Here is a 72,089-nt window from a genome sequence, read left to right on the forward strand (position 1 = left end):
CTCCAGAGCATGCAATCATTTGGTCATGTCCCTTGTGTTCATGTCCACAGTGCCACGCATTTTGCCTGATGCTAAGGACAGAGAGGTAAAGGATGCCGTCTTTGACCTTTGAGCCTTGGCTTATGTCATCAGTATAGTTCACATCAATCAGGTTGTGTTAAGGAAGGGTCTAGGTCTTATTCACGTTTGTTCACTCTGTCAAGAACAGCAGTCAATTTTAATTGTAGTAGAAAGTTTAAATGTAATTTTTTTCCTTCAAAATATGGTCAGAAGGATAAAGAGAAAATGAGGTTAGGTGAAAAAGAATCCGAATTATTGCCTAAACAGGGCACTAGTATTTCTTGATTGACCTCTATGCACAGAATGTTATTCCAGGAATTTGTTCCCCTGTGTAATCCTTACCTCAGCCCTATAAGGCAGGAAGGAAATTAACCTCACTGAGCTTTGTAGAAATAAAGGTGTTATACCCTTCTGACCCATCCCCCTACTGCAGCCCGGTGACCTGGGCTGGTCACTCATTGGCTTAGCAGTCTTCCATGACTCTCCACTTCCTTGGGAATAGTGTCTAAAGCCCTCAATTGACCAACAAGCTATGAAGCTGGTATGTCCTCAAGTCTCAGCCTCATTTCTTGCCTCTCTTTCTCCTACTCCCTTCTCTTTTGAAATAATGCTTTTCCTTCAGTTCCTTCAGCATTCACCATGCCCTCTCTCTCTCTCTCTCTTTCTCTCTCTCTCTCACTTTATTTTAATAATTCAAATTGCAACCCACTCCATTATTCTTGTCTGGGAAATCCCATGGATAGAGGAGCCTGGTGAGCTACAGTCCACAGGGTCACAAAGAGTTGGAGATGACTGAGCAACTAACACAAACACACACACAGATTTTTTGGCCTGTGCTGGGTCTTCGTTGTTGTGCGCAGGCTTTCTCTAGTTGCTGGGAGTGGGGGGTATTCTCTAGTTGTGGTGTGTGGGCTTCTCATTGCGGTGGCTTCCCTTGGGAAGCATGGGCTCTAGGGCGTATGGGCTTCAGTAGTTGTGACACACAGGCTTAGTTGCCCTGTGGCATGAGGGATCTTCCTGGACCAGGGATCAAACCCGTGTCCCCTGCCTTGGCAGGCAGATTCTTTACCACTGGACCACCAGGGAAGTCCACCATACCCTTTTCTTAAATTTGGAATGTTTTTCATTAACTGTTGAATGAAGGAGTGAATGAATGATTGAATAAGGGATATTACAGAGAGGATAGGAGCCTGTTCAGGAGAGGGATTAGTAGTAGTAGGGGGATTAGGGAATTAACCACAAATTTCTGATAGTAGATAAGTTCTTGTTGATCACAAGATGTAGCACATATAAAACCAACATTTGATTTCTTCCCTTTACTAGTTGCCATTTGTCTTTAATATTGGCACCACATTCTCTAGGAATCTTTTCTACTCTCAAGTTGGTGAAAACTTCTGCTATATGGCATAGAACTAGATATATGCACTTCACTTCTGTAATGCTCATCACACTGATGACACACACTTTTATGTCTTTCTTGTTTGCTTCTCTTTCCCCAGCACATAGCTGGGGACACATCGTAAACACCACTGGCAGTTACTCTTTCTGCATTTATTGATTTAAATTACATACAGTTACTCCAGGACATACAGCTGAATTGTTTTTCTCATTCGTTTGGTGTTTTATTTGCCCGTTTCTTTCTTTCCTTCTTTCTTTTCTTTCTTTCTTTTTTTTTTGATTGCAGAGTGTCAAAATATTCTTTATTGATCCAAATGAGTAGCTGCAAATGATAACAGTTAAAAAAAACATAAAAAGAAAAAAGAATTTGACTTGCAATTTTAAGAAATTGCTTAATTAAACAGGATGCAGAAATCTGAAATGAGAGCAGTGGGAAGTATATGTTTCAAAGTAGAATCACTAATGAAACTAGTAACAACTTACACTCTTTAATTGAGAAGCACTTGTTTCTTTCACATAGTATAAGGAGTGGTTGGAGATTTTATAAATTCCCTACCTTCTCTTCTAGGGTGAATACAACTGTCAGGGATTAGAGATGCTCTCAAGTAAAAAATGATATTATCTAATTAAATAAGAAAATTAAAATAACAACTATTCTGATTCTCAAAAATATCCCTCTGGGCACATGCTCTGTGGAGCACATGTCTTTGTTTTCCTTTCTTTTACCTTACTTCTAATCTTTCTCTCTTTAATGGCTAATTCCTATCCATCTTCTACCTGTCAGCAGTGGTACCTTGGCTATCTAAATGACAATCATATTAGACAGTGTGTACCTTGGCTATCTAAATGACAATCATATTCCTAGTGTCAAGTAAAAGGGCAGTTGACAAATGGTAGGAGCTCAATAAATGCTGTTGAATAAAAGAGTGAGTGAATGAGTAAATGAAGGTGTGTTGGGGAAATTCAGGGTGGGATGTTGTTCAGGGAAAGATCAGGAGTAAAGAGATGAGGAAATCAATCACAAAGTGATGTTGTGTTCTGTGACATTTAAACTTTTCAAAAGGTGCAGCATTACCTAGCACCTAGATCTTGGTCGCTAAATTCCATTCTCTAATAAAATGGAGAGAAAACCTTAGAGAAATGGCTGATTTTTCTAAGGCTGGAGCAGGTAAAATTTAAGATGAGTTTGGAGTAACATGTAGGGCTAGAAAATAAAGACGTGTTCAAGGGGCCATTAAATGTGGGCTGAACTTACTTTTATCTAATAGAAAAAAATAAGGAAAAGGAACCAGAGTAACTTTAATACGAAGAGAAACCCGGCAGATGCTACTCTAACCAAGCAATCAAGGTTATCATCACCAGCAACACATATTGATATCATGGATGTCCTGGGTATGATGTAATGAGAAACACACCTCTCTTCTGGGATATTCTTCCAAAGAACATGAACCACAAGAAAATATCAGATAACCTCAATTGGTGGAAGGTGTAAGAAATATCTGACGAGCTAATCAAAAGTGTCAAGGTCATGAAAAACAAGGAGTGACTGAGAGGCTATTGAAGAATGAAAGGGGACTAAGGAGAATGACAATTAAATGTAACTTGGTATCCTACAACAAAAGAAGGATAATAGAAAATCTGGTGAAATCTGAATAAATTCTCTAGTTTAGAAATTTCACTGAACCAATATTAATTTTTTGTTTTGGTAAGTGGGCCATGGTTATAAGATCTTAACACCATGTGAAACTGGGTGAATAGTACATGGGAATTCTGTACTATCTTTGAATCTCATCTAAAAAAATCTAAATTCTTAAACATAAAATTTCAAAACAAGAGGTCACACAAGGTTTGACCATTTAGGGGACTGCAGGGAGTAGATGCGGGCTCCCCAGGTGGCTCAAGTGGTAAAGAATCTTCCTGCCAATGCAGGAGGTACAAGAAAAACAGTTTGATCCCTGGGTTAGGAAGATCCCCTGGAGTAGGAAATGCTAACCAGCTCTAGTATTCTTGCCTGGAAAATTCCATGGTCAGAGGAGCTTAGCGGGCTAAAGTCCATGGGGTGGCAAAGAGTCAGACACAACTGAGCATGCACACAAACACGTATACACACATACACACAGAGTGAAGGGTGCAGGGAAGCTTGTGGATTTGAGATTCATGAAATATTGGTCCTCCTTGAAGCTCAGTCGGTAAAGAATCTGCCTGCAGTGCAGGAGACCCGGGTTCAATCCCTGGGTTGGGAAGATCCCCTGGAGAAGGAAATGGCAATCCCCTTCAGTATTCTTGCCTGGAGAATCCCATGCACAGAGGAGCCTGGCAGGCTAAAGTCCATGTGGTCTCAAGAGTTGGACACAACTTAGCAACTAGAGAGAGAGAGAGAGAGAGAGAACAGTGCATGCAATACTAGTCTTGCCTGCATAGTGATTTTTATTTTTTGGGAGAATTTCACACCCTTAAACACATTTGATCCTTTCCAAAGAGAGAAAGGATGATGGAAGATGTTTAGGTTCATGGGAACTAGAGTGAGCTTCTCCCAGGTCCTTTCGCTAAAATGCGTAATCTCATATATAATGTTTGAGATTAGGCATCTGTAGGGAGCAAAATGTGGACCCTAAAAGGAACTGATCTGAAAGAAGACTGTGACATCATTAATTAACACCCTAAGGACAGAATCACACAGAGATTGCAGGCAACCAAATCCAGAAAAAGAATAGCCAAACCGAATTAGTCAGTATGTTTGCAGCAAAGACTGGGGGGGATGTAGGTGTGAGCTGTGACTCATAAACCAAGATAATAGGATCTTCTCTTTGGTAAAGATCAATGACTCAGGCTGTTATGGCTCCTTTGCCCTGATTCTGTTATCTCTAAACAAGTTATTAAAGCATGAAGAAAGAAAATTGATTACCTATGTACCCTGCTAGATAATTTAAATGCTTAATGTTTTTTAATTCTCTCAAAATACTGTTAAGTAGACATTATTGTCCCCACATTACAAGTGAGAATCAGAGACTTATAGAGAGATTAAACTACACATTTGGTTATAATGTAAGCAGCAGAGCTGGGATTCAAACCCAGGTGTATCAGATGCCCTGACCCAAGTGCCTTTCCAAGACCAGAGGGTAATTACAGAGAAAATGACCCTCAGCCCCACTGTCCTCTCTATTCATCCTGTGAGCATACTAAGTTGCTTTAGTCATGTCCAACTCTGTGTGACCCTGTGGACGGTAGCCCACCAGGCTCCTCTGTCCATGGGCTTCTCCAGGCAAGAATACTAGAGTGGGTTGCCATGCCCTCCTCCAGGGGATCTTCCTGACCCAGGGATTGAATGTCTCATGTCTCCTGCATTGGCAGGTGGGTTCTTTACCACTAGCACCCCTGGGAAGCCCCTATGCATCTTGCCTGATGGGGTCTCCTGGCGACAACCGGATCAGTGCTCTCTGGGTTGTGTTTTGGTGTACTCATTGTTTAAAGTCAGAAACCTCACTTGCCTTTTGAAGACAATCTCTATAGTGAGTGGACAAGAGGGTGATGCCCCGACATCCTTTTCCCTTTCTCTTGGGCATTTTGTTCCAACCTTGACCAGTGCTGTGATGGAAGCTGGCACCACTACTGGCCCTTGGGGAACAGGGTCACACTAGTCTAAATGGGAAGTCCTTCCCCAACTTTCAGTTGTAAATAAACAAAGCTGAGGTCAGATGTCCTAAATAGCCAAAGCATTTATGGCTCTTATAATTATAAATAAGTCTAGAGAAGATGTGAGGTTCCAGTGCAGTTTGACAGAGATTTTGATCAAGCCTCTGACTCCATTCCTCTGCAGTTTGCTGGGGAGTTGTCATGTAAGAGTTTCATCCTTGGGCTTCTCCTATTATGGTGGTAAAATGGCCACACAGTTCCAGCTTCACCTCACAACATACTCTGCAGAGAAGAGAGGAACAACTCTGACCAGTATCCCCAGCCAAAGCCTTGAGGTTAGGCTCACCTATGATCACTTGTGTTCTGTCAGGCCCTGATTGGCTTAGTCTACTCTTTCCATTGGTCTTTGTTACATAACAAAATACTCCAAAATTTAGTGTCTCCAAAACCCACAATAGTTTAGTAGTTCATGAGCCTATGGATCAGGATTTGGGCAGGCCTCAGGTGGGATGGTGCACTCTCTTCCATGTGGTGTTGGCCAGGCTCACTCATGCATTTAGGGTGACTTGCCAAGTCAGCTTGGGGCCAGACAGCCCTGGAAGGTGTCAGTCCTATGCCTACTGGTTGTCTGGGCTGCCTTGGTTCTCTTCTGTGTGTTCTCTCCACCCAGGCAGCTGGGGTATGTTCTCATGCACAGAGCACCTCCTGAGTGTGAGAACAGAGGATCAAGGACCCTTGACATCCAAACTTGAGACCTGTGCAACATAATTTCTGTCACATTATATTAGTCAAAGCAAGTCCCCACCTCTTGATGGGAAGATCTGTAAGAATTTTTAATAATTTAAAATCATCACACCTACTCTTACAGCGGGGGAGGGGGAAATCACTTTCACCCAAACCACAGAGCTCTTGTACAGAAAGGACATTAGGGAGAAAACTGGCCAGAGGCTGCAGACGAGGCTAAAAGGTAAATTGAAACTAATTGTGAGGGGCTCTGGATGCCTTGCTAAGTGGACTTTCTCTTTTAATTTGTGGTTCTCACTCTGTTTCTGTGACAACATAATTAATGTTTCTGATGCATTCTCATTAGGAAACCTGACTTAAAAGTGAGTCACCATGGCTGTTTTTCTCAACCTGAAGACTGGACAGGAATAATGTTTCCTAGAGGGACTGCATGCTCTGTCTTTTGGAAGTGGGGCTGTGTTGATTATAACTCACAGTTCCAGGCACTGGGGAGCCACTGATGTCTTGTTCCCAAGTGCAAGAGATTTTCTTTATACATTTTTTATTTTGTATTAAGATATAGCCAATTTGGGCTTCCCTGGTGGCCTGCAATGCAGGAGCCCCAAGTTCAATCCCTGGGTCAGGAAGATCCCATGGAGAAGGGAATGGCAATCCACTCCAATACGCTTGCCTGGAGAATTCCATGGAGAGAGGAGCCTGGTGGGCTACACTCCATGAGGTCACAAAGAGTTGGACACAACCAAGTGACCAACACATACACATACACACACACACGCATGCACACACAGAGCCGATTAACAATATTGTTTTATGTGAACAGCAAAAGGAATTAGCCAAACAAATACATATATCCATTCTCCCCCAAATGCCCTCCCACCCAGGCTCAAGAGAGATTTCTATTCTGATATTTAGTCTTAAGATGCTCCTGTAACAGCTCTGAGTTATACTCACCACCTTTGGGTTCATTTCCCCCACTGTGCACATATGCTGCTAACTTGGGATTTTCCTGTTTACAGCAGCACACCACTCCCAGAAGCAACATTTCTTCCTGTTGGCCAAGTCCTTGGGGTCCAGTGTACTTTCTTCTGCTTTCTGGCCTCAACTGGGACAGCCCCACTGAACACAATGTGTTTGGACATCAACCAGGGGAATGGTCACCATTCAATTGTCTTTCCTCCCAGAAATCTCCTTCTTGCAATGACGTGGTCTTCAGTGACCAAGCAAATGAACCTGAGCACGGTGACAAGGGGATCTTGTCAGTGCGGTCTCTCTGAGCTGCAGCTCCAGTGAGTGTCCTGCCACGCACACGCATTTATCTCTGCTGCTGGGCTGTACACAACTTGTGGAAGAAACATGGGATTCACCTTGTTTGTGTTGAACATAATTTTTTATTGAATGAGGAATTAATAATGGATAAATTAAAAAGATAGGGCTTTCCAGGTGGTGCTAGTAGTAAAGAACCCACCTGCCAATGCAGGAGATGTAAGAGACCTGGGTTCAGTCTCTTGGTGGGGAAGACCCCCTGGAGGAGGATATGGCAACCCACTCCAGTATTCTTGCCTGGAGAATCTCATGGACAGAGGAACCTGGTGGGCTATAGTCCATAGGGTTGCAAAGAGTTGGACATGACTGAAGTGACTGAGCACTCCAATAAAAAAGATAACCCTGAGCAGCATCCCTCTTGATGGAAAAGGTTATGGACATGGAACATGTTTCCTGATCTGTGACTCCTCAGAGCCCTGGCTTCCAGGGAGGAAGCAGTGCCAGGGGGTATCAGACATCTTAATCACAGCTCCTCCCACACACTACTGGAGGACACTGGAGCCCAGAGCAAGGAACAGAAATTTGCCTCTTAAACTGAGGAGGAATAAAGCTCTAAGCAATCTTTTCAGACACTAGGGAAGAGCAAGGGTGAGTGTGTAGGAGGAGTGGGAAAGAGGGGAGAAGAGAAGGATGTAGAAAGTGAGCAGGGAGAGGAACTCCCATCACCTCCCCTGGGGCCCATCCTAGTAAGAAATCCCACCCTGGAACCTGAAGCCTGGGTTTCTGTGGGGCTCTTTGCTGCATATCCTCACCTGGAGTGTCTAGTTAACAAGAAGGACTTGAAGTTTTCAGTGTTTCTCACTTAATACAGCAGCTGTTTGGACACCCACTCCATTTGGACAGCTCATTTCTGGTCCTTCATCCCATTAGAAATGGCAACCCACTCCAGTACTCTTGCCTAGAAAATTCCATGGATGGAGGAGCCTGGTGGGCTACAGTCCATAGGGTCACAAAGAGTCGGACACAACTGAGCGACTTCACAACATCACAACATCCCATTAGAGGCAGCCCTTGCTCACCTCCATTTGGCTAAGGAGCCTGGGCACCTGCTGGGGAGGGAGGGTATTTAGAGTATATTATTCAATTAAAACCAGGAGCAAAGGCAGCTGCTGCCTTTGTGTGACAGGCCAATCCCAGGACAGCTCAATATGGCTGGGATTGTTTAATCTGCAGAATCCATCATGGCTGTCAACAGAGAAGGGACAATAAATATTGTGGAAAGCAGTTAACAGGTGTGGTCTGACTGGAGCGGCCCTAGGCCAGGGAGGAGGAATAGGTGATGCAGGATATGGTGGCAGCGGCGGTGGTGGTGGTGAGGTGATGGCGGTGGTGGAGGGGTGATGGCGGGGTGATGGCGGCGGTGGAGGGGTGATGGCGGGGTGATGGCGGCGGTGGTGGGGTGATGGCGGGGTGATGGCGGTGGTGGAGCGGTGATGGCAGGGTGATGGCGGTGGTGGTGGGGTGATGGCGGGATGATGGCGGCGGTGGTGGGGTGATGGCGGGGTGATGGCGGTGGTGGAGGGGTGATGGCGGGGTGATGGCGGTGGTGGTGGGGTGACTGGCGGTGGGGGTTGGGAGGTGGAGGTGGGTGGGGCTAGGTGGAGGTGGTGGGGTGGGAGGGCAGAGTAATGCATATCTTGGTGGCCCTCCTTCATGTCTGCCCTCCAGGAACTTCTAATATGTTGTTTCTCAACTTTGGGTGCTCACTGGACTCTCACAAAATGCCGATTCACAAGTTCCATCCTCTTCTCCACATTTTGATTAAATTGGTCTGGTTTGTGTCCTGGACATCAGGTTTAGGAAGTGTCCCAGGTGAGGAGGCTGTGAAAGGAAATGGAAAGATATTATCATTTCATAGTGGAAACCTGGAAAGACCCTTCAGAGCAAGGTTCTCAGGTGCAGCAACAGGCCAAGAGGGAAAGGTCACCTACCTGCCTTAGTGACAAAGAAAGGGCTTTGTATTCTCTTTCATGTCTTAAGTTCCCAGGTCGGTTGATTTTTAAATTCACACTCTTCTTTCATTTCCTAGTCATATGGTCTTGTGAAAATCTTAGTTTCCTTACCTATCAAATGGGTATTATCATGTAATCCACTCATTTCCTATTATTGCCATGAAGATCAGGGTTCATGAAGATGCTGTACAAGCAGTATAGAGGGACAGCAGAGATGTTTCTCCACTCTGTGGCTTCTCATGCCATCTCATTGGCACTTAAAGGGCAAAGTCTCCTCAGATCTACAGACCCCATGTCCATGGTGGGGCTCCTGCTCTTCTCCACCTGTTCGTCACACTGGCTTGCTCTCTGGTCTGGGACCCTGAGTCCATCATTCCCTGTGCCGTTTCTGTCTCCTGCACCTGATTGCATGAGCCATATATTCTCCTGTGTAATCTATCTTTTCTTGTGGTTTTAATTGTCACAAATAACTCAAACGGCTGTAGGCAAAACAGTGAGTGGTCAGTAGGGAAGCAAGAAGTATGGAGTTGTGAGTAAAACTGAAGGAGAGTTATAGAACAGATGATAAGAGGGGGGTGTGCGGCCAAAACAATTTTTGCCATGGAGGAGAGATCAAACACATGTATGTCTCTCCGGGAGGAGACAAAAACGGAAATCTAAGATGTGGAGGAAAGTGGGATAACTAAAATAAATTCCCTAAGCCCCTCTTAAGTGTAAAATCCCTTTAAAGAGATAAAGTATTGATTCCTTAAGATTCTGGTTTGCACTTAGTTTCTTTTTTTCCTGACCACTTTGTGCCTCCTGTAGTGCAGTGCAAACATCTCCTTATCCACCCGAGTATCCACCTGAGCTCACTGGCAGAGGGGAGAGGTCTTAATTACGACTGTATCCCAATGTTGAATACAAAAATCCCTCTATAATTAATGAATACATTTATCTATTGCCTTTTTTTTCTAAGTGACATGGGTGTCCTGAAGCAGCATGGATCCTCAGTAAATGGGAAAGGAGGAGCTATGAAAAAGAGGTGGCATGAAGTTAGAGGGATGTGTAAATACCAAGAAAAAACTTTAGCAACTTCAGATTTGAAGAGAAGGAGCAGGAGCAAACACAACCTATTTTTTCCCTTCCCTTATAGTCCTTGTCTACATTCTGGTGTATTTTACATGTGTGCGTGCATGCCTGTGAAGTCACTTCAGTTGTGTCCACCTCTGTGTGCCGTTATGGACTATAGCCCGCCAGACTCCTCTGTCCATGGGATTCTCCATGCAAAATTACTGGAGTAGGTTGCCCCTCCTCTAGGGGATCTTCCCAAGCCAGGGATCAAACTTGAGTCTCTTACATCTCCTGCATTGGCAGGCAGGTTTTTACCACTAGCACCACCCGGGAAGCCCACATTTTACATGTAGTCAATTGTTGTTTAGTCTCTAAGTCAAGTCCGACTCTTTCGTGACCCCATGGACTGTATAGCCCGGCAGGTTCCTCTGAATGGGATTTCCCAGGCAAGAATACCCTAGTGGGTTGCCTTTTCCCACTTGGAAAGGATCTTCCCAACCTAGGGAGTTATAATCAAAACATCTACATAATTGGGTATTTTGTTTCATGAAACAGTGTTTTGAAAAACTTCTTGCTGTATCCAGGGTTTTCCCTGGTAACTCAGCTAGTAAAGAATCTGCCTGCAATGCAGGAGACCTGGGTTCGATCCCTTGGTTGGGGAGATCCCCTGGAGAAGGGAATGGCTACCCACTCTAGTATTCTTGCCTGGAGAATCCCCATGGACAGAGAAGCCTGGCGGGTGGGCTACAGTGGGGTTGCAAAGAGTCGGACACCCTGAACCACTTTCACTTTGCTGTATCTCACATTCTTCATAATTATTATTGTGAAAGAGGTAGAATATTCCATCCAGTTAATGTATTGTCATATACTTCACTGTTCTCCCTGTTCCTATTGTTGAACATCCTATTGTTCTCTATTTCTGCTATATTAGAGAATGCTACAATGCAGTGTCACACACAGGGGTTTACTATTCTTTAAAATTATCCCCTCAATTTAAATTACAATGAATCAAATTACTGGGTCAAATGATGTAAATATTTTTATGATTCTCAGTACATCCTTCTATGTTCCTACTTTATATCCACTGTCAAAGGTATTTATCAATTTCACTATAAACCCTGGCACTAATATTATTGCATTTTCTTTGCCAAGTTAATTGGTATAAAAACATACTTTGATGTTTAATTTGAATTTTATGCCATCTGAACATTTCCCTCATTTGTTTACATTTTGTTCTGTTTATATCATTTGCCATTAACTGGGCATCAAGGATATTTATATACATTAGAATAAACTTTTATATCTTATATGTAATGATTCATTTCTCAAACATTTGAGACAAATACTTTCCCGGCTGTTTTTATTTTCACTAACTAACTAATCAGTTAGTTTGACTAATCAGTTAGTTAATTAGTTAATCAGTTGTGATTAATTGGTTCTTGTACAGAAGTTTTCTATTTATTGATCTTTTCCCTTTTGAATACTTTTAATGATTTGAAGTTCCAATACTCACTGTAATAAGTGACAAGGAGGCAGCAACAGGAAAGTTTCTCTTATTGCCTCTGTGGCAACCAAATTTGTATTTTTCTATATTTCTTCCAATGGTGTGCTTGAGTTTCCCTTTAGGATGGCTGCTGGTGCTGCTAAGTCACTTCAGTCGTGGACTTCTCCAAATTCTCTCTCATATATGAATGCCTTCTTGGTCAGTACTATCTTGATCTTTGCCTGATAGCAACTAGAGGGATCTGGGCAGTTTCACTAGTCTCACTTGTTCTGCAGCCTGTATGGAGGTTAGTTTCTTACTAGCTGCAATGGTGCATGAGACTCCTCCTGGGTCCCTTGGAGTAAGGTTCTAGGAGCCTAAAGACTGACCAAGGTAATTTAGTGCTGTGCTTAGTCATTCAGTCATGTCCAACTCTTTGTGACCCCATTGACTGTAGCCTGCCAGGCTCCTCTGTTCATGGGGATTCTCCAGGCAAGAATACTGGAGTGGGTTGCCATGCCCTCCTCCAAGGGATCTTCCCAACCCAGGGATTGAACCCAGGTCTCCCGTATTGTGGGTGGATTCTTTACCGTCTGAGCTACCAGGGAAGCCCTTAGTTTGTGTAGGGATGACTAATTTGTTGATTAGAGAGAAGGAACATCATCTGCTGCTATGTTGCTGACATTGCTCCCCTGGTGCTTTTAATTGTCATGTCTCAAAAATACTAGTCGGATATTTCTTATACTACCCCCCAATATAGATTTTCTGCGATTTTGTTATGATTACATAAAGGTTATGGATCTTGAAGAGGAATATCCCAGAATAGAGGTGACTTTTTCTTTTTCTTTTTAAAGTTGAAGTACAGTTGACTTACAGAGTTGTGTTAGTTTCAGGTGTACAGCAAAGTGATTCAGTTATATATACACACGTATTCCTTTTCAGACTCTTTCCCCTTATACATTAGTGCATGATATTGAGTATAGTTCCCTATGCTATACAGTAGTTTCTTGTTGTTATTTATTTTATATATAGTAGTGTGTAGATGTTAATCCCAAACTCCTAATTTATCCCTCCCATTCCCCCCTTTCCCTTTGGTAACCATAAGTTTGCTTTCTATATCTGTGAGTCTATTTCTGTTTTGTAAGTAAATTCGTTTGTATCACTTTTAAGATTCCACATATTAGCAATATCACATGATTATTTGTCTCTGTCTGACTTGCTTCACCTAGTATAATAGTCTCTATGTCCACTCATGTTGCTGCAAATGGCATTATTTCATTCTTTCTTATGGGTGGTTAATATTCCCATATATATTCATATATATATACACACACACAAACACACACATACCACATCTTCTTTCTTCTTTATCCATTCATCTGTTGAGGGACATTTATGTTGCTTCCATGTTTTGGCTGTTGTAAATTGTGCTGCAATAAACACTGGGGTACATATCTTTTCGAATTACAGTTTTGTCTGGATATATGCCCAGGAGTGGGATTGCTGGATCATATGGTAACTCTATTTTTAGTTTTTTAAGGAACCTACATACTGTTCTCTATAGTGGCTGCACTAATTAACTTTCTCAGCAATAGTGTAGGAGGGTTCCTTTTTTCCACACCAAGAGGTGCCTTTTTTATTGCATCATAATAGGAGTCCTTGATCAGGGAGTCCTACTTACTACTGGTGACGCTAACTTGATCACAGTTAAAGTGGTATCTTCCAAGTTTCTTCTGTTACAAAGTTACTATTTTCTCTTTTCATAGTCTATCTGATAGATGAGAATCACTAAGAACACCCCACATTTCAGAGACTTGAACATCTCCTTACTGTCTAGCACTACAAGATGTTCCAGATTCATCTTGTATTTTCCCTGCCCCAGTCCCAGAATCACCTATTTCTCCAAGGATCGCTGCTTCATTTTATTGGAAAATGTTACATAGAAATATATGGAGAGTAATCAATAGTGGTGTTTACAAAGTTGTGTGGTAGGTATAGAAAAGTAAATAAGGAAGTCACGGTCCTTCCTTCAGACAGCTTCAGTCTGATGTGATGAGTACTATAGAAGGGAAGTGCATGGAGCTATAGGGCATAGAAAGAAAGTGAAGTTGCTCAGTCATGCCCGACTCTTTGCAACCCCATGGACAGTAGCCTGCACCAAGCTCCTCCATCCACGGGATTTTCAAGGCAAGATCTGGAGTGGGTTGCCATTTCCTTCTCCAGGGAATCTTCCCAACCCAGGGATCGAACCCAGGTCTCTCGCATTGTAGACAGAGGCTTTACCTTCTGAGCCACCAGGGAAGTCCTCATGATAGGGCATATCATGAGGGATTTAAACATCTTGGTGGTCACGAAAGCATTCTAGAGGAACTGCCACTAACGCTGAGGCTTGAAGGAAGAAAAGGAACTAGTGAAGAGATGAAACCAATATCTGGGTGCTAGGTGTGCCGCAACCTATGATCAGCTTAAACCTCAACTCATTTAATATCATAGTTTTGTGATTAATTCCCTAATCCCTTTACTATCCTCATCTTTCCCTTGTGTAGGATCCTACTTTCTTTAATATCCTTTCATTCATTTAACATTTTTTGAGAATAGAGGAAGGAAAAGCAATCCAGGCAGAATGAACAGCTTGTGGGAAGGCCAGGATAAGAAAAAGGGTGTGCTATGTGCTCAAGGAACTGAAGGAAGTGCGTTATACCAAGAGAGAAGAGAGCAGGAGAAAGAGACACAAGAAATGAACCTGGAAACTTTGAAATGCACCAGGTCTCATAGATCTTGAAAGGTTAGTTAAGGGTCTTGGCCATTATTTCAAGGACAGTGGAGAGCCATGGAAGCCTTTTAAAGCAATTAGTAATAGACTATGTTATTGGTCTTTAGTAGGAAGGACAGATTGGTTCAAAAGGATTAAGTCATTAGTCTCTGTAAGGCTTAGTTTCCTTCCTGCCTTACAGGATTTGGGTGAAGATTAAACAATGGATCACATACAAGTTCCCAGAATGATGTTTGGCACATGATGGGCAATCAAGAAATGTTGGTGCCTTGTTCATCCACAATCCTGATTCTTTTTTATCCAGTCTCATCTTTCTCATTATTCTTCTGACCATATTTTGGGTAGAAAATTACTTTTAAAATTTCTTGCTGAAATTAAAACTGATTATTGTGCTAGACATGATGAACAAATAAACCTGGGCCTTGCCTTGATACATAGTTACCATGACCCATAACATGATATGATACGAACTATACTAATGATGTAAACATAAGCTCAGAGGGCAAGAATGACATCCTTCACCTCTCTGTCAGGCAAAATATATGGCACTGAGGATTTCAACACAGACTTCTTGACCAAATAATGTGCTCTGAGAGTTCAGAGGACAAAGCCAAGAAGTTTGGACTATAAGTTCAATATCTTGGAAATTAATATAGTCTCAGCAAGGGCTGTGACTTTCTTTTTATTTTGTTAGTATTGTTTGAGATTTTTTTTAACTTTTCATGAAAATAATTTCAGTGATTGTTTAATCACATTTCTAAATCAAAACTTTCCTACTATGAATCACACTATAATAACATGAAAACACCAAATCTATACTGAGATGCTTGATCTGATAATATTAAATTCCAAATTATCTATGGTATTTCCATCTGAATCACAGAAAATATGAGGCTAATTTCATTCTCTGTTGCCAACTTCCCCACTACTTACCAGCACCCTCATCAGCTAACCTAACTCCCAGGTGATGTGTGTTTAGATAATCAAAGTTATTTTATTCTTAGCCCTAGCAATACACCAGTGGACTAGTTTGAGAATCACGTAATGTCAGTGAAGTAAATGACCATGGGGTCATAACTGCTCCCTCTACTAACATGGGTAACTCTTCCAGTTTCTATGCTAATATATTTTATTTCTTAGGCAAGTTGAAAAATGAAGTAAGTAATCATGTTGGCTCTGAGAACACTTAGCAGTATTGTGGCAAATTTAAAAGTAGAGGCTACTTTACTCTTGATGGTTCTTCAGATTCATGTGGTGAAACAGAACTTGATCAAAAGCTTACTTTTAAAAGTCTTACTATTTCAGATGAAAGTCACGCCTGCCTGTCCTTAAACGCATTGGAGCCTGAGTCAGTGGCTCCACGAGTGATGGCTGTCATGCACTCGTATAATCACCGAGGGAGGACAAATGTATTTCAAACACCTACACCCGCCCCTCAGGGAAGAAATCGTTTTAAGACAACTCAAAAAGTAATTCTGATACTGTTAGCAAAACTGTATTGTTCTTAGTCATTGCAAGTATTTTTATTATAAAACTCAAGTTAAGATTTAAAAGTACAGAGAATGTGGAAAAGGAAACTGTTCCCAATTCAATTTCATAATCCTATACCTTAAAAGTTGTCATTGTTAGCAACTTCTTCTTAATTTCTCCTTCCAGAAATGTTTCTTTTTATACAACTATATAAATGAAGTATCTATTATATATTTTAACACAAGTAGGATCATCCTATACACAGTTGTGCATTTTTCATCTTTCACATTAAATGAGGTCAGTACATTTAGGTATTTATTTTCTTTTTGTGCCTATATAGGATTACACACATAGATGCATCATAATTTATTTCACCTAATTATTTATTTACTGGCTGTTCTGGGTCTTCCCTGTGGTACCCAGGCTTCTCTAGTTGTGGCACATGGGGCTTAGTTGCCCCGTGGCACGTGGGGCTTATTTGCCCCATGGAACGTGGGATTCTGGTGTCCTGACCAGGGATTGAACCCGTGTCCCCTGCATTGGGAGGTGTGTTCTTAACCACTGGACCACCAGGGAAGTCCTGGTTCTCACTGTTAATTAAACTGTTTAAAGCTTTGGGTCAAGAATTACATGTCAGGCTTACAAGTAAGAAAATATTTAGTTAACCAATCTAAGTGAGCTGTGATTTCCTCCCTGAAAATTATACCTTTCAAGCCAGGGTTAGGGATTGCATAAGATCTGCATTTGAATATTAATATATGTATTGTTTTGGGAGAATAATTGAACTAATATAACTAAGCAGAATCTAAAGATCCAATGTGGAGAGAACTAAAGTGTTGCTTCCTCTCCATTCTTCTCTGAACTCAATTTGATGGTTCTGCAATACAAGTAAACACTGATTAGATGCCATATTAGGGATTCTCTGGTGGCTCAGATGGTAAAGAGTTTGCCTGCAATGTGGGAGACCCGAGTTTGATCCCTGGGTTGGGAAGATCCTCTGGAGAAGGAAATGGCAACTCACTCCAGTATTCTTGCCTGAAAAATCCCATGGATGGAGGAGCCTGGGGGAATACAGTCCATGGGGTCGCAAAGAGTCGGCCATGACTGAGAGACTTCATGAAACTGGAGCCTATTATACAGAGTGAAGTAAGTCAGAAAGAAAAACACCAATACAGTATATTAACGCATATATATAGAATTTAGCAAGATTGTAACAATGACCCTATATGCAAGACAGCAAAAGAGACACAGATGTAAAGAACAGACTTTTGGACTCTGTGGGAGAAGGCAAGGGTGGGATGATTTGAGAGAATAGCATTGAGACATGTATATTATCATATGTGAAATAGATCACCAGTCCAGGTTCGATGCACGAGACAGGGTGCTCAGGGCTGGTGCACTGGGATGACCCTGAGGGATGGGATGGGGAGGGAGGTGGGAGGGGGGTTCAGGATGGGGAACACATGTGCAACCAGGACTGATTCATGTGAAAGTATGGCAAAAACCACCACAATATTGTAAAGTAGTTAGCCTCCAATTAAAATAAATAAATTAATTAAAAAATTAGTAAAAGGAAGCATAGACATTTTACTAGTAGGTAAAATAAATCATTGAAAGCTTCCTATAGAAAGCTGAATTTGTCTAGTGAGATATTATGAAGACTGACAATTTAGAGTTTGTTCCCCAAACTGGCTGGGTATCAGAATCACTTGGGGAGCTTAGTAACTATTCAATGCTCAGAACTGACACCTGCAGATTCAGATTCAGTTGGCATAGACTGAGGCCTGGGAATAGTGTCTTTATCAATACTCTGATGATACTGATGTAATGAGCCTTCAGTATTTTTTTGTTTTTTTAAAATATAGGTTTATAGCACTGTTGAGGAGTTTTTCTTTTTTAAAACTTTGATCTTTAGCACTTTGTAAAAGTTTTGATGTCATTCTCCCTTGTCATCAGATTTTGTTCTGGCTTAAAAAAAAAATCTGCAGGGTAATATCTGTTCTTTAATAGAAGCCGACATTCTGACATACACTTTTGCTGTTGTCATTTTGGGCTTTTGTAATATCTCTTGAGCTGAATCAGATGAAACTCTGTTTTCTTATCTCACTGGATTTAAAAATGGAATAAGACTCTTAGAGTAGATGCTTATAGGCTATAGATACATTTACATTTCCTTTAAATATTAAAGTTTATTACCCCTGAACCAAACCAGTAGTGTTTGGCTCAACCTTCATTTTTAGTACAGAAATGACTGCATCCTAGAATCAGTTTTCTTTCAGTGTTTGCTACAATTTTGAAGACTGGAAAAATACTCTAGTGACTTACCAAAAGGCTGTTTTTCCCAAAGACTTAACTGTTACTATTTGGGATTTGTTAGGACTTCTCACAAACACATAGATGTCTTTTAGCCCCTTCCTTCTTCAATTTTATAGTGTATTAAGGAGGGTTCCTATGCTGTTTTGAAGATTTTTTTATTGGGCCTCATTTAATCATTCAGTAATATTTTGAGCATATACTACACTCTAGGCACTAGAAACATAAAAGTAAATAAGACAGACACCATTTCTGTTTCAATGGTGTTTATAGTCTGATGGGAAAGAAATATAATTATTTAATTTGATATAGTAATTGTACTAGGTAGTGTTTCACAAGAGAAACAGAACTAGCAGGAGATACATATATATTAATATATATGTCTGTGTATATATATATGTGTGTGTGTATATAATGTATGTGTGAATATATGTGTGTATATACATATATAGTATGTGTATATACTATATATATGTGTATAAGCTATATAGTCTGTGTATATGCATAAATAATATATATAAATAGAGAGAGATAGGGTAGGTTGAAAGATTCATGTCAAGGAATTGCCTTGTACAATTGGGAGGGTTGGCTAGTCAAGTCCAAAATTCCAAGGGCGAGTAGGTAGTCAAGAAAGGAAGGCTGGCATTTGAATCAGTTCTAATGAGGTGGAGGAACCTAGAGCCTGTTATACAGAGTGAAGTAAGTCAGAAAGGGAAAGATAAATATCATATACTAACACATACATATGGTATCTAGATAGATGATACTGATGAAATTATTAGCAGGGAAGCAGTGCAGACACAGACATAGAGAACAGACTTATGGACACAGGAGAGAGGGAGGAAAGTGAGATGTGCAGAGAGAGTAACAAGGAAACTTACATTACCATATGTAAAATAGACAGCCAATGGGAATTTGCTGTGTGTCTCAGGGAACTCAAACAGGGGCTCTGTAATAACCTAGAGGGGTGGGATGGTGAGGCAGATGGGAGGGAGGTTCAAGAAGGAGGGGGAACAGTATACCTATGGCTGATTCATGTTGATGTTTGGCAGAAACAAACAAAATTCTGTAAAGCAATTATCCTTCAATTTAAAAATAAATTAAAAAAAAAAAGAAAGGAAGGCTGGACATTCTCAAGGTGACACTGTAGTTCACAGGCAGAATTTTATTCCTCGGGATACCCTGGGTTCTGATCTCAAAGCCTTTCAACTACTTGCAACAGGTGTACCATAATTATGGTAGATAATCTCTTTTACATAAAGTCAACTAATTATAGATGTGAACCAAATCTATAAACTGTCTGCACAGCAACACCTCAATTAGGGTTTGATGAATAACAGCATTATAACCTACCCAAGGTGACACATAAAACTGACTGTCACAATAATGTTTGAAAAATTCTATGGTGGAGAAAGCATAAAATGCCAGAAACTGACATAGCAGGGGCGTCTATCTTAGTCTACCGGGAGTCAGATATTTTCTTAAAACTGATGACAATTAATGTAAGACCTAAGAGATGAGTAGGAATTAACTAGATAAAGAGGTGGAGAGAGAATATTCTAGGATATGGGAAGTATAAGCAAAGGTCCAGAGACCAGAGACAGAGCAACAGAGATATAATTTTCTCTTATCAGATATTTTTTCCTGACTTTCTTTTTTCAGAATATCCACAAGGTGATGGTTGTTTTTGAACAGAATCTGAGATTTGAATTTTTTGGGGGGGGTCATTATTATATTAGCTTATTGTCATGCCTTCAACAGTGAATCAGATGAAACTCTATTTTCATGTTTTAATTAGCACTTTCCATTGCTAGTGAGATGAAGCACCCTTTCATGTGTATTTGACATTCAGGTTTTCTCCTCTATAGATTGCCTGTTTTTAACCTTGGCACATATGGGTAGTTTTATTTTCCATATTGATACGTATGATTTGGATATTACTAGAAATTCTTTGTCTTCATATGCATTGCACATATATTTCCCAGAGAACATCAGTCCAAAGTGGGAGGCACTTTGTAGACTACAGTTGCAGGTGAGTGCAAGGGGACCGCGTTAAATCAGAGAGTGCTGGGGTGACCTCTACGCTAGACTCAAGTCTCACTTCTAGGACAGAGCTCTCATGCTGAGCATGAACAATAGGGGCACAAGAAAGCAAAGGGGAAAGGAGACAGCCAACCTCACAAAGCACAGTGGGCTTTAAAAAAAAAAAAAAAAAAAAAAAAACTTCAAATAAATGACAGAAGAGGGAGCTCCAGAATCCTGAAGCTAGGAAACCTACACTGACCGTCCTCCCTTCTAGGGAGGAAAACTCAACTCATTAATATATAAGTAACAGGAAAGAAAAGTAGTCAAACCTACTCAAAACTATTATCAGAAAAATAGGAAAATTAGTAGCAGAGTAACATCCTTTTAAGCAATGAAAACAAACCAGAATGACATGTCCACAAATAAAGGAAAACTATATCTACTATTTCAAATAAACAAGATGAATGAAATTAAGAAAATGAGAAAATACATAAAAAACAACTTCAGTTCAGTTCAGTCGCTCAGTCGTGTCCAACTCTTTGCGACCCCATGAATCGCAGCACGCCAGGCCTCCCTGTCCATCACCAACTCTTGGAGTTTACTCAAACTCATGTCCATTGAGTTGGTGATGCCATCCAGCCATCTCATCCTCTGTCATCCCCTTCTCCTGCTGCCCTTGATCCCTGCCAGCATCAGGGTCTTTTCCAATAAGACAACTCTTCACATGAGGTGGCCGAAGTATTGGAGTTTCAGCTTCAGCATCAGTCCTTCCAATGAACACCCAAGACTGATCTCCTTTAGGATGGACTGGTTGGGGCTCCTTGCAGTCCAAGGGACTCTCAAGAGTCTTCTCCAACACCACAGTTCAAAAACAACTTAAATTATAATAAAAAACAAGTCAGACATAATATTATTGGAAAAAAGAAAACAGGAATATTTGATAATGCAGCTTATAAAACAGGAAAGGTAGGAAAAAAAGATATAACACTTTAGAAATGAAGTAAAAGTAATACCTTAGTTAATACATAGCATTGGTAGTAACATAAAGAGAAACATACAATGAAAGGGAGGAAAATTTTAACTTAAAAACATGAAAGAAATTAAAAAGGATTTAAGAGAAAATGACATTAAATATCTGCAAAGTGTGTGTCTATGTGTGTGTAAATTCTTGAGGAAAGCCAAAGCAACTGAAGAGAACAGAACAAATACTATTAATATAAAACAATCAAACAATCCAATTGAAAAATGAGCAGAAGACCTAAATAGACATTTCTCAAGAGAAACTAAGATGGCCAATGGGCACACGAAAAGTTGCTCACCATCACTAATTATTAAAGAAATACAAATCAAACCACAAAGAGGTACCACTTCACACTGGTCAGAATGGCCATCATTAAAAAGTCTACAGATCATAAATGCTGAAGAGGATATGAAGAAAAGGGAACCCTCCTCCACTCTTGGTGGGAATGTATGTTTGTATAGCCACTGTGAAAACAGTATGGAGGTTCCTCAGAAAATTGAAAATAGAATTACCATAGGATCCAGCAGTTCCACTCCTGGGCATATACCTGGACAAAACTACAATTTAGAAAGATACACGCACCCTATATTCATAGCAGCACTATTCAAAAGAGTCGAGACATGGAAACAAACTAAATGCCCATCAACTGGTGAATTAATAAAGAAGATGTGTTATGTATAAACACAGTGGAATTTTCACCCACCCATAAAAAGAATGAAATGATGCCATTTTCAGCAAGCAACGTGGATGCAACTAGAGATTATCATCCTAAGTGGGTCAGAAAGAGAAAGATGAATACCATTTGACATCATTTGTATGTGGAGTCTAAATACGACACAAATGAAACTATCTACGAAACAGAAACTCAGAGGGAATGGAGGGAGGGATGGAGTAGGCGATTGGGGTTAGCAGATGTATGCTTTTATATACAGAATAGATAAAAAACAAGGTCCCACTGTATAGCACAGAGAGCTATATTCAATATACTATGATAAACCATAATGGAAAAGAATATGTAAAAAAAAGAATATATATATATATAAAGAATCACTTTGCTGTGCAGCAGAAATTAACACATTGTAAATCAACTATATTTCAATGAAAATAAAGTATTTTTTCTGATATTAGTATAGCCAGTTTTGCTCTCTTTTGGTTACTATTTGCATAGAGTATCTTTTTTCTAATCCTTTTGCTTTTAATACGTTTGTGTCTTGGATCAAAAGGGATTCTTTGGAACATGTAGGTTAACCCTGTGTTTTTATCCATTTTGCTGATCTTTGTCTTTTAACCAGAGAGCTTGATGCACTTATGTTTAATTAGACCTCCATTCTGCTATTTGTTTTCTAAATGCCTAATAGCTTTTCTGTCCCTCATGTCCTGCATTACTGCCTTCTTTTGTGTTCAGTTGATTTTTTGTCATATATGTTTAAATACATTTCTCATTTCCTTTTTGTAATTCTATAGCTACTTTCCTTGTCACTGGCATAGGGATCACATTTAATGCCCTAAAGTTATACACTCTAATTTCAATCTATACCTGCTAAACCTCAATAACATACAAAAAACTCAGCTCCAGGGACTTCCCTGGTGGTCTAGTGGTTGAGACTCCACACCTCTACTGCAGGGAGCACAGGTCCCATTTGTGGTCAGTGAACTAAGATCCTGTATGCTGTGCACCATGGCCAAATTAAAAAAAATATATATAAACAAAAAAACCCCTTTAGCTCCATTACATTACATCTCTATCCCCATCCTTTTCAGTTGGTTGATTTTAAAAATCACATCTTTATACATTTTGTGCCCCAAAATGTTGGGTTTTTTTGCTGAGAATCAACCCAATGTGTAAACTTAAAGTCTCCTCAGATCTCTTCTGAATTTTCCCCGTGTGTCTGTGTGGTCGTTTTCTAATTTCCCTTGTATATGCAGCCGTTTTGAGTAGCTTAGTTTTTAATCTGTTTTCCTATAGGTAAAAGAGAAAACTGAATGGGAGAGAAAATGCGTGCTGGCCCATTAAGTCCCTTGGACGTCACAACAGGCAGAGGAGAAAGGCTTGCAAGGATGAGAGGAGGTGCAACAATGCCCCTCAGATCCTCCTCCTTGTCTCAACCTCTGTGATAAAAACCAATGATCAGCAGTCAGAGCACAGTTCCCTGATATTTGCAGAACAGGGTCCTTTTGGTCTACTCTGGCTCCCATAAGCTGTTTGCAGCCTACTTCAGGAACACATGCACAGCTGACTGCCTCATAGATGGGGATGGTAGATTGGTGGGCTGTGACTTGCTGATGAGGTAATTGGCTAACATAAACTGCGGTTTTTAGTCCAAGTCTTCGCTTTGAAGTTGCAAGCCTTCAACAGACTCCAGAGTTCCAAAGTAATTACGTTAGACAGGTTTACCAGCCCAATTGTTGGCACTGTGGGGAGACAGAGACCTGGTACTTCCTACTCTGCCACCTTCCCAGAATCCTCCTCCTGGTCTTTTGCAACAACAGACAGGCAAGTTAGAACTGGGTGTGAGTGAAGAGCCTACAGACACAGTGAGAACTTAGTAGTGATCAGGATGGCAATAATGAATTGTTGTGATGCCTGCTTCAGTCTTCCAGAGGCTATTTTCTTGGTCTCTTCTTCTTAGTCTTACCTGGTTTAATGGAGGTCATCAGGCAGGGGACACCTGACAAGTGGGTGTTTTGTAGTTTTTCTCAGGAGCCACAGTCGTAGTGAAGACAAAGTCTGTGATGTGGAAGAAACTCAGTGATTCAGGCTATGTCCCTGAATAATAGCGCTCTGGGGACATGAGTAGAAACTGTGTTTCTCTTTCCAGGCAAATATCCTTGTAGCTGGTGTGATATCAGCTAACTTTCAGATGTCAGTCTTGTATTGATTTCTGTAATTCCAAGTCACTTTTTGGCATCAAAGACCAAAAGGGTTTTATATGTCCTTTGGAAACCCTACAGCCCTGGGTCAGTTGTCCTCAGCATACTTTAAGCAGTAAGCAGTAGTCACACACACTTAAGAAATCAATGCCTAGCTTCTCTCCAGCACCAATAAGTGCCATCCACAGCAAACCTCCCGTTCGTTAAAATAAGAAATAAGAAAATAAGTTAAAATAAGAATGTGAAGAATGGGTTCATAGAAGATCCCAAAGGCTCAGAGATCACAGGTTAGAGAATTGTTGTTTTTTCCTTTTCCCACTTTCTCTTGTGGTCAATCTGGGACAACTTGTTTCTTTTGCTTCAGAAGTTGAGGAGTTTTCACTGGGCCAAAATTAGGCTGTGAAATCCTTTCTGCTCTCTCTATAGGAAGATAGATTTGAGGTCCTGCGGTGACAGCAGGATGAGGTGGAGGTTGTTAGAAAAGTTATTCTTACCTCTATGGTGTACTTCAGCATTAAATGTTTCAACAAGACCTCTTCCATTAATTTGACTTTTCTACAGTCTTAAGAGGTACAGGGTAAATTTTGATCATATGTCGATATCAGATCATATATGGATCATATTCTGTAAGTCATTCTACTGACGACTTTTTCCTAAGTCTAGAAAATAGTAGCATCTAGTGAAAATAGTTGTGAGGAACACTTCAGTCTTATTCTTTAATTTTACTAAAGTGAGAAGGGGAGTGAAGGAGGTGAAATAGAAGAACAAAGAACAAATGAGGGACACAGTGGTGGCAATGAGATTTACTTGGAGGTTAGTTGAGAGACATGGATTATAACTACTTATTTTATTTTTTATGGAGAACCCGGCCTGCCTTACTGGTGAGTTCTTCTAAGAGAAGCCATTTTCAGGGAAGGCATCCTTCAGTCCAATTTTCAATGGGACTGGTTTTCCATGAGCTCTGTTTTCTCAAGTTTTGAAGCTCATCCCCTTACTAGGAGGTTTATTGCCCCACAATCTTTTATCCATTTTCCACTAAGCTGCTTATTCACATGTGACAGTCCCAATTCAGTTTTTGAAATAGAAGCTACTTTAGGTATTTTAACAGAAAGGAATTTCATACAGGGAACTATATGTTAAAAAATAATGTGTGTAGTTCTGGAAGATGCTACTGTTACCATAACCAAAAGATGGGGACTCAGAAGTCTGCACACTTGAACTTAGGAAGAAAATCTCATGAAGCCTGAGATCCGGGGATCGGGACACTGCCCCTGGTGTTGCCACAGCTACCTTGGAGAAGGGAAAGGCTACCCACTCCAGTACTCTGGCCTGGAGAATTCCATGGACTGTATAGTCCATGGGGTCGCAAAGAGTCGGGTACGACTGAGCGACTTTCACTCACTCACTGTTGACAGCCATGAAATGTTGGGCCCTGGAATGCTGCTGTCGAACACCTAGTTTCTTGACTGCTCACCAGCAGAAAACAGAAGGGAAGAAATACAGATCTATCCAACTCTGTCTTTCATTTCTCACATGAGAAATGTAATTGGAAAAAAATAATGACCCTAAGACAGTAGCTTTAAGGAAGTATGGGGACAATTATGCTTTAGTTTTCCTGCAGTAGGCAGCTTGAAAGGATCCTGAGAATTTCCATCAAAACAGCCAAGTGCTTTAAATATTTCCAAAGTGCTAAGGATAAAGCTTAAGCCAAAGGAATGAATATCTAATAACGGAATTTCATCCATTAGTGAGAGAAACTCTTCTTTCTCTCAGTGCTGGAAGGGCACATCAGATCTTAATGCATAAATGATTTCTAACAGCTTTACCTCTGGCTTACTGCTGCCTGTGGTTATGGTTATCCAACAGAAAACAGAGTCCTCACCTAATGTTCCATTTCTTACTACCTAAGAATGCAGTGTATTCTCATATATAATTTTATCATTGAGATCAAGAATTGGGTTGTCCTCCCATCCAATACTAATCAGGCCTGACCCTGCTTAGCTTCCGAGATCAGACAAGATGAGGTACATTCAGGGTGTTACGGGAGTACACATGTACACTCAGGGCTGATTCATGTCAGTGTATGGCAAAAACCACCACAATATTGTAAAGCAATTAGCCTCCAATTAAAAAAAAAGAATTGGGTTGTTCTGTTACAGGCCCTCACCCTCCTCCATTGTTAGGAAAAACATACATGAGTGCACATAACGGAATGTACCAAGGAGGGATTTTGTGCCGTTGCCTTACTCTGCACAGGGAGAGCACTGTGGATTGAGTGCGTAGGACTCAAGCCAAGAACTGGCAGGAGCCCATGAGACACTCACTTGATGGCACCCCCAACCCGTGCCCCTCGGATGAGTCTGCCAGCATAATTTTTAAATTTCTAGATGAAAGAGACTCCTAAAACTTTTATTATTGAGCTTATATTTTTAGTTCATTTTTTCTTTACGTTCTCATTATTTTTTATTAGAATATGCCTTGGAGCCAGTCATGCTGGGTACCTTTTCCAGGGTGCTCAGTACAGTCTTTCAATATATGATTTCAAGTTGCCTGTTATTTTAGTATATTTTTTCCCTTTTTTATGTTAATTTCTGCTGTATGGCAAAGTGATTGTTATACACACACACACATATACACACATATTCTTTTAAAAAATATTCTTCTCCATTATGGTTCATTCTCTGTGCTATACAGTAAGACCTTGTTGTCAATCCATTCTATATACAAAAGCTTACATCTGCTAACCTGAACCTCCCACTGCATCCCTCCCAAACCCTCCTTGCTTGGCAACCATAAGTGCATTCTCTATGTCCATGAGTCCGTTTTTGTTTTGTATATACGTTCATCTGTGTCATATTTTAGATTCTACATATAAGCGATATCATATAATATTTGTCTTTCTTTCTGACTTACCTCACTTAGTGTGATAATCTCTAGTCACACCCAGGATGCAAATGACATTATTTTATTCTTTTTTATTTTAAAAAAGCTATTAATTTTTTAAACATATATATATTTTTTATTTTAATTGGAGGCTAATTATTTTACAATATTGTGGTTGTTTTTGCCATACATTCACATGAATCAGCCATGGTTGTACATGTGTTCCCCATCCTGACCCTCCGTCCCACCTCCCTCCCCATCCCATCCCTCAGGGTCATCCCAGTGCACCAGCCCTGAGCACCCTGTCTCATGCATCGAACCTGGACTGGCGATCTGTTTCACATATGATAATATACATGTCTCAATGCTATTCTCTCAAATCATCCCACCCTCGCCTTCTCCCACCGAGTCCAACAGTCTGTTCTTTACATCTGTGTCTCTTTTGGTATCTCGCATATAGGGTCATCGTTACCACCTTTATAAATTCCATATATATGCGTTAATATACTGTATTGGTATTTTTCTTTCTGACTTACTTCACTCTGTATAATAGGCTCCAGTTCCATCCACCTCATTAGAACTGATTCAAATGCATTCTTTTTAATAGATGAGTAATATTCCATTGTGTATATGTACCACAGCTTTCTTATCTATTCATCTGCCGATGGACATCTGGGTTGCTTCCATGTCCTAGCTATTGTAAATAGTGCTGTGATGACCATTGGAGTACACATGTCTCTTTCAATTCTGGTTTTCTCGGTGTGTATGCCCAGCAGCGGGATTGCTGGGTCATATGGGAGTTCCATTTCCAGCTTTTTAAGGAATCTCCACACTGTTCTCCATAGTGGCTATACTAGTTTGCATTCCCACCAACAGTGTAAGAGGGTTCCTTTTTTTCTCTGCACCCTCTCCAGCATTTCTTGTTTGTAGACTTTTTGATAGCAGCCATTCTGACTGGCGTGAGATGGTACCTCATTGTGGTTTTGATTTGCATTTCTCTGATAATGACCGATGTTGAGCACCTTTTCATGTGTTAGCCATTTGTATGTCTTCTTTGGAGAAATGTCTGTTTAATTCTTTGGCCCATTTTTTGATTGGGTCGCTTTATTTTTCTGGAATTGAGCTGCAGGATTAAAAAAAACTATTTTTGGCTGGGTCTATATTGCTGGGAAGGCTTTTCTATAGCTGTGCATGGGCTTCTCATCAGGGTGGCTTCTCTTGTGAAGCATGGGCTCTAGGGTATGCAGGCTTCAGTAGCTGCAGCTCTCAGGCTCCAGAGCTCAGGCTTAATCGCCCTGTGGTATGTGGCTTCTTCCTAGATCAGGGATTGAACAAGGGTCTCTTGCATTGGCAGGCATATTTTTTACCACTGAACCACAAGGGAAGCCCCTATTTTATTCTTTTTTTTTTTTTTTGGACCTAATCAAATTTATAAGCTTTTGCAAAGCAAGGGAAACTATAAACAAAATGAAGACAACATACGAACTGGGAGAAGTTATTTTCAAACAAGGCGATGGACAAGGGCTTAATTTCCAAAATATACAAATAGCTCATACAACTTAACGAAAAAATAAACAGTCCAATTAAAAAAAATAAGCATACGGTATAAACGGACATTTCTACAAAAAAGGTATACTGATGGCCAGTGTTCTTGCCTGGAGAATCCCAGGGACGGGGAAGCCTGGTGGGCTGCTGTCTATGGGGTCGCACAGAGTCTGACATGACTGAAGCAACTTAGCAGCAGCAGCAGCAGTAGGTACATGAAAAGATGCTCAATGTCACTAACCATTAGAAAAATGCAAATCAAAACCACATTGAGGTACCACCTTACACCCGTGAAAATGGCCATCATTATAAAGGCTACAAATAATAAATGCTGGAGGGGGTATGGAGCAAAGGGAAAAGGGAACCCTCCCACGCTACTGGTGGGAATACAAACAGGTGCAGCCACCATGGAAAACAGTATGAAGGTTCCTTAAAAAACTAGAATTGCCATGTGAAATAGCAATCCCACTCCCGGATATATATTTTGAACGCATCCTCCGATTCCATGGATAGGAGATCCCCATCAAAAGGAATAAGAACTAGGTTATACTCCTCCCTATGAATAAAGAATCCCAAAACACCCAGATCCTTCAACCGCTGTTCGCACAATAAGCTACGTCGTGGCACGAACAAAAGGTGGAAATCTCTTGCTGGGCCACGTCTGTCTTCACTGAGCACATTTTCAGCAACGATATCCATCAATTCTAGCCTGGGTCTGACAAAAAAAATTATATTCTTGACATCGGCTGCTGGCAAACAACTTCCTTTAAACGTAAACATTTTTTCCACTTCATGTTCCTTCAACAGTGAATACTGTGCAATCAGGCCAAAGGGTCCAGTGAGATACTCATCCCAAACTATTGCCTTGCTTCCCACGCACTTGTCCAGGAACTCGCGCAGCTCGCAAAGCACTGCCTCGCGCAGCACGTTGAGGTTCACTCGCCGGTAGGACAAGTGGGCCGCCATCTTGCCCCACCGCCCCTTTAACCCCCTACTCGAACCAGATCTACATTCCCCTACGTGTCCTATTTTGTTCTTTTTTATGATTGAGTAGTAGACCATTGTATATATGTACCACATCTTCTTCATCCATTCATCTATTGATGGACATTTAGGTATTTCCATGTTTTCTGAATAGTGCTGCTAGGAACATCTGGGTGCATGCATCTTTTTGACTTACAGTTTTGTGTGCAGAGGAGTAAGATTGCTGCATGACATGGTAATTCTGTTTTCATTTTTCTGAGGAACCTCCATACTGTTTGCCACAGTGGCTGTACCAACTTACATTCCCACCAACAGTGTAGGAGGGTTCCCTTTTTTCCCATATCCTCTCCAGCATTTGTTATTTGTGGAGTTTTCGTTTTTATTTATTTGGCTGTGCTGCACAACCTGTGGGATCTTAGTTCCCTGACCAGGGATTGAACTCAGGACCCTGGCAGTGAGAGTGTGGAATCTTAATCACTGGCCCGCCAAGGAATTCCTTGTAGTTTTTATTTTATTATTTTATTTTTATTTTTTTTAAATTTTATTTTATTTTTAAACTTTACATAATTGTATTAGTTTTGCCAAATTTTTGATGATGGCCATTTTGACTGATGTGAAGTGGTACCTCATTGCAGTTTTGATTTGCATTTCTCTAATAATTAATGACATTGACCATCTTTTCACGTGCCTATTAGCCTCTGTATTTCTTCTTTGGAGAAATGTCTAGTTAGGTATTCTACCCATTTTTTGGTTGGGTCTTTTTTTGTTGTTGTTGTTGTTGAGTTGTATGAGCTGTTTGTATAGTTTGGAAATTAAACCCTTGTCAGGCAGATTGATTGCAAATATTTTCTCCCATTCCATAAGTTGTCTGTTTTGTTTATGGTTTCCTTTGCTGTGCAAAAGCTTGCAAATTTGATTAGGTCTGATTTGTTTATTTTTGTTTTTCTTTCTTTTTTTTTTTTTTTCTATTGCCTTGGGAAATTGACCTAAGGAAACATTAGCACATATTACGTCAGATAATGTTTTGCCTATGATCTCTTTTAGTTTTATGGTGTCCTGTCTTATGTTTAAGTCTTTAAACCATTTTGAGTTTGTTTTGTGTACGGTGAGAGAGTGTTAACTCCAGTGGTTTACATGCAGGTATCTGTCCAACTTTCCCAGCACCACTTGTTGAAGAGACTTTCTTTTTCCAATTGTATATTCTTGCTTCTTTTGTCAAAGATAATTTACTGTAGGTGTGTGGGCTTATTTCTGGACTCTGTCCTGTTCCATTCATCCATAATGTCTGTTTTTATGCCAAGATCACACTGTTTTTTCTTCCTTTCAGATTTTTTTTGGGGGGGGATGTAGATAATTTTTAAAGTCTTTATCGAATTTGTTACAATATTCCTCCTGTTTTATATTTTGTTTTTTTGACTGCCTGGCATATAGGGTCTTACTCCTCAATCAGGGATCAAACCTGCACCCCCTGGATTGGAACTCAAAGTCTTAACTACTGAACCACCAGGGAAGTCCCTGTCACACTGTTTTAATTACTGTAGCTTTGTAGTATTGTTTGCAGTCTGGGAGGGTTGTGCCTCCTGTTTTGTTCTTTTTCTTCAGGATTGCTTTGGCAATCCTGATTTGGTTCCATGTAAATTTTGGATTATTTGTTCTAGTTCTGTGAAAAATGCCATGGGTAATTTGATAGGGATCACATTAAATCTGTAGATTGCTTTGGGTAGTATGTCCATTTTAACCATCTTACTTCTTCCAACCCAAGAGCATGGACATCTTTCCATTTCTTTGAATAATCTTCAATTTCTTTTATTAATGTCTTATATTTCTCAGCATATAAATCTTTCACCTCCTTGGAAACATTTATTCCTAATTATTTTATTTTGGGGGGAGCAATTTTAAAAGGTATTGGTTTTGGAAATGAACAAATGTTTAATTCAATTAAAAGTATAACATCATTTATTCTATTACTTGTTAAATTTCTTTTATTTATTTATTTTAATTGGAGGCTAATTACTTTACAATACTGTAGTGGTTTTGCCATACATTGACATGAATCAGCCATGGGTGTACATGTGTCCCCCATCCTGAATCCCCCTTCCACCACCCTCCCAATCCCATCCCTCAGGGTCATCCCAATGCACCATATTTATTTATTTTTAATTGAAGGATAATTACTTTACAATATTGCTTTGGTTTCTGCCACACATTAACATGAATTAGCCATAGGTATACATATGCTCAGGCTTCCCTGGTAGCTCAGATGGTAAAGAATCTGCCTGCAACCCAATCTGGAGACCTGGGTTCAATTTCTGGGTTGGGAAGATCCCCTGGAGGAGGGCATGGCAACATACTCCAGTGTTCTTGCCTGCCTGGAGAATCCCCATGTTCAGAGGAGCCTGGTGGGCTACAGTCCATGGGGTTGCAAAGAGTCAGACATGACTGAGTGACTAAGCACAGCATAGCACATACATATGTCTCGACTTCCCAGGCAGCACTAGTGGTAAAGAACCTACTTGCCAGTGCAGGAGACATAAGAGAAGTGGGTTTGATCCCTGGGTCAGGAGGAGGGCACTCCATTATTCTTGCTTGGAGAATCCCATGGACAGAGGAGCCTGGTGGGTCCCATAGGGTCACAAAGAGTCAGACACGACTGAAGCAACTTAGCATGCATGCTGCACATACATATGTCCCCTCCCTCTTGAACCTCCCTCCTACCCCCCCGACCTTTTCCCAACCCCTCTAGGTTGTTACAGAGCCTTAGTTTGAGTTTGCTGAGTCATACAGCAAATTTCCATTGATTATCTATTTTACATATTGTAGCGTATATGCTTCCATGCTCCTCTCTGCATTCATATTGCCCTCTCCTTCTTTCCCTGTACCTGTGTCCATAAATCTATTCTCTATGTCTGCATCTCCATTGCTGTCCTGCAAATAGGTTCATCAGTACCATCTTTCTAGATTCCATATATATGTGTTAATATATGATATTTGTTTTTCTATTTCTTACTTACTTCACTCTGTATAATAGGTTGTAGGCTCATCCACATCATTAGAACTGACTCAAATGTGTTTCTTTTTATGGCTGAGTAGTATTCCATTTTATATATGTACCACAGCTTCTTTATCCATTCATCTGTCGATGGACATCTAGTTTGCTTCCATTTCCTAGCTATTGTAAATAGGGCTGCAATGAACATTGTGGTACATGTGTCTTTTTCAATTTTGGTTTCCTCAGGGTATATGCCTTAAAGTGGCATTGCTGGGTTGTATGGTAGTTTTATTCCTAGTTTTTAAAAGAAATCTCCACACTGTCTTCCATAGTGGATGTATCAATTTATATTTCCACCAACAGTGCAAGAGGATTCTAAAAGGTATTTTTTTTTACATTCCCTTTTTGATATTTTATTATTAAAGAAATGCAATCAATTTTTGTATGTTAATCTTATACCCTGCTACTTTGCTGAATTAGTTTATCAGTTCTAATAGTTTTTGTGTAGATTCTTTAGGACTTTCTATATATATACTAGCATGTCATCTGCATAAATTACAATTTTGCCTCTTCCCTTCCAATTTGAATACTATCTATTTCTTTTTCTTGTCTGATTATTGTGGCTAGGACTTCCAATACTATGTTAATAGAAAAGGTGAGAGTGGGAACCCTTGTCTTATTCCAGATTTTAGTGAGAAGTCTTTCAGCTTTTCACCATTAAGTATTATATTGGCTGTGGGTTTGTCATAAATAGCTTTTACTATGTTGTGATATGTTCTCTCCATATCCACACTGGTAAGAGTTTTTTGCATGAATTGACTTTGAATATTCAGATAAAATAGACCTTAAATCAAAAAAAAGTTACAAGAGAAAAAGAAAGACATTCTATAGTAATAAAAGGCTCAATACATCAAGAAAATATATTAACTATAAAAATTTTCACGTGTACTAACAGATGCAAGCTATATGAAGCAAAAGCTGACAGAACTGATGGTAGAAATAGATAGTTCTTCAATAGTAGCTGAAGACTTCAATACCCTACTCCCAATAATGGATAAACAACCCAACAGAAGATAAAAAAATAGATTACTTAACACTATAAACCAACTAGATCTAACAGACATCTATAGAACACTCTGCCAAAGAATAATGGCATATATATTCTTCCCATTCTTCCCACCTAGACATTTTCTAGGGTAGACCATTTGTTAGGCCACCAATTAAGTCACAATCGACTAAAAAGATAGACATCATAAAAATTACCTTCACCAGTCACAACAGGATAAAGTTAGAAATCAGTAACAGAAAAATATCAGAACTTGTAGAAATGAAGCCACACTTTGAAACAAGCAATAGATCAAAGAAATAAGCAAAGTCAGAAAATGCTTACAGATGAATGAAAATGAAAATTCAATACACCAAAACTTATGTGATGCTGTGAAGGTAGTGCTAAGGGGGAAAATTACAGCCTCAAATCCTTATGTTAAAAATCAAGAAAGATTTGAAATCAACAACCTACCTTTGCAACTTAAGAAACTAGAAACAAAGAACAATTGAACTCAAAACTATCAGAAGGAATGAAATATTATATTACAGGAGAGATAAAGAAATGGAGATAAACAGTGAAGATAAACAGTGGAGAAAACCAGTGAATCCAAAACTGGTTCTTCAAAAACACTGACAAAATTAACAATGTTTTAGCTAGAGGGACTAAGGGGAAAAAAAAGAAGACTAAATTACTAAATCAGAAACAATACTGCAGACATTAATTACCACCAATTTTATAGTAATAAAAAAATAATGTGAGTACTGTGAAAAAACTGTATACCAACAAGTTGGCTAACCTAGATGAAATGGACAAATTCTTAGAAACACAAAATGTACCAAGACTAAATCTTGAAGGAATAGATAATCCAAATACACATATAACCAGCAAGGAGATTGAATCAGTAAACAAAAATCTTCTAGTAAAGAGAAACTCTGGATCTGATGGCTTCACTGGTGAATACTACAAACACTTGAAGAAAACAAATACCAATGCTACTCAAAAATTTCCAAAAACTGAAAGAAAAAGCACCACATCCTAATCTATCCTACAAGGCCAACATTATCCTGATACCAAAGTCAGATTCTGCAATGAAAAAAACAAAACAGAACAAAAACCCTACCGTCCAATATCCCTTATGATCATGGATATAGAAATCCTCAACAAAATACCAGAAATTGAATTCAGCAGCACATTAAAAAGACTCTATAACATAACCAAATGAGACTAATTTCTGGAATGCAAGAATTATTTGAAATATGAAAATTGATGAATTAGTTACTCCACAGGAAAAGAATGATTGGAATAAAATGCACATGCTTATCTTCAATGATACAGAAAATGTATCTGGAAAACTTAACACCCTTTCATGATAAAAAAACTTTCAACTAGGAACAGAAGGAAAGTGCCTCTACGTAATTAAAACTATATATGAAAAACCCAACAGTAACATTGAGTATAGTGTTACTATACTAACTATACTCAAAAATGAAAAACTCAAAGCTTTCCCTCCAAGATCTGGAATAAGATTCCCACCAGAAACCATAAAACTCCTAGAAGAAAACATACTCAGTAAACTTGATATTGATCTTAGCAATATCTTTCTAGATATTCCCAGGCAAGGGACACAATAGCAAAATTAAACAAATGGGACTACATTAAACTAAAAAGCTTCTGCACAGCAAGAGAAATCATGAATAAAATGAAGAGACAACCTACTAAAAGAAAGAAAATATTTGTAAATTATATATTGAATAGGGATTAATATCCAAAATCTATAAAGCCTCACAAACTCAATAGCAAATAAAAGAGGTGGGGGAGAGAAGATCTAAATAGATATTTTTCCAAAGAAGAAATATACATGCCTAATAAGTACACGAAAAGGTGCTCAGAAATTCTAATCAGAGAAATGCAAATCAAAACCACAGTGAATATCACATCACACCTGTTAGAATGCCTATTAGAAGAAGCCAAGAGGCTTCCTGATCTGATGGTCTGGTGGTTAAGAATCAGCCTTGTAATGCAAGGGACACCGGTTCATTTTCTGGTCTGGGAAGATCCCACACTGTGGTAACAACTAAGTCCCCACAGCCAAACTACTGAGCCCATGTCTGCAAGTAAAGAAGCCCGTACCTTGAGAGCACATGCTCTGCAACAAGTGTTCACTTGGTAAAACAGGGATGGGCTCAGAGGAGAATGGTTTTATGTCTCATAGTAAGAGACTCTAGACTTAAAAAAAAATAAAAATAAAAAAAACAAAACCCTAGGGTTAACCTTCCTTTCCTTGTCTCATTACTGGAAACTTTGATGGGGAAACCAATTCTGCATGTTAAATAAAATGTCTCTGAAATGTGTGAGCTCACAATTTTGAAATCGGTTGAAAGCTGCGCTACCTAAGTAGGTCTGGTTTCTCGGCTGACTGGGACTAGAGTCCTATAATAGCATAGAGACTGGCTGGTAAATCTGCCACAGTAAATTAATTTCCATTATTTAACAAACATTGGGTGAGTGCCACCTGGTGTGCAACACACTCTGCTATGTTTCAAAGGAAGGACTTGGGGTTTTGTTTGTCAATTTGTTTTTGAACCTTGCCCCAGCTCAGCATCAGCACACCTTAGAAATTCAGAGTACTTGATGGATGAGTTATCTTAATCCCTCTCTATCTGGACAGACTGACTTTTCAAGAAAAGCTGGACTTGCTGGAGGCTGTGTTAGCACCCTCTTGGAGCGGACCTTGAAGATTTCAAGAGTGGAGAATGAATGTGAGCTTGGAAGACTGACAGTACACGTGGAAGCCAGGAGTAGAGTTCTGAGCCCACATAGTCACAGCGTTATAAATTTGGCTTTTGAAGTCCTCCTTTCTTAACCATTTTGCATCACCATTGCACTGGTGAAGACAATGGTTCTCTCCATAGGAAAAGGCAATCCAAGAACACCCATACTTAGAAATGACTTCAGATCAGAAACCTCGGGTCTTGGAAGTCATTTTGGCAAAACTGTTTTCCACCTGAGTTTTAAAGCCTTTCCTACAACAGTCTTAAGTGGCAGAGCCCACTTAAATGCCGCAAAACATCTGCATTGCCGCGGTCGTCAATTTGGTCTTGGGGCCGAGCCCCCAACCCCCTGTCTGGGTGTCAGCCCACGATTTCTGCTTCTAGACACCAGGATAGAAGGAGCCCGCGGTCCGCCATCCTGAATCCTTCCCTTGCACATCTTCCCTTTCCCAGCTCTGTGTCCAATCGCACTCGCGCGCTTCTGACTGGTTAAGCCCCTACTGCTGCAATCCTGCCAGAGGAGAGCTAGTTTCAGACACCCAGTTCCCCTGCCCCAAGACTTTATTCCCTTGTACCAGTGCCACCCCTGAGTTTAAGAAGCAGAAAATTGGAATAAGGGCATCTTGGAAGTTGGATGTCCTGAACCCTGAGAGCACCAACCTGAAGGGGAAGAGATGTGCCGCGAGGCAGGCGTGTCGAATGGAACACTGAAGCTTGACACTGAGGTCTGGGGTGTGAACCTGTGGCTCGGTCACTCGTGTCTCATTTCAGCTAGTATCAGTTCTCCCCGAGAAAAGAAGCTACCTGGGATCTGTGTCCCCCCACCCCCTCCCTCCCCCCGCCACGCTCTGCAATGCCGCTGCAGTGCTTGCGGCGCTGGAGGGTCTCTACAGGCTGCTTGGATCATGTGCTGTGTGTTCAGACCCAGCGATCCTGTGTACAGGGAGAAGCGTCTTTCTCTGCGTTCCACCTGCTGAGGACAGCAAGTCAGGACCTCAGACCTTCCTGGAAGGCTTAGAGAAGTCGCTCCAACAGAGAGATCCAGAAACCTGTTGAGCAGGGTGTAGGAGGGTTGAGGTGCTGGGCAATCGGGTTTTACAGAGCACGTTTATTCCAGAGAGTCATGGAAGCAGGGCGTAATTCTGCTCCTGTGTGCTGCACGCTTGCTGCCGGACTGTGAACATCACCTGGATGCCCCGGTGCACCAGTGTCATTTTGTGAGTGCCTGTGGTTAGGGAGCGCGCACCTGTTTGGAGTCAGTACTGAGTTTGTGAGTGTGTAAGAGTAGACAGAAGCCAGCATGGGATTACACTCCTGCAGGACTCTTCAGCACCATCAATCTTGGCGGGCTTTCTAGCAGAGGACTGAATTGCAGTAGATGAGGGTGCAGGGTCACTGGAACATCTTGGCAAACAGCAGCCGGAAGCAAGGGGCAGCTGGGCAAATGGTTGGGAAAGGAGGGTGAGCATTAGGTGATGAATGGTGGGGGAGGAAGCATGGGGCTAGAGGTCCGCTTGGAAGCTGGGAGGCATCTAAGCCTTGCACTTCCCTGCTCATGCTCAGCGGGGCATCCAGCCTCTCCTTACCCAGTGACGGACCACCCAGCATGACTCCAGGTAGCTGCGGAGGGTGTTGATTGGGAATGTGTATCGTGATCCCACGGAATCTCCTATGAATTTCCCTGGTAAGCTCTTATAGATCCCTAACTGGGAGGAAAACGGGTACATGGTTAGTAATGATAGTATTCCTTCAAGACTGGAATATGATTCCCATTTCAGAGATAAGTATGTTGAGACTTTACTAGTTTCTAGCCCACAGTTCTACCACCTGGCAAACTTATAGCTGGAACAGAGTTGAAATCTGACAAAGTTCCTGGACTTCTATCCTTTTATCTCCACACGCCCTCTCTTCTGTGTGCGCTTCCTGCCGACTGAATCCGACTCCCCGCTTGGGCACAGAATCATCAACTCTGCTGCGCATTAACCCTGAAGCGCTCTTGGACGGGGGTCTATGGTCAAATCTAGGGGAGTCAGGGTTCTCTCTAATGCTGGATTCTATTCTACAGAATAGCGCGGCTGGGGATGGAGTGGGACACGTGCCTGTTCAAAACCCTTGAAAGCAAACAGGTAAAACTGTCCTCAAATTTCAACTTACTTTTCCTGTGTTTTTCATTTGTCCTCACCAACCCCCCTCTGTGCCTCCCTCCCACCCCCGCCATCAATGACCTCAATGCAAATACAAGTGGGGTGGTACTTCTGGATGCTCCATGTTCTGGACGCAAGTGGTGACACAATCCTTCTGGGGCTCACATCCTTCCCCTCATTGGTTGCCCGGAGCTCCTGGAACCCCCCTGGACCCAGAGCAGCGGGAATAAAAGCAGCTGCTCATGCTGGGAGGATTCAGAGGCATTCAAGTGTCTCTGCCACTTCTGCCAGACTGCCACTGCCTGCTGCCAAAGCTACTGCTGCTGCTCCTTCCTCTGCTCCCAGCCACCTGGTGCCGGCTGTCAGGTAAGCCCAGAGATTCCTGCTTAGCTGAGATTCTGTTTCTCTCCCCTCCTTTCCCTCTGTCTCTCGAGTACTTTTTCTTAGCGGATCTCTTCCCGTCTGAATGGCTCTGTCCACTCCTGTCCTGGTGTCTTCACACAATCTGAGTTACTCTGCAAGGCTCCTTCCACAGGTAACACTGGATGGTCTCAGTTTGCAAACTCTCTTCACTCTTCTTGTGCCCAGGCGGGCTCCAGTCTCTTTCCCGCAGCTCATGTGCTTAGGTCAGTTTGGGATGCTGGAGCTTCCGGGTACAGCAGGCTGATCCTGATGCAGGAATAGCTTTGTGCGGCCAGTTGCTGTCACAGGTCACATCTCATGCCTAGGGGACCGGGGGAAATGTGTTTGGAACCCAGGACAGTGCAGGCAGGTGGGAAATAGGCACAATGACTGAAGGGCAGACAGTCATTAAATGAAACCCCCTGTTGTGGGTTCTGGGAACTTTTCCCCCAGTTTTTGTCCTGGGTCCCAATTTGAGGCTCTCCCAGCTTGCTTCTTACAGGGTCCTCTTTGCAAAGTATGGAGTGACTGACCGGTAGAATTTGGTTCTTTAATTTCTCAAGGATTCCAACTTCAGTGATAAATCATCTCTAACCCCCTCCCCCAATCAGGTATGAGGGAAAACCCAGCACTGGGATGACAGCTTTGAGTTGTACAAGGGGAAAAGGTGTGGTGACAGGTACAGACAGACCCAGTCTGTCTTCCAGGAGTCCTGGCCAACAGGTTGTATGTGAGAGTGTGTGGGGTGCTGGGGAGGGGGCTATGGTCAGAGATTTCCTCACCCAGTTCTCCTGGAAGGTTTCTTTTTCTAAACCACGCATCCTACAGGCTTACTGGATCATCCAGCAGTCCACTTCGCCAAGGAGGTGAAGGGGAGTGAAATGACCCGCCTGAAGCCAGGATGCAAGGGAATTAGAGGCACAGGCAGGAGCAGAGCCCAGATCTGTGGGCTCAGGGAATTTGGACCTGCCACAGGTGCTGACATTATTCTTCCTTTACAGAGAGGTGTCATGGGCTTCTGGAAGTTCCCCCCATTCTTGGTCCTCAGCATCCTGGTCTTGTACCAGGCAGGCATGTTTCATGCAGCACCATTCAGGTAAGACAGCCCTGCTAGGATTCTCACCCCCCCTGGCCCCTGGTTCATAAAATTCTGTGTTCCCATGCTGTATCTGGCTTTCACGGAGGGGTTGGTAATGTATGAATGTAAACTATATATAAATTTATCATTTTTATGAGGCAAAGATATGTAGCACGCAGTTACAAATAGACATGACATATACGTTACACTGTTATTGTAAACTTCATATAACTTATTTCTTCTTATCAAATATTTGTATCTTTAGGAAGTCTATTTATTAATTTAACCATAATTTGAGAAATGGATCGCATCCTAATCTGCTAATTATTTTGCCAACAAATTTGTTATTTAGATGTATGGGACCTATACATCTAATTTCTCGTCTTCATTTAGAATACACTAAACTGAAACCATTTTCAGATTTAAACTATCATTATCATTTAATTTTTAATAATGGCTGTATTTAACACTAAGTTCATAAAATTCCTGAAAATCTAACCATCAGTTTTCCCAAGCCTAGATAATCCACTAGAGGTTTGGAGCAAACCACTTCTTTGAGGTGACACCAGAGCCTAAATTCTGGAGAAGCCGCAGTTTTGGATGGATTACTGGCCTCTTGCCCTCTCCATTGATAGATGGGGCAGTCACATCCTCAGGGGAAGTCGCAGAAACCAGGAGACCTAGCTGCTTATCCTGGACGTGGGGGTATCGGGCGGCGAGGCTCAGAGCTGGTGTTGAGCTTGCTTCTCCTCCCTAGGTCTGTCTTTGATGGGCGTTTTGATCCTGCTACCCTGGATGAGGAGGAATCGCGCCTCCTACTGGCTGCGATGGTGAATGACTACGAGCAGATGAGGGCCCGGGAGTCGGAGAAGGCTCAGAAGACCGAGGGCTCCCGGTGAGACGCCCTGCCCCACCCAGCACAGGGCATCCTCTGCCTCCTGTCCTGCCCAGAAAGGCATATCCTGGAGCCACCTTTGGGTTTTCTGACACCCCTAAAAATGTCTATGGGAAGTGATTGTGGCCCTTTCTCTAACGGCCTGTGGTATTCTGCTGTCATGACCATTTCTAGCAGAAATACTTAAGGTTTATTGGTGCCTCTCAGAGCAGTAATTTTCCATGATGATTCTGAGGGGCAGCACCCACTTTCATTAATAGCCCTTTTCTTTTCCTCTATGCTGCAAATCAGCATCCAGAAGAGAGCCTGCAACACTGCCACCTGCATGACCCATCGCCTGGCAGGCTGGCTGAGCAGATCTGGGAGTATGGTGAGGAGCAACTTGCTGCCGACCAAGATGGGTTTCAAGATCTTCAATGGGCCCCGCAGGAACTCCTGGTTTTAAACAGTGAAATGACGCTGGGAATAAGGTGACTGCTCTTTGTACTACTAGATGGGAGGATAACCGACTGGGTACTTCAGGGTACAGTCCACACTCTAACCCTTCATGGGTTCCCATGGGTGAAAAATCCACAGGGGAAGGAGCCCACACCAGTGTCTGGAGAAAGAACATAGAGTCCCAATAGCTGAAAACCCTAAAACTTGGGTTCATTTTTCTCTATTTTTTCAGTCTCTTCTTGTGACACTGAGATCCTCTGCCAGGAAATATCAATTGTGTTTATTTAAAACATGGGTCTCTGGATTATAACTGTGACTATTCTAGCATTTGAGTTTGAAAGGCAATTATTCTTTCCTTTTAGAGTATGCCCTACTATGTCACGTACATCTGAATTCAGAGTATAGACTTGGGTTCAAGTCTGTCTGTCTGTCCCCTACTAACCATATGATTATGGTCCTGACCCACTCTGAGCCTCAGCTTTCATCTAACTTGAATGCAACAACAGTATCATCAATATAAAAAAATAATTGTGATAATACATGACAGGAGCCTCTTAACTAATAAGTAATATTTGTTACATTTTCCCCCCTCCTAGGTCACCAGGAAGCTGAACTCTACTTTTAGTTTGCATGAAGGCACCTTACAAAAAAAGAAAATAGCATGGAAGATACCCATGTATGCATGCTTCTCGATATTGAAAACATTCTTCTTTTCCCTGAAATAAACTAAATGCAGAATAAAATAATTAAAGTTATCTAGTGTGCATCTTTTTTTTATATCAATATATTTGATTCTGTATTCAATAAGTATGACACATATCTCATTGGCTTATCTGGTAGCAAAGCTGGGCCCTGTCAGCCAACCTGTCAGCTGTTCTGCTAAACCTCAGGGGCATATGAGGTCACTGCCTTCTGGGTGTCTGGGGGTACATAGTAATGCTGAGCCTCAGTGGGTCTCTTTGTTTAAAGAAATGTTCTCATTTGTACACTTCATCAAGATAAAAAATATATCTTCAATACACTTAAAAGGAGTGATGCTGTTTTTCCCATGAGAACCTCAGAGACCTGTGAACAGTTTGTGACCAGGCTGGCTCAAATGAAGCAATGATCCCATGCTTGGGGTACGCTCAGTGTCTAGTGACACACCCTTATTAGAATTAGAATACTCTGCATCTCAAGAAGATATTCACATTTATTTTCAGAGAGTGCCCTAGTCCCCTGCCCTAGGAGTTACCTGTTCTCTTCTCCTTGACTCAGGTTTGTCCTTACTCATCCCTGTCTTCCCTCCCAACAGCACCCCTTCATTCACTTCATAGCCTGCAAAGCCCTTAAGAATAAGGGCTCACAGTTTACAAGGGGATCACAGACTGGCAGACCTGGAAAGACCATCAGATACCATCTAATCCAACTTTTTACTCGGAGATGCAGAGAAGACCCTTGCATTCACAGAGCTCATATTCTAATGGGGGACGGGGGGAGATTTAGGTGATACATGCTCTAGAATCGGAGATACTTAGTATTGGAAGGAATATGGGATGTCATAGGAGGTAAAGGCTTATTCTATATAGAAATTTTCAGCATTAACATCCCTAGTATCTGTTGGAAATGCTGGTGACAAGCTGTTGACTATAACATTCAAGGTTACCAGGGAAGCCAATTCTACCGGTGGGCAGTCGGTTAAGTGGGATTGTTTGGTTGGAAAAATCATCCCCTCTTACTCAATTGACTATTATTTCTTCAGAAGCACACAGAATTATGACTCTTGCTCCCATTCAGTCTGTACTCAGCACAGTAGCCCAGTGTTAGCTGCAAAGGTAGATCAGACCATGTCTCCCTTTGGTACAGAATACTCCATTGAGTCCCCATCTCACAGAGAAGAGACCTGGGACATCGCAATGGCTTACAAGGCTCAAGTTCATCTGCCCTTCCTCTCCCCTCACCAATAGTCTCACTACCACCTGGTCTCACATCCTACTTCTCCCTCGCACTAGCCTTCTTATGATGCCTCATTTTATATCCATCAACAACAATCCCCTCAAGTATTTGCACCTGCTGGTACCTCTCTGCAGAATGCTCTTAACCTGTGGCCCTAACTCCTCTGGATATTTATTCAAATATCACCTATCCTGGCTATCTTTTCTGATATTGTCCCTCACCTGCCCACCCTAACACTCTTTGCCTCTTTCTTTTTACTTCTTTACTACTTATTACCTAACATCATAACATGTATTTTATTTAGCTAACTTATTATGTATATTCCATCCTTTGTAAACAATTTAAGTTCCACCTATATAGGAATATGGCTATTTCATTAATTGCTGAAATGCCTGGCACGAGGCAGCATTCAGTAAATATTTGTTAAATGAAAAGTCAAATCCTCTTGTCTTTTGCGCTTGTTGTCAGCTCTCTGGTTCCCTTTCAGTCTGAGGTGCTCAGGATCTGACCCTTATCATGCCTCTGCCCTTGTAAACTAACCCATTGCTTGTTTTACTCCCAACTTTCTCAGGGTTTTTGCACTTATTTATTTTGATTTTTTGCTTCAAATATTGTTCCCCAAAAGTCTGCATGCTTGATTCCCTCTCTTCCTTTAGAACTCTGATGAATTATCTCAGAGAAGACTTTATTATTATTATTATCTCAGAGAACCCACCATACACAAAATTACACTCCTTCCTCAGATTATTCTCTGTCACCTGATTATTCAACTTAATTTTTTTAATTCATAGAACTTACCAGTAGCTACGATATATTTATTATTTTTCTGTTTTTGTTTATGTCATCCCACAGCATGTAACACTCTGAGGAAAGTTACATGTATCCTTGGAGCTTAGAAAATTCTGTAGAACATTATAAGCCCTCAATAAATATTGGTTGAAAGTGAAGTGAAAATCTCTCAGTCGTGTCCAATTCCTTGCCACCCCATGGACTATACAGTCCATGGAATTCTCCAGGCCAGGATACTGGAGTGGTCGTCTTTCCCTTCTCCATGGGATCTTCCCAATCCCAGGCATTGAACCCAGGTCTCCTATGTTGCAGGCGGATTCTTCACCAGCTGAGCCATGAAGGAAGCCTGAGAATACTGGAGTGGGTAGCCTATCCCTTTCTCCAGTAGATCTTCCCGACCCAGAAATTGGACCGGGGTCTCCTGCATTGCAAGCAGATTCTTTACTAACTGAGCCATCAGGGAAGTCCTGATATTTGTTGAGCTTTTAAGTGAATTATAATGCTCTGATTTGTTCTCTGAGTTCATCTTTAACTATTGCCCTGTTTATGAGATGTAAAGATCTCATATTTAAAATGGTCTATAATTTTTGTTTTGATTTTCACTTTGAAAAGTAACATAGAAGAGTACTTTAAATTTTAAATTAGCATTCAAAACTATACTTCACTTATTTAGTTCCAGGTTTTACACTGAGGTTTGAGAAAGTATTGATAGAATTTATTAATTTTTGACTTCTGAAATTTACTAACATTTTCAATTAGGTTTGTTATTTGATCCTTTCCCATAAATGATTAAGAGATTAAAAAGGATTAAAAGGAGCCCCTGAGGGCAAGTCACCTCCATGCTACAGGAAAGTAAGTGAAGCTTTCTCATTTTCCAAGAAGCCAAGAAAACCCCATGGATACAATACCTTTCTCATTTCTTGTCTAGCCTAAAATCCGCTAAGGTTGTATCCTTGGTTCTAGGCTCTAATGGCACCAGGGAACCCTATATTAAAGCTCCATAAGTCTGATGCCTAAATAATGGTCAAAATGTTTTGGGATCAGAGACAACATTAGAAAGTTTCTCCAAGCCCAGGTGGTAAAAAGTCCCTGGATCGGGTGCACCTTCCGTGTGTTAACAATGCCCTTTTGCCTGCCCAACCTGCATGCATCATTAAATACTGCTGCTAAGGTTTAAAAAAATGAAGGGGCTTTTTTCAGGTGGGTTTTAATCCAATCTTCACTTAATTAAAAGCCTTCCTTAGTTTTTGGCCAAGGAATCTAAGGCATGCACACAACATTCAAGCACCAACTTCAGGATTTAACTGCATCTTAATAACTCATCAGGGGCTTCCCAGGTGGCTCAGTGGTAAAGAATCTGCCTGCCAATGCAGGAGATGATCCCTGGGTTGGGAAGATGTCCTGCAAAAGGAAGTGGCAACCCATTCCAGTATTCTTGCTGGGAAATCTCATGCCCAGAAGAACCTGGAGGGCTACAGTCCATAGCGTTACCAAGAGTTGGACACGATTTAGTGACTAAAGAACAACAACAATAACCTGTCAAGGCCTGGAGTTATGTGATGGAAAGCAGTCCGTTTCCCATCTCTCCTGGAGTTTCACCAGTTCACTCAATAACTTCCCTTTCTCTGGAGCTCATATGAACAGGAACATTGAAGAACACAAACTGGAAGTTGCTAGAGGAGGAACATCTCATATTTGAGATTTCATGATTCCCAGACACAACTGCCAGGGAGTGAACACAGTCAGACATACGGGCAGTAAATTCAGGGTGGGTGCCATTCCCAGCAGAAGAGGCACAGAGGATGGCCCCTGATATAAAGAGTGATCTCCTCAACCCCCCGCCCCACACCGATCAGGTGCACTGTCTTTTTAGACACTCTGTTACTTCCCCTCTAGCCACTTGCTGGCTCTGGCCCACCTGCCCTGGGAGACTTCCTCAGTGCTCCAGCCCACAACAGGCTCTCTCTCAAAGCCCCAGCACTTACTGTCCCTGCCAATCAGCCAGGCATTTACTTATTGTGGTAGGTAGAGTAAGAACTCCTCCACCCCAAGAAGTCCACACCCTAATCCTTGGAAATGCAAATATGTTACTTTGCATGGCAAAAGAGACTTTGAAGACGTGATTAAGCTGAGGACTTTGAGATGGGGAGAGTATCCTGGATTTATACAGGTGAATCCAATAAAATCACAAGGCTTCTTCCAGGTAGAAGAGGGAGGCAGAAGAGGAGGCTGGGGTGAGGCGAAAGGAGGACTCAACTCGCCAATACTGAAAATGGAGGAAGGGGCCCTTGAACCAAGGAATGTGCTGGCCACTAGAAACAGGAAATAGAAAGGAAATGGATTCTCCTCTAGAACCTCCAGAAAGGACCCAAACCTGCCAAGATTTTAGTACACTGAGAGCCCTGTTAGACATGGGACTTATAGCCACAGAAGTGTAAGTTAATAAACTTGTATTGTTTAATGTCATTAAAGTAGTAATAATTTGCCATGACAGTAATAGGAAAATAGCGCTTATTCTCTTTTATTGTTCTTGATTTTTATTTATTTTTAAATTGAAGTATAGGTGATTTACAATGCTGTGTTACTTTCAGGTATACAGCAAAGTGATTCAATTATACATATGTATCTATTTTGTATGTATCTATGGCATCTGGTCCCATCACTTCATGGCAAATAGATGGGGAAACAGTGGAAACAGTGTCAGACTTTATTTTTGGGGGCTCCAAAATCACTACAGATGGTGACTGCAGCCATGAAATTAAAAGACGCTTACTGCTTGGAAGGAAACTTATGACCAACCTAGACAGCATATTAAAAAACAGAGACATTACTTTGCCAACAAAGGTCCATCTAGTCAAGGCTATGGTTTTTCCAGTGGTCATGTATGGATGTGAAAATTGGACTGTAAAGAAAGCTGAGCACCGAAGAATTGATGCTTTTGAACTGTGGTGTTGGAGAAGACTCTTGAGAGTCCCTTGGACTGCAAGGAGATCCAACCAGTCTATTCTAAAGGAGATCAGTCCTGGGTGTTCATTGGAAGGACTGATGCTAAAGCTGAAACTCCAGTACTTTGGCCACCTCATGCGAAGAGTTGACTCATTGGAAAAGACTCTGATGCTGGGAGGGATTGGGGGTGGGAGGAGAAGGGGATGACAGAGGATGAGATGGCTGGATGGCATCACTGACTTGCTGGACATGAGTTTGAGTAAACTCCAGGAGTTGGTGATGGACAGGGAAGCCTGGCGTGCTGCGATTCATGAGGTTGCAAAGAGTCGGACACGACTGAGCGATTGAACCGAACTGAACTGAATCTATTTTTTTGGGAAGGCTTTTCTCTTATAGGTAATTGCAAAATATTTAGTATAACTTTTTGTGCTATACAGTAGGTCCCTATTGGTAAATTATTTCATTTGTGTGAGTCTTACCTTCCTAGGAAACCAGAATCATTCTTAGGAGATTGGTCTTTATTCATCTCCCCCTTCTTTTTAATTCTCAATTAGATATATGCTTTAGGTTCTAGGTGAACTCACCAAGCAGCCATATTACAAAGCTTCTGCTGACAACCTGCAGAAAGCGTGGCTTTTAGGCAAGGACCTGGAGTCAGCTGTAGACCCATTTTTAATAAGTAGAGAAAGATCTGGTGCTGCCAGTCCAGGTGGCAAGCTCTCTCTCTGCTGTCACTGTTACATACTTTACTGTCAGGGATATAAGGGCAAGGTATCTGTCCTTCCTTCCTCCTATCTATTTTGAAAATCCTTCCCTCCTCATTTGAGTAGCTGGTGGTAGGAGCAGCCTTTTCTGATTGCAGAAATCACTTAGAGTGATTTTCCTTACTCCTTCATGTTGACCCCTTCAGCAGTTCTTTCAGAAGACAATGGTGCCTTCAGGGCAAGTGAAGAGGAGGTCAAATAGTGAGTATCTTGCTGTTAAATAAAGATACTGTAAAGACAGCATGACATTTACAGTGTATTTGTAGAATGTCAGATTTAGAAAGACACTCCAAAATCTCCCAACTCAAGAGATCTGTTTGACAAATGTGGAAGTAGAAGTCCAAATGATTTTCTCAAAGTCACGTCATTTAGAATTAGGGGTAGGAATTAGAACCTTATTTCCTGGATCCCAGCACTCTTTCCCTTGTCTCTACTGCTGCTGCTGCTGCTGCTGCTGCTACTGCTGCTAAGTCGCTTCAGTTGTGTCCAACTTTGTGCGACCCCATAGACAACAGCCCACCAGGCTCCTCTGTCCATGGGATTCTCCAGGCAAGACTACTGGAGTGGGTTGCCATTTCCTTCTCCAGATGTCTCTACTGCATCCACTGGCAAAATAAAACACAACAGAAACAGTTCAGATGAGGTGAAACAGTGCATAATACCAACCTAAGAACTTAAGTTATTGGATTTTCTTTTCTTTGAACTTTGAAGCATTTAAAATTGTTATTTTGTGAATGTTGTTATGGGTCTGATTTGTTTTCTTTTTTTTTTAGCAATTTACTTAAGTGGCAGCACTGACATTTTCCTGCTGCAAAATTGTCAATCTCCTAGATATTGGTACAGGATTGTAAATAATTCATGCCTGGTCATTGAGCTTCTGACTACAAATCACGTTAGCCCTGAAACAGGATGACATGCCTATGTCCTCCTCTGACTCAGCATCATGTCTAGAGGACCAGACCTCTTACCTGATATTGTAGCAGATTAGCCAGTTTCCAGCATCTCAGAGCCTCAGTGACACCTTGAAAATACAATCAATTCAAGCTGACTTCTCTTACTATTTCTTCATCTATAAAACAAAGATAATGAGACCTATCTTATTAAAATGTTGAGAGTTTAAGAGAGAATGTATACATAGTGCTTGATGTAGAGCTGGAACTCAATTGTTCATAGTTTTAATTTTAAGATTTTTTTGCTTTGTTCTATCTCAATATGATTTTTACAAAATCTTTCAGACTCACAGTACCTACAACATTTTCCAGGATGTTCCTCTCCTCCAATGTTGCAGAGATTCACTTGTACTAATCACTGATGGAAAGCTTGGGATTCTCCCCATCTTTACACAGTACACGTAATTTTAAAAAATCACTTTAGGTTTTTAGCATGCTCTTAGATTCACAGCAAAATTGGGAGGAAGGTAAAGAGATTTCCCACATACTCCTGCCCCGACACATGCATCATCTATCTCTCCCATTATCAACATCCCCTAGCAGAGTGATACATTTGGTACCAGTAGTTTTCTGTTAATGATTTTTAGTTTAATTCCACAATGATCTGAGAGCAGAGATTGCATGATTTCTTTTCTTTTAAATGTGTCAAAGTTTGCTGTGTGGCCCAAAATGTGGTCTAACTTGATGAACATTCCATGTGAGCTAGAGAAAACTGTGTGTTCTGCTATTGTGAAAGTACTCTACAGATGTTGATTATAAACAGTTGATTGATGTTGTTGCCTAGCTCAACTGTATCCTTACTGATTTTTCTGCCTGCTGGATCTGTCCATTTCTGACAGGGAGTGTTGAAGTCTCCAGTTATGCAGTAGGTTCATCATTTTCTCTGGACAGTTCTATTAGTTTTTACCTCATATATTTTGTCTCTTTGTTTTTAGGCACAAACATGTTAAGGAGTGTGGGCTTCCCAGGTGGCATTAGTGGTAAAGAACCCACCTGCCAATGCGGGAGATGAAAGAGATACAGGTTTGATCCCTGGGTCCAGAAGATCCCCTGGAGGAGGGCATGGCAACCCACTCTAGTATTCTTGTCTGGAGAATCCCACAGACAGAGGAGCCTGGTGGGCTACAGTCCATAGGGTCGAAGAATTGGATAAAACTGAAGTGACTTAGCATGCATACATGTTAAGGAGTATTATGTCTTCCTGGAGATTGTACCCCTTATGATTATGCAATGCCCTTCTTTATCCCTGTACCTTTTCTTGAGGTCTACTCTATCTGAAAATAACATAGCTACATAGTTACTTTCACAGCATGGTATATTTTTCTCTACCTATTTACTTTCAATCAGTGTCTATATTTAAAAGTCAGTTTCTTGCAGACAACATGTAGTAGGTCCTGATTTTTGATACACTCTGACAGTTTCTGCCTGCTAATTGGTACATTCAGAGACTACTGGCATTCAAAGAGTTTATTGACACAGTTGGATCAATATCTACTGTATTTGTTACTGTTTCTTATTTGTTGTATTGTTCTTGTTTGCTACTTTTATCTTCCACTCCTTTTCTGCCTTTTGAGGTTTTAATTAATCATTTTATCAGTATAAGATTCCATTTTTCTCCTTTTTTAGCATATTGGCTATATTCCTTTAAAATTTTTTTGTTGGTCTCCTTAGAGTTTGCAATTAACGTTTACAACTAATCCAAACTGACTCTGAAATAACACTATACCATTTTGTGGGTAGTGTGAAAACCTTGTAATAGGAAAACAATCATAACTCCTTCCTTCTGATCCTTATATCATTGCTGTCATTCATTCTATTGATGTATGTCATACTGAAGCATAAAGATAGATGTAATTATGTATATCAATATGCATATTATTTAATACATTATAGTTATAACTATTTTGAACAAACTGTTTTCTGTTAGATCAGCTAAGTATAAGAAAGGGCTCCTCTGGTGGCTCAACAGTAAGGAATCTGCCTGCCAATGGAGAAGATGCGGGTTCAGTCTCTGCATTGGGAAGATGCCCTGGAGAAGAAAATGGCAAGCCACTCCAGTATTCTTGCCTAGGAAATCCCATGGACAGAGGAGCCTGGAGGACTATATAGTCCATAAGGTCGCAAAAGTCAGATGAATTAGTGACTAAACAACAATAAGTATGAGAAAAAGAAACCAATCTGATGCTTACTGTGTATTCATGCTGTGTTTTTTGCCTCTTAGTATAATTTACAATTTTTGGATAGCTGAAGAGGATATGCCAGGTCAAAGGAATTGCTGGAAATAGGCCTCTGGTATGGTGATGGTGATCTACATAGTCAAAGGCTTTAGCTTAGTCAATGAAACAGAAGTAGATGTTTTTCTGGAATTCTCTAGCTTTTTCTATGATCCAATGGATGTAGGCAATTTGATTTCTGGTTCTTCTGCCTTTTCTAGATCCAGCTTGTACATTTGGAAGTTCTATATTTACATACTGTTGAAGTCTAGTTTGACGGATTTTGAGTGTTACTTTGCTAGCATGTGAAATGATTGCAATTGTGTGGTAGTTTGAACATTCTTTGGCATTGCCTTTCTTTGGGATTGGAGTGAAACTGACCTTTTCCAGTCCTGTGGCCACTGCTGAGTCTTCCAAATTTTCTGGCATATTGAATGCAGTACTTTCACAGCATCATCTTTTAGGATTTTCAATAGTTTGCTGGAATTCCATCACTTCCACTAGCTTTGTTCATAGTGATGCTTCCTAAGGCCCACTTGACTTTGCATTCCAGGATGTCTGGCTCTAGGTGAGTGATCATACCATTGTGGTTATCTGGGCCATTAAGATCTTTTTTGTATAGTTTTTCTGTGTATTCTTGCTGCCTCTTCTTAATATCTTCTGCTTGTATTAGGTCCATACCATTTCTGTCCTTTAAAGTGCCTATCTTTGCATGAAATGTTTCCTTGGTATCTCTAATTTTCTTGAAGAGATCTCTGGTCTTTCTCATTCTATTGTTTTCCTCTATTTCTTTGCACTGTTCACTTAAAAAGGCTTTCTTATCTCTCCTTGCTATTCTTTGGAACTCTGCATTCAGACGGATATATCTTTCCTTTTCTTCTTTGCCTTTTGCTTCTCTTCTTTTCTCAGCTATTTATAAGGCCTCCTCAGACAACCATTTTGGCTTTTTGCATTTCTTTTTCTTGGGGATGATTTTGATCATTGCCTCCTGTACAATGTTACAAACCTCTGCCCATAGTTCTTCAGGCACTCTGTCTATCAGACCTAATCCCTTGAATCTATTTGTCACTTCCACTATACAATCGTAATACATTTGATTTAGGTTATACATGCATGGCCTAGGGGCTTTCCCTACTTTCTTTAAATCTGAATTTTGCAATAAGGAGTTCATGATCTGAGTCACAGTCAGCTCCCGGTTTTGTTTTTGCTGATGGTATAGAGTTTCTCCATCCTTGGCTATAAAAATACAGTCAATCTGATTTCAGTATTGACTATCTGGTGATGTCCATGTGAAGAGCTGTCTCTTGTGTTGTTGGAAGAATGTATTTGCTATGACCAGTGCATTCTCTTGGCAAAACTCTGTTAGCCTTTGCCCTGATTCATTTTGTACTCCAAGGCCAAACTTGCTTGTTATTCCAGATGTCTCTTGACTTTCTACTTTTACATTCCAGTCTCCTACGGTGAAAAGGACATCCTTTTTTTGGTATTAGTTCAAGAAGGTCTTGTAGGTCTTCATAGAACAGTTCAACTTTAGATTCTTCAGTATTAATGGTTGGGGCATACGCTTGGATTGCTGTGATATGGTCAAAAAGGCAACGGTTAGAACCGGACATGGAACAACAGAGTGGTTCCAAATTGGGAAAGGAGTACATCAAGCCTGTATATTGTCATTTTGCTTACTTAACTAGTATGCAGAACACATCACAAGAAATGCTGGCTGGATGAAGTATAAGCTGGAATGAAGATTGCGGGGAGAAATTTCAATAACCTCAGATATGCAGATGACACTACCCTATGGCAGAATGCCTGGTGGCTCAGCTTGAAAAGAATCTGCCTGCAATGTGGGAGACCTGGGTTCAATCCCTGAGTTGGGAAGATCCCCTGGAGAAGGGAATGGCTACCCACTCCAGTATTCCGACCTAGAGAATTCCATGGACTGTATAGTCCATGGGGTCGCAAAGAGTTGGACATGAGTGAGTGACTTTCACTTCACTTCACTTATGTCAGAAAGAGAAAAGGAATTAAAGAACCTCTTTATGAAGGTGAAAAAGGAAGCTGAAAAAACTGGCTTTTTTAAACTCAACATTCAAAAAATGAAGATCATGGCATTGGGTCCCGTCACTTCATGGCAAATGGGAGACAATGGAAACAGTGAAAGACTTTATTTTTGGGGGCTCCAAAATCACTGCAGATGGTGACTGCAGCCATGAAATTAAAAGATGCTTGCTCCTTGGAAGAAAAGCTATGACAAATACATAGACAGCATATTAAAAAGCACAGACATTACTTTGCTAACAAAGGTTCATCTAGTCAGAGCTATGGTTTTTTCAGTGGTGATGTATAGATATGAGAGTTGGACAATGAAAAAGACTGAGCACCAAGAATTGACGCTTTTGAACTGTGGGACTGGAGAAGACTCGTGAGAGTCCCTTAGATGGCAAGGAGATCATATCTGTCAATCCTAAATGAAGTCAACCATGAATATTCACTGGAAGGACTGATGCTGAGGTTGAAGCTCCAATACTTTGACACCTGATGTGAAGAGCCGACTCACTGGAAAAGACCCTGATGCTGGGAAAGATGGAAGGCAGGAGGAGAAGGGGACGAGAGAGGATAGGGTGGTTGGGCGGCAACACCTACTCAATGGACATGAGTTTGAGTAAACTCCCGGAGATGGTGAAGGACAGGGAAGCCTGGCTTGCAGCAGTCCATGGGGTCACAAAGAGTCAGACACGACTGAGCGACTCAACAACAACATGGTTGTGGTGAGGTGGTAGGGGGGCAGAGGAAACTTTCCATAGCCCTGTAATTAGATCTTGGTCTTATAGGGAGCCTATTCCTCCAGAGAGTGAACTTCAGAGGTGTTGCTCAGTTTTTTTCCTTCCCCCTTAGATGAGTGAGGTGATGAGAGGGCCATGAAGCTAAATGTTGCGCTTCTCCCACTTGGAAGTCTAGAACTGAAGTTAACTGGGAATTTCCCTTCCTCATCAGAGTGTTTGTTGTTGTCCTTTAGTCACTAAGTCGTGTCTGACTCTTTTGTGACCCCATGGACTGTAGCCCACCAGGCTCCTCTGTTCATAGGATTTCCCAGGCAAAGACACTGGAATGGATTGCCATTCCCTTCTCCAGGGGATCTTCCCAACCCAGAGATTGACCTTGTGTCTCCTGCATTGGCAGGTGGATTCTCTACCGCTGAGCCACCAGTGAGGTCCCAAGTAACTACTTTTATATCAGTATTTTCCTTGATAACTCTCTTGATCATGTTCTATTCAGAGCTTCAGTTAAAAAGAAGTCTCAAGGAGATGCAGTCTAAGCAATCTGCATGGGAAGCTCTAAACTTTTAGTTCACTCAGTAAAGCTGGAGAATGGTTTTTTGTCTCAGTAGGAGACTATAGACTTTCAAAAAAAAAACCTCTAGGGTTAACCTTCCTTTCCTTGTCTCATTCCTGAAAATTTTGATAGGGAAACCAATTCTGCAAGTCAAATAAAATGAGAGGATGTTCCTCAAATGTGTGAGCTCACAATTTTGAAATCGGTTGAAAGCTGCGCTACCTAAGTAGGTCTGGTTTCTCGGCTGACTGGGACTAGAGTCCTATAATAGCATAGAGACTGGCTGGTAAATCTGCCACAGTAAATTAATTTCCATTATTTAACAAACATTGGGTGAGTGCCACCTGGTGTGCAACACACTCTGCTATGTTTCAAAGAAAGGACTTGGGGTTTTGTTTGTCAATTTGTTTTTGAATCTTGCCCCAGCTCAGCATCAGCACACCTTAGAAATTCAGAGTACTTGATGGATGAGTTATCTTAATCCCTCTCTATCTGGACAGACTGACTTTTCAAGAAAAGCTGGACTTGCTGGAGGCTGTGTTAGCACCCTCTTGGAGCGGACCTTGAAGATTTCAAGAGTGGAGAATGAATGTGAGCTTGGAAGACTGACAGTACACGTGGAAGCCAGGAGTAGAGTTCTGAGCCCACATAGTCACAGCGTTATAAATTTGGCTTTTGAAGTCCTCCTTTCTTAACCATTTTGCATCACCATTGCACTGGTGAAGACAATGGTTCTCTCCATAGGAAAAGGCAATCCAAGAACACCCATACTTAGAAATGACTTCAGATCAGAAACCTCGGGTCTTGGAAGTCATTTTGGCAAAACTGTTTTCCACCTGAGTTTTAAAGCCTTTCCTACAACAGTCTTAAGTGGCAGAGCCCACTTAAATGCCGCAAAACATCTGCATTGCCGCAGTCGTCAATTTGGTCTTGGGGCCGAGCCCCCAACCCCCTGTCTGGGTGTCAGCCCACGATTTCTGCTCCTAGACACCAGGATAGAAGGAGCCCGCGGTCCGCCATCCTGAATCCTTCCCTTGCACATCTTCCCTTTCCCGGCTCTGTGTCCAATCGCACTCGCGCGCTTCTGACTGGTTAAGCCCCTACTGCTGCAATCCTGCCAGAGGAGAGCTAGTTTCAGACACCCAGTTCCCCTGCCCCAAGACTTTATTCCCTTGTACCAGTGCCACCCCTGGGTTTAAGAAGCAGAAAATTGGAATAAGGGCATCTTGGAAGTTGGATGTCCTGAACCCTGAGAGCACCAACCTGAAGGGGAAGAGATGTGCCGCGAGGCAGGCGTGTCGAATGGAACACTGAAGCTTGACACTGAGGTCTGGGGTGTGAACCTGTGGCTCGGTCACTCGTGTCTCATTTCAGCTAGTATCAGTTCTCCCCGAGAAAAGAAGCTACCTGGGATCTGTGTCCGCGCCCCCCGGCCCCGTGCCCCGCCCCCTCGCCCCGCCCCCTCCCCCCTCCCCCCCTCCCCCCCCTCCCCCCCCTCCCCCCGCTCTGCAAAGCCGCTGCAGTGCTTGCGGTGCTGGAGGGTCTCTACAGGCTGCTTGGATCATCTGCTGTGCGCTCAGACCCAGCGATCCTGTGTACAGGGAGAAGCGTCTTTCTCTGCGTTCCACCTGCCGAGGACAGCAAGTTAGGACCTCAGACGTTCCTGGAAGGCTTAGAGCAGTCACTCCAACAGAGAGATCCAGAAACCTGTTGAGCAGGGTGTAGGAGGGTCGAGGTGCTGGGCAATCGGGTTTTACAGAGCACGTTTATTCCAGAGAGTCATGGACGCAGGACGTAATCCTGCTGCTGTGTGCTGCGCGCTTGCTGCCGGACTGTGAACATCACCTGGATGCCCCGGTGCACCAGTGTCATTTTGTGAGTGCCTGTGGTTAGGGAGCGCGCACCTGTTTGGAGTCAGTACTGAGTTTGTGAGTGTGTAAGAGTAGACAGAAGCCAGCACGGGATTACACTCCCGCAGGACTCTTCAGCACCATCAAGCTTGGCGGGTTTTCTAGCAGAGGACTGAATTGCAGTAGATGAGGGTGCAGGGTCACTGGACCTTGGCAAACAGGATCTTGGCAAACAGCAGCCGGAAGCAAGGGGCAGCTGGGCAAATGGTTGGGAAAAGAGGATGAGCATTAGGTGATGAATGGTGGGGGAGGAAGCGTGGGGCTAGAGGTCCGCTTGGTAGCTGGGAGGCATCTAAGCCTTGCACTTCCCTGCTCATGCTCAGCGGGGCATCCAGCCTCTCCTTACCCAGTAAGGGACCACCCAGCATGACTCCAGGTAGCTGCGGAGGGTGTTGATTGGGAAAGTGTATCGTGATCCCACGGAATCTCCTATGAATTTCCCTGGTAAGCTCTTCTGATCCCTAACTGGGTGGAGAACGGGTACATGGTTAGTAATGATAGCATTCCTTCAAGACTGGAATATGATTTCCATTTCAGAGATAAGTATGTTGAGACTTTACTAGTTTCTAGCCCACAGTTCTACCACCTGGCAAACTTATAGCTGGAACAGAGTTGAAATCTGACAAAGTTCCTGGACATCTATCCTTTTATCTCCACACGCCCTCTCTTCTGTGCGTGCTTCCTGCCGTCTGAATCCGACTCCCTGCTTGGGCACAGAATCATCAACTCTGCTGCGCATTAACCCTGAAGCGCTCTTGGACAGGGGTCTATGGTCAAGGGGAGTCAGGGTTCCCTGTAATCCTGAATTCTTCTCTATAAAATAGCACGACTGGGCTTGGAGTGGGACGCGTGCCTGTTCAAAACCCTTGATACGGAACAGGTAAAGTTAACCATGACTGTCCTCAAATTTCGACTCACTTTTTCTGTGTTTTTCATTTGTCCTCACCAACCCCCCTCTGTGCCCCCCTCCCACCCCCGCCATCAATGACCTCAATGCAAATACAAGTGGGGTGGTACTTCTGGATGCTCCATGTTCTGGACGCAAGTGATGACACAGTCTTTCTGGGGCTCACATCCTTCCCTTCATTGGTTACCTGGAGCTCCTGGAACTCCCCTAGACCCAAAGCAGCGGGAATAAAAGCAGCTGCTGGTGCTGGAAGGATTCGGAGGCTCTCAAGTGTCTCTGCCACTTCTGCCAGAGTGCCATCACCTGCCGCCAAAGCTACTGCTGCTGCTGCTGTTTCCTGTGCTACCAGTCCCCTGGTGCCCGCTTTCAGGTAAGTCAGGAGATTCCTGCTTAGCTAGGACTCTGTTTCTCTTTCTCCCCTTGCTTCCCCCCGCCCCTCTCTCCAGTACTTTTTCTTAGTGGATCTCTTCCTGTCTCAATGTCTCTGTCCACTCCCGTCCAGGTCTCTTCACACAAGCTGCATTACTCTGCAGGGCTCCTTCCACAGGTAACATTGAATGGTCTCAGTTTGTAAACTCCCTTCTTCACTCTCCCCATGCCCAGGTGGGCTCCAGTCTCTTTCTTGTGGCTCTAATGCTTAGTCAATCTGGTATGCTGGGCACAGCAGGCTGATCTGGATGCAGGAATAGCTTTGTGTAACCAGTGTTGTCGGTCACACGTCACTCCTAATTGACTGGGGGAAATGGGTTTGGAACCCAGGACAGTACAGGCAGGTGAAAAACAGGTGCAATGCCTGAGGGGCAGGCAGCCATTGAATGCAAGCCCCTGTTTTGAGATCTGGAAATATTTTTCCCAGTTTAAGTCCTGGTTCTCAATTCAGGACTCTCCCAGCTTGCTTCTTACAGAGTTCTCTTTGCCAAAGTGTGCATCAGCTGACCAGTAGAATTTAGTTCTTTAGTTTCTCAGGGATTCCAACTGCAGTGTTAAGTCCTCTCTAACCCCTTTTCCCAATCGTGTATGAAGGAAAGTCCAGCACTAGAACAGCTCTGGGTTACCCAAGGGGAAAAGCTGTGGTGACAGGTACTCTGTCTGTCCTCCAGGAGTCCTGGGCAACAGGTTGTATGTGAGAGTGAGTGAGGTACAGGTGTCAAAACTGAAAGATCACTAAAAGATCCCCCATACCACAAGTAAATATCCCGCATGCTACAACAAAGATCAAAGATTCTGCATGCTGCAATTAAAACCTGGCACAGCCAAATAAAAAAATAAAGACAAATATTTTAAATAAGTTGTATAGAAGTGTATTTTAAAATTTAAATTATTTTTTTTTTCTTTTATTAATTTTTTTAAAATCCTGAACCCTCCTCCCTCCTCCCTCCCCATACCATCCCTCTGGGTCGTCCCAGTGCACCAGCCCCAAGCATCCAGCATCGTGCATTGAACCTGGACTGGCATCTCGTTTCATACATGACATTTCACATGTTTCAATGCCATTCTCCCAAATCTTCCCACCCTCTCCCTCTCCCACAGAGTCCATAAGCCTGTTCTATACATCAGTGTCTCTTTTGCTGTCTCGTATACAGGGTTATCGTTACCATCTTTCTAAATTCCATATATATGCGTTAGTATACTGTATTGGTGTTTGTCCTTCTGGCTTACTTCACTCTGTATAATAGGCTCCAGTTTCATCCACCTCATTAGAACTGATTCAAATGTATTCTTTTTAATGGCTGAGTAATACTCCATTGTGTATATGTACCACAGCTTTCTTATCCATTCATCTGCTGATGGACATCTAGGTTGTTTCCATGTCCTGGCTATTATAAACAGTGCTGCGATGAACATTGGGGTACACATGTCTCTTTCCCGTCTGGTTTCCTCAGTGTGTATGCCCAGCAGTGGGATTGCTGGATCATAAGGCAGTTCTATTTCCAGTTTTTTAAGGAATCTCCACACTGTTCTCCATAGTGGCTGTACTAGTTTGCATTCCCACCAACAGTGTAAGAGGGTTCCCTTTTCTCCACACCCTCTCCAGCATTTATTATTTGTAGACTTTTGGATCGCAGCCATTCTGACTGGTGTGAAATGGTATCTCATAGTGGTTTTGATTTGCATTTCTCTGATAATGAGTGATGTTGAGCATCTTTTCATGTGTTTGTTAGCCATCTGTATATCTCCTTTGGAGAAATGTCTATTTAGATCTTTGGCCCATTTTTTGATTGGATCATTTATTTTTCTAGAGTTGAGCTGTAGGAGTTGCTTGTATATTTTTGAGATTAGTTGTTTGTCCATTGCTTCATTTGCTATTATTTTCTCCCATTCTGAAGGATGTCTTTTCACCTTGCTAATAATTTCCTTTGATGTGCAGAAGCTTTTAAGTTTAATTAGGTCCCATTTGTTTATTTTTGCTTTTATTTCCAATATTCTGGGAGGTGGGTCATAGAGGATCCTGCTGTGATGTATGTCAGAGAGTGTTTTGCCTATGTTCTCCTCTAGGAGTTTTATAGTTTCTGGTCTTACGTTGAGATCTTTAATCCATTTTGAGTTTATTTTTGTATATGGTGTTAGAAAGTGTTCTAGTTTCATTCTTTTACAAGTGGTTGACCAGATTTCCCAGCACCACTTGTTAAAGAGATTGTCTTTAATCCAAAAGAAAAAACAGATAAAAATTCTACCAAAACCAGTTTAAAAGTTTTTTAAATAATATGAATGAATAAATAACTTTTAAATTTTTTCTAGGTTTTATTAATCTATCTAAAGAAGATTTAAAGAAGGACCTAAATCATATCATATATTTAAAATCATGTATCTGTGTGTAGATATAAAAATATACATTAAATTAGTTAATTTTAAAATTTAAAAAAAATACAAAAAAATAAAATTTAAATTAGCTTTTAAAACTATACTTCACTTATTCAGTTCTAGGTTTTGCACTGAGATTTGAGAAAGTGTGTGTGCTGTGCTTAGTCATGTTGACTCTTTGTGACCCCCTGAACTGTAGCCCAACAGGTTCCTCTGTCCATGGAACTTTTCAGGCAAGAATACTGAAGGGAGTTGCCATTTCCTACTCCAGGGTATCTTCCCAACCCAGGGATTGAATCTAAGTCTCTTGAGTCCCTTGCATTGGCAGGCAGATTCTTTGCGTTGTGCCATCTGGAAAGTCCCCATACTACAGTTGATCTTAGTCAAAAGACTGAGAAATGAGAAAGTAGTATCCATTAATTTTTGACTTGTGAAACTGAGATTTTTCTATGAGGTTTATCATATGATCCTTACCCATAAATGACTAAAAATATCTGAAAGTGAAGTATTTTCCCTCAGTTATAAAATTTGGTAGCTATATCTATCTGCATATATATCTTTGTTTACATGTAATTCAAGTGATTATGTTACTCATACGTATTCTTTTTGTCTGAGTACAGGGCAATAGAGTTTCCAAGTATTATTCAATCTCTGTGAAATATCCCTTGCAATTCTAGAAATTGTTAAGTTTACATATTTTGAACTTTTTTCTTATTTTAAAATTCAAGTTACATGAGGTATAGATTCCATGATCATGATGCATGATCATCCAGCTTGCTCTGCACATCCTTGACAATGCTTGGTATTTTTAGTCTTTTAATTTTAGCCATTCTTATGACTCTGAAATAGTATCTCACTGTAGATTTTAATTTTTGTGTCCCTAATGACTAGTGAAAATTAAATATCTTCTCATGTGCTTATTGGTTATTTGTTTATCTTCTTTGGTGTAATTTTTGTTCAAATCCTTTGTCCATATTTTATTGGGCAGCTTTTTTTTCTTATTCTTGAGTTGTAGGAAATCTTTCATTTTCTAGATGGTATATACAACAGAATATTACAGTCATAAAAAGAATGAAATGCTACATTAGCAGAAACATGGATGGATCTAGAGATTATCATATTAATACTAAGTGAATTCAGATAAAGACAAATACCATGTGACATTGCTTACATGTGGAATCTTAAAAAAAAAGTTACAAAGGACCATACTAACAGAATAGATCCACAGACATAGAAAGCAAACTTATGGTTACCAGAGGGGAAAAGTTAGAGTGAGGGATAAATTAGGAGTTTGGGATTAATATATATACAATGCTATATATAAAATAGATAATCAACAAAGACCTATGTATAGTACAGTGAACTCTACTCAAGAGTCTATAATAGCCTATGTGGGAAAATAATTAGAAAAATAATAGATATATGTATATGTACTACTGAATCGCTTTGTTGTACCCCTGAAACTAACACAACACTGTAAATAAACTATACTCCAATATAAAATAAAAACTAAAAAATAAATTAAGTGAATTCTCTAGCTCCATTTGAGCCTAGAGATGACTACAGACCTAGCTAAGAGCTGGACAGCAACCTCAAGAGAGACTGTGAGTCAGAAACATCCAGCTGAGCTTCTCCCAGATAAGCTATCCTCAGAAACTGTGACATAATAGGCATTTGTTCTTCTGAGATGCTAAGTTTTTAGGTGGTTTGCTATACAACAATAAATAACCAATATCCATCCAAAACATGATAATTTTAGTTCATTTGAAAAATCTGGAAAGTACTTTAAAATTTTTTAATTGATGGAGAATTGCTTTACAATTTTGTGTTGGTTTCTGCTGTACAACAAGAATCAGTCCTAATTATACATATATCCCCTCTCTCTAAGGCCTCCCTCCCTTCCCCCATCCCACTCCTCTAGGTCATCACAGGCGGGGCTCCCTAGGTTACACAGCAGTTTCCCGCTAACTGTTTCACACATGATAGTGTATATATGTCTGCTGCTGCTGCTGCTAAGTCGCTTCAGTCGTGTCCGACTCTGTGCGACCACATAGACGGCAGCCCACCAGGCTCCCCCGTCCCTGGGATTCTCCAGGCAAGAACACTGGAGTGGGTTGCCATTTCCTTCTCCAATGCATGAAAGTGAAACGTGAAAGTGAAGTTGTTCAGTTGTGTCCGACTCTTCGCGACCCCATGGACTGCAGCCTACCAGGCTCCTCCTTCCATGGGATTTTCCAGGCAAGAGTACTGGAGTGGGGTGCCATCGCCTTCTCTGTATACATGTCTATGCTACTTGAAAAGCACTTTGAAGGGAAGTTCTCTAGATGGGCAGACCTGAGTTCAAATTGGAAGTCACGGCTCCCAGAAAAGATACATTGTCAGATTTCTTTCCCCTGGTTCCCAAGGCCAGATCATATTAGGTGCAATGGCATAAGCAGCTCCTTCTGTTCCTCCTCATTATTGAATGCTTTTTTTAAAAAATGTTTTTATTGGAGTTCAGTGGCTTTACCAAGTTGTAGTATTTTCTGCTGTACAGCAAAGTGAATCAGCTATACGTATACATATATCCCTTCTTTTTTTGGACTTCTTCCCATTTAGGTCACCACAGAGCACCGAGTAGAGTTCCCTGTGCTATACAGTAGGTTCTCATTAGTTATCTGCTTTATACATAGTAGTGATGGTGTGATGAACTGGGACATTGGAATTGATATATATTGAGTGCATTTTACCAGCAACCTCTTTCTCTGAGTTAGTGCTCTCCATCCCACAGCTACTCTCACATCATTCTTTCTGCCTCTAAGTTTCTCATGGTGGGAAAAAAACCATTAAGATCATGTAGACCAACCCTCATGCTTGACTTACTTTGTCACATCCCCAACTGATCTAACTTAGTTTCAAAAATTGGATGTCACTATCTCCTGAGGTAGCACATTCTATCTTTGCATCACTTTGACTCTTAGGAAATTTTTCCAAGTGTGAGTAAAATTCATATTCTCTTCTGATTCACTTGGTAAAGAGAAAAAAATCAAGAGATCCATACTTGTGTTGATTGTCCAGGGAGAACTGGCTGAGTGAAACATGTCTTCATCCAAGACTAGGTATTAGTCATTGCGGTTTTAAAGAAATCATATTTTATTATGAAGTCCCATAGTTGGACTTCCCCCTTTTTCATCCCAATCAGATTCCCAGTGGTCAAGCCCCACAGATTCCCCCCAATCCCTGTGAGCAAGACAAGAGTAGAGGCTCCCAGGAAGGGACTCTTAATGCCAGGAGATCTGGATGGCCATCGTGGGCTCTCTTTTCCCACTGGCGGAACTGTAGGCTCAGGGGAGACCTCTCAGCCTGGGGGAGGGGCAAGGCAGTTGGCATGCAGCCATTCCTCTTACCCTTCTGATGCTATCTGTCCTTGCCTCTGTGGCACAGTGAGGGTGTATCAGCCTCACCTCAAGTGCTAGGATTCTCTCAGTGCTATCGTTCGTGAATAGTTGCTAGTTGTTCTTGTGAGGGGGTAACAAAGTCAGAAATGACTGATGTCGCCATTCTGGTGATGTCACTCTTATCAATGACATCAATGCTGAAAGCTTTTTTTTTTAAATTAACATTGTTTATTTATTTGGCTGTGCTGGGTCTTAGTTTGGCTGTGCTGGGTCTTAGTTGTGGCATGCAGGATCTTTGATGTTTGTTGTGGCATCTGACATCTTTAGTTGCAGCAGCGGAACTCTTAGGTGTGGCATGTGGGATTTAGTTCTCTGACCAGGGATCGAACCCAGACCCCCTCAGTACTTAGAGGATGCTAATAACTTAGTACTTGTATTTTACAAAAAAAAAAAAAAAGGTAGAGAATGATGCACAGATCCCTTATACAAGCTGTTAGAGGTAAGTGTGCCTGTTTGAATTTCACAGTGAAAAGAATTTGGGAAACTGTACACTGAGATTGAGCAGAGAGAAGCTTGGAATCAAAAAGGAGGTCAGGGACAGGAAAGGGGGCCTTAAGCCAATCTCTTAGATGAAGATCCAGAAAAGCGCTGGGATTAAGAATTACCTCTTTGTGTGTGTTTGTTTTGCATTCTAAAGATTTTTATTCTTTTTATAAGAAAGAAGTCTCAGGTCAGTGCTAAACTTATCTTTAATACCTAACACTGGTGACTCTTCCATTTTAAAAAGATTTTTAAAAAATTGTGCTCAAATACACATAAAATTTACTATCAACTGTATTTAGTTATACCATTCAGTGGTATTATATGCATTCATAATTTTGTGCTACCCTAACCTCCATCCATCTCAATAACTATTTTCATCTTGCAAAGCTCAAATTCTGTACCCATTAAACTCTAAATTCCCCCTTTATCCTTATGCCTGGCCCTTGATAATACATCATTCTGTTCTTTGTCTTTATGAATTTGACTATTCTAATTACCTCATATATGTGAAATCATACAATATAGTATTCATCTTTTTGTGACTGGCTTATACACTTAGCATAATGTTCTCAAGATTCATCCATGGTAGCATATATTAGAACTTCCTTCCTTTTTAAGATTGAATAATATTTCATTGCATGTGTTGAGTATATTTTGTTTAGCCATCCATCTATCAATGGACACTTGAGTTATTTACTCACAGTATTGTGAGTAATACTGCTGCAAATGTGAGTGTACAAATATCACTTTGAAATTTAAAAAAAGATTCAGTCACCTTAGTAGTTATAGGAATATTAAGATTTCCTATTTCTTTGTGGTTTAGTCTTATAGATTTTATGTTTCCAGGAATTTGTTCATTTCATCTGTTATCCAATCTGTTGGCATACAATTATTCATAACATTCTGTTACAATCTTTTTCACTTCTGTAAAATTGGTAGTAGTGTCTTCACTTTCATGTCTGATTTAGTAATTTGAGTCTTCTCTCTCTTTTTTTTCTTAGCTTGTTTGGCCAGTGGTTGGTCAATTATGTTGCTCTTTTCAAAGAATCATCTTTTGGTTTTATTAGTTTTCTCTATTCTCTATCATTTTGTGTAATTTCAGCTTTCTCTTCTTTAATCTTATTTCTTCTATGCTAGCTTTGCATTTAGTTTGTTTGGTTTTTTTTTTGGCTGTGCTGTGCGGCTTGTGGGATATCTCAGTTCCCCAACCAGGGACTGTATCCAGGTCACAGCAATGAAAGCCCAGAATCCCAACCACTGGGCTACCAGGGAACTCCCTAGTTTGTTCTTATTTTTAGTTATTTGAGTTGTAGAATTAGTTTATTATTTGAGAAATTTCTCTTTTTTAAATTTAGATATTCCTGACATGCACCATTGTGTAAGTTTGAGGCACACTACATGTTGATTTGATACATTTATATACTGCAATATGACTGCCATTGTAGTGTTAGCTAACACCTCTACCACATAATTGTCATTTCTTTTTTAAGCTAGGCTGATATCTATAATACAGTATTGTTGTCTATAATCACTACTCTGTACATTAGCTCTCGAGCATTTTAGCTCCTAGTTGCAAGTTTGTACACTTAAACATCTTATATTCCTCCACAATCCAGCCCCTGGTAATCACCATTTTACTCTGTTTTTAAGGGTATGGCTTTTTCAGATTTCTACATATAAGTGATATCAATAGTATTTGTGTTTCTTTTAATGACATCTCACTTAACATAGTGTCCTTGCCTTCAAGGCCCAGCCTAAGTCTTTTACCCTTTTCAAGTTAATTTTTGTGATTGGTGTAAGATAGGGGTCCAGTTTCATTTTTCTGCCTGTGGTTACTCAGTTTTCCCAATGCCATTTGTTAAAGAGAATTTTCACATTGGATGTCCTTGGCACTCTTGTCAAATATTGGTTCTCTGTTTATGTGAAGATTGCATTCTGGTCTCTATTCCATTCCACTCATGTATTTGTCTATTTTTAATGCCAGTATTACTAGAGCTTTGTAATGTAGTTTAATATCAGGAAGTATGATGTCTCTGGCTTTGTTCTTTCTCATGACTGCTTTGGCTATTTGGAGTCTTTTGTGATGCCATAAAAATTTTAAGTTTAAAAAAAAAACATTTCTGTGAAAAATGCCATAGATGGTTTTGGGTAGTATGGACATTTTAATAATATTAATTCTTCTGATCCATGAGCACAGGATGTCTTTCTATTGTGTTGCCTTTGATTTCATTCAACAAAGTCTTGTAGTTTTTGTTATACAGATCTTTCCCCTCCTTGGTTAAATTTATTCCTAGGTATTTTATTGTTTATGATGCTATTATGACTGGGATGAAAAAAGTGAAAAGTGAAGTTGCTCAGTCATGTCCTACTCTTGTGACTCCATGAACTATAGTCCCCCAGGCTTCTCCATCGAGGGGATTGTCCAGGCAAGAATACTGGAGTGCATTGTATTTCCTTCTCCAAGGTATCTTTCTAACCTAGGAATGGAACTTGGGTCTCCCACATTGCAGGCAGACTCTTTACTTTCTGAGCCACCAGGGAATCCCTATGAATGGGACATGTTTTGTAACATTTCAGATGTGTCATTGCAAATGATTTCTGTATGTTGATTTTTTTATATCCTGCAACTTTACCAAATTCATTGATTAGTGACAAAGGTTTATTGGTTGAGTCTTTGGGATTTTCTACTCACGCGCTTATATTGTTTGCAGATAAGATAATTCTTTTTTCTGAATGGAAAATAAAAAGCATTTTTATTTTTTGTTTCTTTGTATTGCCTAATTTTTTTTTCTTTGTATTTCTTTATATTGCCTAATTGTGCTGGCTAGGAATTCCGGTACTAAATTGAATTTGAATAATAAGAGTAGGCACCCTTGTCTTATTCTTGGCTTAGAGGAAAACGTTACAGTTTTTTATCACTGAGTATAATATTAACTGTGGGTTTGTCATATATGGCCCTTATTTTGTTGAGGCTTTTTCCTTCTATGCCCAACTGTTGTAAATTTTTATCATGAAAGGGTGCTGTATTTTGTTAAATGCTTTTTCTGTATCTTTTGAGATAATTTTGTAATTTTTATCTTTTATTATGTTACAGCATTATATCACATTTATTGGTTTGTATATGTTAAGACATCCTTTTAGCCCCTGATAAATCCCACGTGGTGTGTAATCCTTTTAACGTGTACTTCAATTTGGGTTGCTAATTTTTTGTTGAGAATTTTTGCCTCTATATTCATCAGGGATATTGATCTATAGTTTTTTCTCTTGCGGTGTCCTTATCTGGCTATGATATCAGGGTAGTGCTGGTTTTGTAGAATGTTTTGGGAGTGTTCCTTCCTCTTCAAATTTATTGGAAGAGTTTGAAAAGGACTGGCAATAATTCTTCAAATGTTTGGTAGAATTTGCCAGTGTTGCTAGATGTTCTGGTGTTTTCTGTGTTGGGAAGGTTTTTGATTACTTGATTCAATCTCTTTACTCATTTGTTCAAATTTTCTATTTCTTCATGATTAATTCTTGGAGGCCATATGTTTCTAGGAATTTATTCATTTCTTCTAGGTTATATAACTTTGGGATATATAATTACTTGTCACAGTCTTCTGTGATCCTATATATTTCTGTAGTATTAGTTGTAATGTCTTCTCTTCATTTCTGATTTTGAGTCTTCTTTCTTTTTTCTTTGACTCACTAAAAGTATGTCAGTTTTATCTTTTGGAAAAATTAACTCTTAGTTTCTTTCATTTTTTTAAATTGTTTTTCTGGTGTCTATTTCATTTATTTCCACTCTGATCTGTGCTATTTTCTTCATTTTGCTAGCTTTGGGCTTGACATGTTCTTTTTCTAGTACCTTGAGATGTAAAGTTAGGTTGTTAATAGAGATCTAATTTTTTAATATATGTATTTATTATTATAAACCTCCCTTTCAGAACTTCTTTTATTGCATCTCATAGGTTTTGGTATATCTTGTTTCCATTTTCATTTGTTTCAAGATTTTTTTTGGCTGTGCCACGTGGCATATGGGATCTTAGTTCCTGGACCAGGGGTCAAACCCTGCAGTGGGAGTGTGGAGTCTTAACCACTGGACTGCCAGGGAAGTCCCTCGAGATATTTTTTATTTCCCTTTTGGTGTCTTCTTTGACTCACTGTTTGTTCAGAGAGTATTCTTTTGTATCTACACATTTGTAAATTTTCCAGCTACCCATTGTTGATTTCTAATTTTTTACTATGGTGGTTAGAAAAGATTCTTAGTATGATTGTCATGTTCTTAAATTTGCTAAGACTTGTTTTCTGTCCTATAATATGATATATCCTGGAGAAAGTTCTGTGTGCATTTGAAAAAAATGTATATTCTGCTGTTGTTGAATGGAATGTTCTATAGATATATGTTAGGTACATTTGGTCTAATGTATGGATGACCCATCAATCTCACTGCTGGGCATATACCCCAAGAACACCACAATTCAAAAAGACACTTGCATTCCAGGGTTCACTGCAGGACTATTAAAAATAACCAGGACATGGGAGCAACCTAGATGTCCATTGACAGATGAATGGATAAAAAAGTTGTGGTATGGATATACAATGAAATGTTACATGAATTTGAGTCAGTGCTAGTGAGATAGATGAAACTAGAGCCTGTTATATGTGTGAAGTAAGTCAGAAAGAGAAAAACAAATACCTTATATTAATACATATATATGGAATCTAGAAAAATAGTCCTGGTGAACCTATTTACAGAGAAGAAACAGAGATGCAGATCTGGTGGACACAGCAGGGGAGGGAGAGGGTAGGACAAATCAAGAAAGTAGCACTGACATATATACACTATCAAGTGTAAGATAGATAACTTGCAGGAAGCTGCTGTATAACACAGGGAGCCCAGCCTGGCACTCTGTGACAACCTAGAGGGGTGGAATGGAGGGAAGTGGGGGGCTCAAGAGGGAGGGGAGATATATATATATATATATATATACACAGATATGTGTGTATATATATATATATGACTAATTCTCATTGATGTATGGCAACGCTATAAAGAAATTATCCTTCAATTAAAAAAAATCCATAGTTACCTTGATTTTGTCTAGATTATCTATCTATTGCTGAAAGTGGGCTATGAAGTCCCTTACTATTTTTGTATTGTTTATTTCTGGCTTCAGATTTGTTGGGCTTCCCTGGTGGCTCAGATGGTAAAGAACTGCCTGCAATGCAAGAGACCTGGGTTCAATCCCTGTGTTGGGAAGGTCCCCTAGAGAAGGAAAGGGCTACCCACTCCAGTATTCTTGCCTGCAGAATCTCACGGACAGAGGAACTTTGTGGGCTACAGTCCACGGGGTTGCAAATTGTTGGACATGACTGAGTGACTAATCATGTCAAGCACATCAGATCTGTTAGTATTTGCTTAATGTATTTAAATGCTCTGATATTGGGTTTGTGTATATTTACAGTTGTTTTATCTTCCTGATGAATTGATCCTCTTATTGTTATATAATGACCTTCTTTGTCTCTTGCTGCATTTTCACTTAGTCTGTTTTGTCTGATATAAGCCTGGTTCTTTTGGTTTTCACTCTCATGGAGTATCTTTTTCCATCTCTTTACATTGAGGCTGTGTGTGTCTTTAGTGCTTAAGTGATCTCTTATAGACAGCATATTGTTGGATCTTCTTTTTTACCCCTTTAGCCACTCTTTACCTTTTGATTGCAGAATTCAGTCATTTTCTATTTAGGCAATTATTGCTATGAAGGGACTTAGTAATGCCATATTATTGATTGCTTTCTGGTTGTTTTATATTTGCACTGTTCTTTTTTCCCTCTATTTCTGCCTGCCTTTGTAAATTGGTGATTTTTCATTTTGGGGTGCTCTGTTTCCCCTCTTTTTTCTTGTGTGAATTCACTCTAGGTTTTTTTGCTTTGTTGTTACCATGAGGCTAACATGACATCTCACAGATAAAACAGTCCATTGTATGCTGATAGCAACTTATCTTCATTTTCCTTCAAAGAGTCTACCCTTTTACTTCTCCCTTTTAGATTTTTGATGTTACGATTTACTTCCTTTACATTGTGCATTCATTAACAAATTATAGTTGCTACAGTTATTTTAATAATCTTTATCCTTCATGCTATATTAAGTGGTTAACACACTATCCTGTTATAGATTCATATTTTCTAAATCTGCATATTTTTTTCATTTATACCAGTGTGTTGTATACTTTCATGTTTTCATGTCACTGATTTTTGTCTTTTCATTTCAGCTTTGAGAACTCCTTTTAGCATTTCTTGCAAGGCAAGTCTAGTGATGATGAACTTCCTTCGCTTTCATTTGTCTGGGAAAGTCCATACCTGAAGGATAACTTTGGGAACAGAGTATTTTGGTTGGCAATTTTTAAGTTCTTTGAATATGTCATTCCACTCTCTCTCGGCCTATAGAGTTTCTGCCAAGAAATCTACTGGTACCTAATAAGGGTTCCTTTGTAGGTTACATTCTTTTTTCCCCCCAGCTACATTGAGGGTTCTTTCTTTATCTTTGATTTTTCAGTTTCATTATAATGCATCTTTTGGCACTGACAATATAGGGTGGTCTATTAGCTTCATGAACTTGGATGTCCAAGTCTTTCTCCAGGTTTGGGAATTTCTCAGCTATTACTTCTTTAAATAAACTTTCTTCCCGTTGTCTTTTTTCTTCTGGGACCCTGATTATTTTTATATTTGTCCTTTGGATGGATTCTCATTGATTATGTAGTCTTTCTTTTTACCTTTGTTTTCTTCTGTGTTATTTCAAGCTGTAAGCTAATTTTTCTGTCTTCCATCTGCTCTACTTTACTACAGATGCTCTCTATTGCATTCTTCATCTCAATTCTTGAATTATTCAGCTCCAGAATTTCTATTTGCTTCTTTTTTATGGATTTCTATCTCTTTGAAAAAAATCAACTTGATCATATATATATTTTTCAAGATTCCATTGAATTGTCTTACTGAGTTTTATTCTAGCTTGTTGAATTACTTCAAAACAGCCATTTTGAATTCCTTATTAGCTAGATCATACTATTCCACACTTTTGAGCTCAGTTGTTGGAGAATTATTGATATCTTTAGAGGATGATATATTTCCTTGATTTTCCCAAATGGAGATATCTTTGGGTGACAGTATTCCCAGAAGCTTGTGAGAACACTTCCTACTGAAGTCTTGAAGCAGTCAGCAGGACCTGTGTCTCTTTGATGTTCTTACCTACTTCTTAATCTTTGTCCTCCTTCCCTTCAGTCATGGAGGTCTCACCTCAAAAGTCTGGATGCTGCTGGAAATAAATGGATTTCTCCAGCAGTGACCCACACAACTGAGGTAGCCAGGAATATACCAACTTCCACTTCCTCTGCGGGAGAAGTTGCTGCCTGTGGATAATATAGCCTTGTGCAGTGTCACCCTGGGTTGTGGGGGGTAGGGGTCTAGCGGGCTTTTTGCCTTTCCAATGCAACCAAACTGGTATCCTTCCCACTCCAATCAGATGAGATCAGATCAGTTGCTCAGTTGTGTCCGACTCTTTGCGACCCCATGAATTGCAGCACGCCAGGCCTCCCTGTCCATCACCAACTCCCAGAGTTCACTGAGACTCACATCCATCAAGTCAGTGATGCCATCCAGCCATCTCATCCTCTGTCGTCCCCTTCTCCTCCTGCCCCCAATCCCTCCCAGCATCAGAGTCTTTTCCAGTGAGTCAACTCTTCGCATGAGGTGGCCAAAGTACTGGAGTTTCAGCTTTAGCATCATTCCTTCCAAAGAAATCCCAGGGCTGATCTCCTTCAGAATGGACTGCTTGGATCTCCTTGCAGTCCAAGGGACTCTCAAGAGTCTTCTCCAACACCACAGTTCAAAAGCATCAATTCTTCGTCGCTCAGCCTTCTTCACAGTCCAACTCTCGCATCCATACATGACCACGGGAAAAACCATAGCCTTGACCAGATGCACCTTTGGTGGCAAAGTAATGTCTCTGCTTTTGAATATGCTGTCTAGATTGGTCATAACTTTCCTTCCAAGGAGTAAGTGTCTTTTAATTTCATGGCTGCAGTCGCCATCTGCAGTGATTTTGGAGCCCAGAAAAATAAAGTCTGACACTGTTTCCACTGTTTCCCCATCTATTTCCCATGAAGTGATGGGACCGGATGCCATGATCTTCGTTTTCTGAATGTTGAGCTTTAAGCCAACTTTTTCACTCTCCACTTTCACTTTCATCAAGAGGCTTTTTAGTTCCTCTTCACTTTCTGCTGTAAGGGTGATGTCATCTGCATATCTGAGGTTATTGATATTTCTCCCGGCAATCTTGATTCCAGCTTGTGCTTC

General features: G+C 40.8%; 1 protein-coding gene and 1 pseudogene across 5 annotated transcripts; one reads left to right on the forward strand and one right to left on the reverse strand.

Moving 5' to 3' along the window:
- Positions 1 to 8,412: 8,412 nt before the first annotated feature.
- On the reverse strand, positions 8,413 to 29,522 carry LOC113905045 (annotated as a pseudogene).
- Positions 29,523 to 37,265: 7,743 nt separating this feature from the next.
- LOC113905704 (calcitonin receptor-stimulating peptide 1) lies at positions 37,266 to 42,051 on the forward strand. Of its 5 annotated transcripts, none has more exons than XM_027563350.1 (8): positions 37,266 to 37,556; positions 37,903 to 38,023; positions 38,405 to 38,465; positions 38,775 to 38,849; positions 39,887 to 39,981; positions 40,721 to 40,858; positions 41,119 to 41,328; positions 41,893 to 42,051. In XM_027563350.1, the coding sequence occupies exons 3-8, from the start codon at positions 38,421 to 38,423 to the stop codon at positions 41,906 to 41,908; spliced, it is 579 nt and encodes a 192-aa protein (XP_027419151.1). In that variant the 5' UTR covers positions 37,266 to 37,556; positions 37,903 to 38,023; positions 38,405 to 38,420; the 3' UTR covers positions 41,909 to 42,051. The 5 variants fall into 5 exon arrangements, with proteins under 5 accessions (XP_027419151.1, XP_027419152.1, XP_027419154.1 ...); XM_027563354.1 differs by having other exon boundaries at positions 37,272 to 37,556; positions 41,150 to 41,328; XM_027563351.1 differs by having other exon boundaries at positions 37,266 to 38,023.
- Positions 42,052 to 72,089: the final 30,038 nt, after the last annotated feature.

The sequence above is a fragment of the Bos indicus x Bos taurus genome, chromosome 15 (assembly GCF_003369695.1).
Source record: "Bos indicus x Bos taurus breed Angus x Brahman F1 hybrid chromosome 15, Bos_hybrid_MaternalHap_v2.0, whole genome shotgun sequence".
NCBI classification, from domain to species: domain Eukaryota; kingdom Metazoa; phylum Chordata; class Mammalia; order Artiodactyla; family Bovidae; genus Bos; species Bos indicus x Bos taurus.

Coding starts and splice junctions, on each gene's coding strand:
- LOC113905704 (XM_027563351.1), top strand. CDS start 38,421: ATGGAGTGGGACACGTGCCTGTTCAAAACCCTTGAAAGCAAACAG. Junction 38,466..38,774: donor AAACCCTTGAAAGCAAACAG/GTAAAACTGTCC, acceptor CACTTCTGCCAG/ACTGCCACTGCCTGCTGCCA. Junction 38,850..39,886: donor CACCTGGTGCCGGCTGTCAG/GTAAGCCCAGAG, acceptor CTTCCTTTACAG/AGAGGTGTCATGGGCTTCTG.